The sequence below is a fragment of the Ictalurus punctatus genome, chromosome 27, assembly GCF_001660625.3.
Source record: "Ictalurus punctatus breed USDA103 chromosome 27, Coco_2.0, whole genome shotgun sequence".
NCBI lineage: Eukaryota > Metazoa > Chordata > Actinopteri > Siluriformes > Ictaluridae > Ictalurus > Ictalurus punctatus.
In genome coordinates, this window is record NC_030442.2 from 14,087,962 (window position 1) to 14,160,050 (window position 72,089).

Below are 72,089 nucleotides of genomic sequence, written 5' to 3' on the forward strand. Positions count from 1 at the left end.
AATGTCATCAGTAGCGTAATCCAAGTATCACAATATGAAAGTAATGTAATCTTAATACTGCTGGACCAAATTTAGCCTATCACCCAAAGACACTTAAAATTCAACATAGAAGCAAATACTAACATCTGTAAACCCAGTTGAAATAGAAAAAAGACACCAGCCGTGAGTGAGAAGAAGCAAGGGTCCAGATTTATTGGTTCCGTTCCACCACACGAGATCCACACCGATGAGAATTCTCAGAAGTGATCTGACACCTGGGGCTCAAGTATTTATACTGTATTTACACAGTAGATAACCAATATATTTCAGAAAGACCATGATATTATATTATTATATCAGCTCTTATATTTCCCTGTGACTAATAAACCATAGTGTGTTACTCTTAAAGATCTTAAAGTGTGAATCCAACCAGTCCTGTGAATTTTCAATAAAATTACATATTACTCATACTAGGTCTCCCTCCTGTTTATTTCATGTCATTTTTATCCACAACAATACTTTTGGATTACTTCAAGGTCACATATGTAACTAAAGTCAAGAGAAAAGCAAAATGATCTAAAATATACTTTCATTCAGAGCTTATTTTAGAGCTAAAAAAAAAACATATGAAACATGTAAAATCATGTGAGTCACAACTGGCAAGAGAGAAGCAGAACTATAACCATGCAGCTATCTGTATTGTGTCATGTCAAAAGCAGGGCTCCAGGCAAAAAAATAAATAAAAATCTATTAAAAGAAGAAGAAGAATTTTTTAAAAACACTTCCTTTCAGTCATCCTGTCATGTATGTACGTCTGGTCTCTTTTTACAGCGTCAGCATTTTTATCCAAGTTCACTGCGCCAGTGTCACTGACCGTAATCATGTCAGCATCACTTGGCCAGTGAGTGTAGTTAGACTTCCTCCTCTGTTTTGCAGAAAGCCAGCGTTTGACACATGGTTCAGGATCAAACTGTTGTGCCCTCTGTGTTGATCCTGATCAAGTCTTCCAAGGTTGAATTGCGTACTTTTGATTTGATCCTGTTTTGAGCTGAAAAGCCACGTTCACACTGAGCAGCCAAAATTGGTGGGACATCTCAACTAGATGCGTTCTGCTCAAAGCACATGCTGTGTCGTTGTCAAACGTCTTGCACACTTCCTGTCAATTTTTCTTCATTGGTAATATCTCAGAGGTAAATTTGGTGAAAGGCAGCTGTTCACATGCAATCATATAGGCAGTATTGAATTCAATTCTGATCTCTTTCTATTCGGTCTCGTCATGCAGTTCACATGCACGAGGCACTGCTGGTGCTCACGGTGTTTTTATGTGGCTCACTCACATGTTCATTATATACATAGTGATGAGCTTTTTTATGCTTTCGACTACCGCCCTGTTTTCTCACAGTCTCTTTCTTGAAATGGTTCGTTCCAGTAATGAAATCTGTTCTCCAATCTAGTTCTCTGCCCACTCTGGAACAAAAGCCACAAAACATTTTTGTGTGTACGATGATCATACCTGAGCAGTGCGAACTCTTGAATCCCAGAAACCTTTAAATGTCTTTCTGCACTTTCACTTGGACGTTTATTGACTGAGACGGAAAGATGATCCTCTGTGTCTCCGTCGCTTTCGATCTCTCTCACGCTGGCACAACTGGAGCATTGGCACAGCTGTTCCATCAGCATTGGTGCTCGACAGAGATGAGGATTGTTTGAATATAAATTCTGATATTTTTTTGTTTTTGTGTCTTTCTGAGGCAGAAAGCTGATCCTCGCTTTCCCCGTGCGTATTTTGCGCCCGTCTCGTTTTATTACGTCAACACAACAAATGATGTGACAGACTACTCCTCACACAACACGCAATTAAAAAGACATTACATGTACATTTTTCAATCATAACGTGTCAATTTATATTATTATATCAGCAGAAATATCGCTTGCAAAATGATATTTTGTCATATATCAAGGAGGTAGCTCTGGACTTCATTTCCCAGCAGCCACTGCACCATACTACATCATTGACACATGAACACCTGCACCTGAATCTGTTTAACGAGCACTCTTATATATAGCCACTTTTTCTACTGCTTCCTTGTCTTACGTATTGTCTAACGTCACCTATGTCTGTGTACCATGTTTTGTTTCCTAGTTTATGTTTAGCCTTAGCCACAGTGTTCTGTCTAGTTGTCATAGTTTCTTTGTTTTGTTTGTTTGTTTGTTTATTAAATGTCTGAAGATCTGCGCTTGCTTCCGTATCCTTCTTCGTAACGTGACATATTTTTAGTCCCAAATGCGACCATTATGGCGTAGTCTGGAGCCCTGAAAAAGTTTAATTTCTTTGGTTTTAAATGAAAAAAGTTGTACACCTGATAGTATTCATTTTTTTTTTATTTTTTTTTTTACAAAATGTACCTGTAGTCTGATTACTTAACGGATTAACGGATTACAGTTACCAGTTTTTTTGTATCCTGATTATGTAACGCCGTTATACGTATTCTGTTACTCCCCAAGTCTGGTCATCTTATATATGCATTCTAGATACTCTTAGACCCCAATAGGTAAACAACATACAGTAACATTTTTTTTGATACATGTTCAGACAAACACAACTTTAATTTAATGGGACATTTGGGATACCACATTGGCTTTCTTTTAAGATTATGTGTCTCTACTGTGTCTGCAAAGAAAACAGATGGGTCTCTTGGATGGATATTGTAATGACTGGCACTGCAAAGACTTAAATTGCATCATTTGTCAGTGCTAACACATTGCCAGATAACACAGATGAGCAGCAGAACGTCAGACAACCCACTGTCGGGAATTTCATTAATTCGCTAAATGGAATGGGGGGCACAGTGGTGCAGAGAGTGGCGTTGTCGCCTCACAGCTCCAGAGTCTTGAGCCTGGGTTTAGTGTCTGTGGAGTTTTCCAGTTTCCTCCCACTTTCCATTTCTAAAGCATGACTGCCTATGCTAAACTGATGAATGAGTAAAATAAATGGCGTGATTATTTGTGCTTACATATGTGATCCATCTACTGACAAGTTCTGCACCAAAGGTAAAAGTTAAAAAGGTACAAAGTGGGCCTTAAATTCTCCCTCGGGGATCCTCAAAACGATTAGATCTAGGCCGAGACAGAGTACTTCCAATCTCGACCTGTTTTCTATTTTTCAATTAAAATTAGTTTTACGCCACTCATGAACGGGAGCCAAGGGGGAAAAATGGCCGTGCTCTCGAGGTGGGAGGGAGGGCATAAACTCTCTATCCCCTGGCATTCACAGTGACACTAACCAATCATGCGTGCCTGTGAGCTCATGTATAGTATGTGGAAGAGGGCAGATAGCGCTTTCATCTGAATGTGTTACACTGCCCTGTGACACAGCATAAACAGCATTAGTTAGTGTCTTGAAGGAAGCACAGGTCAGGCTTCGCTATCCCTGCTTGGTAGCAGTTGTATGATGGGGAAAGCTGGCTGGTGACCAAATCGGGAAAATATTTTATATATATATATATATATATATATATATATATATATATATATATATATATATATAAAATGGATGGATGGAGATTATATATATATCAAATCTCCATCCATCCATTTTCTATACTGCTTATCCTACTGGGTCACAGGGAACCTGGAGCCTATCCAAGGGAGCATTGGGCACAGGGCTGGGTAGATCCTGGACGGGGTGCCAATCCATCGCAGGGCACAATCACATACACACCCATTCATACACTGTGGACACTTTGGACATTCCAGTCAGCCTACCATGCATGTCTTTGGACTCGGGGAGGAAACTGGAGTACCTGGAGGAAACCCCCCCATGCAGCACGGAGAGAACGTGCAAACTCCACACACACAGGGCAGTGGTAATCACTATGCCATCGTGCGCCTATCTATCTATCTATCTATCTATCTATCTATCTATCTATATATATATAGATAGATAGATAGATACTTAGATAGAGCTCTGGAAAAAATTAAGAGACCACTCCAAAATTGACTGAAATCAGCATCTCTACATGCATCTTCTTTAATGAAGAAAAGTATAAAAACCAGTGCTTGTAGTATCTCAAAAGTAATCAGAATCAAAAAATACATATTGACCATGACAAAAGAGTTGAAAATAAAAGTTTTTGCTGAGGAATAGAAGGGCTTTACTGGCAGAGGGATACAGTGAGTGTCAGGTTGCTTTCATCTTTGAATGAATTTCAAAGACGGCGGTTCATAAGAACCGGTCAAGCAGCAGACATTGGGGACAACAAAGCTAGAAAAACGACTCTCCACTGACCGGAATGACAGCCAACTCAATCGAATGTCACTCAACAACTGTAGGATGACGTCAAGTGACCTAGAAAAAGAATGGCAAACTGCAGCTGGGGTGAAGTGCACGGCGAGGACGCTTCGAAAGGGGTCTCTTCCTTGTTTTCCAGAGCTGTATATATTTTAGGAATATATACTCAGTAACAAAAGACATTTTTTCAGACTGTATTTTAAAGATATTTTTGTAAAATCCAAATAAGCTTTACAGATCTTTATCAGAAAGGGTTTAAACAGCTTAAAGCAGCTGGTGGCCAGATACTGAGTGTTCCTTTTGATATCGACCCCACCGCTGTTCAAGGACTCATTATTCCATTTCTGTTCATCAAATGTCTGTGAAACTTGTTCAGTTTATGTCTCAGTTGTTGAATCTTTTTATGTTAATACAAATATTTACACATGTTAAGAAATTTGCTGGAAATGAAAGCAGTTGAATGTGAGAGGATGTTTCTTTCTCTTTTTTTTTTGCTTAGTTTATGTTATGAATATATTATGGATCAGCTTTCTCTGTGATCAACTTGGCACAACAGCTGTATACTGTATATCGAATGTCTTCTAAAGATCTAACCTTTCCATGCCACAAAAAACCCAATTATCTTTTATTTCCTTTCACTCCTTCCTAATGAAATCAGTGAGTATAGTAGTTGTATTGGTGGAATGAGATGGTTTGAATGCCAGATTGTGAATAAAGATTATTTGCAGAGAGATATTTATCAATCTGACATAAAATAAATCAATATCTAAGTAAAATATTAGGAATTTCCTCAGTCCAACATTTGGCCTTTTTGTGAACTGGAAAAAAGCATCTTAAGGGATTTCCTAAAGTCATTCCTTATGTTTAAATTCATTCATTGTCATAAAAATTAAGCCTTTTTCAGACTATAAATAAATCAATTTACCTCAATCCATACTTTTTTACAACCTGGACCAACTATGATCATTATGATTCTTCCTAAACTGAGCACTGCCTTGTTTTTCTTACATCTGTCAATGGAGCTTCTTATCGCCAAGAACCTACATTTATATGAATAGAGCTTTATCTCCATCCAGCACAACACTTGCGACCAATTGCTACACATTTATTATTTTATTGCTGACACTATGTTGTGCATTAACAAACTTTTTATTGTTCTCCTCTTCATTTTATTCTTTATCTGCTTCATAACCATGCACTATTTCTAAACAAATCAAATAATATTTTAAATTGTATAATAATGTGAATGTGTTTTTGAATGTGATTCTGAATCCCTGGCCCTGATTGTGGCATTTGTTACGTGATGTATGGCACAATGTTGTTATTATGTCGGGCTTAATGTGAGGACATTATAAAACATTGTGCCATTATTGTAGAAATGCACTTAGGCTGATTCAAGAGAATAATAATAATAATAATAATAATAAAAAAAAACATGCTCTCAGGGACAGATAAACTCTCAAAACAATTATTATTGTCCCACATTACTGCATTAAAAAAATAAACTAGGAAGCAACTGTATTGTATTGTAATGATAATAGTGGATGTACATAGAGATTTTTCCAGAGAAACAGTGGAAGAAGAAGAAGAAGAAGAAAAAAGGCTAAATACAACGAATAAAAATAGAAAACCGATTCTTATAACCTTCAATATATCAACCATTCAATTACTTTCAATTAATTAATAAAGAAATACATAATTGCTTTATTGAAAGGTTTAATTAAACATGTACATATTGAACTATTTTTTAAATGATGTATTGATAAATTTAATAATATGCTATAGTTTCCCTCCCAAACCTTTTAACTATCAAATTAGCTTTCTATCTACAGTTGGGTCTTTTATTAATGCCTTGGCGTGACTTCCTGTATGACCGTTTTACGTCATAAAAAAGCGACTGCGCACACGGAGCTCGGTTAAATCCTAAATGTCTCCTACTTCACTATATAAGCGCACTACATGGGTTATGATGTTATGGCTTCTAAGGGCAGAACGTAGGGCACTAGGAAGCAATTTGGGATTCAGTCAGCGATACATGTGAGAACCTCTTAGTCGTTGAATTGAAAAGGAAAAAAATGAGCGTGTGGTGATTTTGTCTTTTTTTGTGAGACAGCGCTAGCTTTAGAAAACACTAAAAAAAAGCAGCTAAATGTTATCTTGTTGGTGTTCTGAAAGGTTATGTTTGCCATCATTAGCTAGCCGAGCTAGCCGTCGCTAATGTAAACGACCTGTCAGAATGTACAGCGTGAAGGTTGGGTGCTTTGGCTTGCTCGCTTCCAGGCAGCTGTTAAGCCAAACTAATTCGATTCCTAGTTATTTCCGTGGTGGAGTTTGTGTACAAGACTTGTTTTATAATGTTGTTGGACGCAAAACGTCGACGGTGACGTCAGAACCGGTGATAATTCGCGTCCCGAGGCGCCTTCAAGACCACATAGACAATGTGAAGCAGGTTAAACGCAAACACCTTGATAAAGTGGCCACAGTAAAAGCTGGTAAACTGCTGATCAAAAGCAAGAATCCATTACTGAATCAGTCTGTCAGTTACACCCTGGGCAAGTTTGAAGAACCAGTCCTCACGTCCAAGGGATGGAAGAATAGCAAATCATTTGGGGACTACTTTACCATCAACAGCACCCAGAGTGCTCCTCCGTTCCTGCCTAAGACTCAGGAGGAGAATAAACAGGATGGACATGGTCACCGAAGGACATTCGCTCAACTCCGCCTTTCATCAGAGCTGGTCGAGACGCTGCAGAGTCACAATATTACCCATCCTACCATTGTGCAGTTGCAGACCATTCCCAAACTGCTCCGGGGTCACAACGTCCTGTGTGCTGCTGAGACGGGGAGCGGGAAAACCCTGGCCTACCTCCTGCCCGTTATCCACAAATTGCAAGAAGAGATGCCGCAGATGGCGTTCGGAGAGCAGAAGATGCAAGCGGTGGTTCTTGTGCCTTCGAGAGAGCTGGCTGAGCAGGTGACCTCCGTCGCAAGGACTATGAGCCGACCGTTTGGGTTAAAGGTTAAAGTCGTCGGTGGAGGAAGAGGAGTCGGGAGCATCAAGGCAGCGTTCAGCTATGGTCAGCCTCACATTCTGGTTGCTACGCCTGGCGCGTTGCTGAAGGCGCTGTGGAGACGTTTTGTGGATCTAAGCGAACTGCGTTTTATGGTAGTAGATGAAGCTGATACAATGTTTGACCCCAGCTTTGTAGACATGCTCGAGAAAATCCTGCGGCAAACCCAGATCGCTGCAAATCTCTCCGAGATAACCGGACCGATCCGAAAAGCACAGCTGGTAGTAGTGGGCGCGACTTTCCCCGGAGGCGTCAGCGAGCTCCTGGATAAAGTGACCGACCTGGGCAGCTTGGTGACGGTTAAGAGCCGGATGTTGCACTACCTGATGCCACATGTTAAGCAGACCTTCGTGAAAGTCAGAGGCTCTGAGAAGGTTCTGGAGCTTCACCAAGCATTGAAGGAGGCGGAGCCTGATCGTAAAGGCGTTTTGGTGTTCTGCAATTCGGCTGCCACCGTCAACTGGCTTGGTTACACGCTGGACGAGATGGGCCTGCGTCATGCACGTCTTCAGGGAGAAATGCCTGCCTCGATGAGGGAAGGAATCTTTCAGAGCTTCCAAAAAGGCCATGTTGATGTTTTGCTTTGTACCGATATCGCTTCCCGAGGACTCGATACGCAAAGAGTGGGGTTGGTGGTTAACTATGACTTCCCTGAATCCCATACAGACTACATCCACCGAGCAGGCCGCGTAGGCAGGGTAGGAGCCACAGGTGGAGAACACGTCCTGAGTTTTATCACCCATCCTTGGGACGTGGCGCTGGTGCAGAGCATCGAGACAGCAGCCAGGAGGAGAATGTGTTTACCAGGAATGGAGACAGAAATCCAGAAACCAATCAAAACGTTATCACAGGAGAACAAATGATCTCTCACAAACTCATTCTCACCGCTTGTTTTTTTATTATTATTATTTTTTAACATAAATCAGAATACTCATAATATGTTAACGAATACCTAATATATAGTTGAGTGCAAAAGTTTGCATCCCCCATCCCCGTTAATTGTTGTAATGGTTAAAAGAAAAAACGTATCTCTGTTTTACCTGAAATAAATAAATATTTATTCCACGATGTTAAAAATGAGATGTAAGTCTATCTTGTAACCAAAATATAATTGACAGAAATAACTTAAAAAGAAGTTTTTGCTCCAGATCTCATTTGCAGAGTGTAAAAATGCTCACCTACAGGTTTTCATATATATATATATATATATATATATATATATATAATGTGTATGTATGTATATATGTGTGTATATATATATATGTGTGTGTGTGTATGTATGTATATATGTGTGTATATATATATATGTGTGTGTGTGTATATATATATATATATATATATATATATATATATATATATATATATATATATATATATATATATATATATGTGTGTGTGTGTGTGTGTGTGTGTGTGTTAATCCTATATATTTATCCCCACTGCTAACATGGAAATGTGCTACTTGTTCAATTCTATTACATATTTCAAATATAAAACATCACACACCAAATGTCTAGAAATGAAATTCCTTGAATTCTTTCATTTGCCCCAAGGGTGTGCAAACTTTTGCACTCAACTCTATTAACAATCTTTCATGTTTTGTAATATTTTGATTAACGAGAATGGTACTGATTTTTACACACACGAGTTTATTGAATTGAATAAAGCAGTGAAATCATTGCGATCATATATAATGGCATAGTGTTATGCATTTACATCAGAAGACAGTGTGTTATTTTGAATGTTGTGAAACTTTACAAGAACCAGTTTCAAACGTAGGTATTTGTAGTGATTTTCCCATGTAGTCCAGTGGAGCTTTCAATACAGAAATCTTTCACAGCAATGTTTAAGTGAACTTGGACGTGTATTCATTTGCTTTAGTAATGCTGCATTTTTTGGATAAAGGCTTGAAACACGGTTACTGCTGACGCTTTATCTCACAAATAATGGAGCATTCGCTTCAGGACCGAAGAAAATATTTCAGTAGCATGTGCAGAATGTTGCACGGCACGAAAGCACAAAAATGAGGGTTTTTTTTTTTTTTTACACTGTCTCACAGCTCCAAGGTCTCCTGAGCTCATGTTCTTCCTGTGTCTGCATGGCTTTCCTACAGCTTTTCCAGTTTCAGCTCCAAACCCTGCCTTTCAGTGTATCGAAGACTCTAAAATACTCCTGTGTGTGAATTTAGGCGCGCGTGGTGCTCTGGGATTGACTGCTGTCATATCCAGTGTGCAGTCCCGCTTAACACCCCAGTGTTCCCGGGCTCTGGATCCACCACGACCCTGACCATGATAAAGCGGTTACTGAAAATTAAGGATTTGTTCAAATCAGAAATATTGGCACCAAAGAATTAAATAAAAATACTTTGAATAATCACAAAAAAAATTCTGGATATATTAAAGCTGTCATAGCAAAATACTGCTTTATTAATTCTAGGACACTAGAACACAGTGGGTAGGAAATGCTGTTGATTTCCTATCCACTGCACTGAACCTGCTTATGAATATTAATATATTTCTTTTCACCTTTTTCCGTGAGGTTAAACTGAAGACCTTTTAAAAAAAATATATTAATATTTAAATGTATGCAATTGACAATGAAATTGTCCCCATTCAGGATTCCAGCCTGGTAGCAAAAGTCTGACCAGCTTCCGTTTATGTACACCATTTCATTCTCAAGAGTCTTAACAAGCTTTTCAGACAGTGGACTGAAAGTCTGCTGTGACTCGACACTATATAAACAACTCTGGTTTAAACAATGATGAGCGAAGAGGGATGGATGAAGGATGAGTGCGCAGGCTGCCACCCACTGTTTATCATCACAGAACAGAACACTGTTTATTATCACAGGGTTGCCATGGTATAGGCCTATATTTGAAAGGACAGCGCACGGCCATGAGAGAAATTTTCGTAAACACCGATCCCAAGCCAAATAAACAAGGATGAACCCTGATAGACTTCCTGCCAAACCATCACCGTGCTCGAACACGGCTTCTATACGGATCTCGTTTGCACTCTTTTACGCTGTGGAGTAGCGTTATGAAGAAAGCAAGAAATATCCTCCTTCGAGGAAGAAGCATTGTACTTTCATTGTTGCATATTATTAGACTTCCTTTTTATTATTTCACATTCATAGGGACACAAAGAGTAGCTCTGCTTGCTGTCAATTTTCTGTCTCTTTGCTTCCAGGTCTGCTTTTTATCCGTTCCACATCAAAGCAGGAAATACCCAGATGCAGAATGAGTGGCAGGCTAAAAAAACAAAAAACAAAAAAAGGTTTTTTGGTGAAGGGATCTGCTTTATAGGAGCACTCTAGGCTTCTCTAGGCACTCTCGTCTCACTGAAAGGTCTCACAGCTGAACTTTGACCTCTGATATTTTCACAAGTCTGCTTCATCCTTTGAATGCTTAAAGATTATGAAACAATGACATGACCGTTTGCTATACAAGTTTATGCAAATATTATATATAGTTTAACTTCATAGACATAACATTTGCATTTTTGTTGTTGATAAATGGCTGATTCTTCGGGGTCACGTCCACACCGATACAGATACATTTTAAGAACTCTACTTTTATAACAGCATTAAGAAATAAGAATTCAATAAACTAACCTTATTTAATAGATTCTGGGGTGTTACAAAATAACAACATAATATCATCATGAGTTATTAAAAGCCAAAACAAAGACGTAACATCCCGAAAGAATGGGTTTCGACATAATAATGAGATCTTGAAATGAGTTATTACGTTGATCTAGTGAGATATTAAATTCGAAACAACTTGAAATAATGAGTTATGAAGTAAAACAAAAAAAAAAGACTAGATTTTAATTTGAAATAATGACTAAGCATTTGTGGTTCAGGGCTTCCATATTTCTGAGTAAGATAGGGTCGTATGCAAATTATGTACACTAACTGAACCAGGAAATTTGCGCAGTTTGCACATTTTCCATGGTTTGATGCAGTGTACCCCAGAAAAGATGGAGAAATCACAAAAATACTCATTATACAATAGGTACACCATTGGCATGTACTGTTTATATACACAGATGTGTTTAATTGTTAAAAAAAAAAGAAAAAAGGAATAAACATCTGTTTTGTGGGTGTTGGATCTGGATCACGTGACAATCAGGGATCTATCACAAGACGACAGACATGAGCATCTCTGTTTCCTTTCATCTAAGCTACTAATTTATTTATTTTTTCCCCCCAAAAAGTTCATTTTTAGTGGTTTCGGTGAGGACGGCAAGCCAAAACAAATAAAAAACTTGTCTGATTTCAAATGTATCCGTATTAGTGTGTGGACATGGCCTGAGGTGTGAGAAACATTATTAAAGGCATTAATAATGTCCATGTTAATGTCCATGTTATGTTAATGTCCATGTTCATTCCTTTATTTTAATGATGGCTGCAGATTGCACATTATACAACACGTTTAACCATGTAAACAAGTCAGTTAGCAAATTATAGCACACATATCATAGACTAGCATAGATAAATGAAGTCTCACTGGAAATAAAATGAACACTGCAGTCACTATTCACTGAGCCACACCGACATGGATGTTTTTCAGTTAAATAATCAGAGCGTCACTTTCTCTTGGCTGCTCTGAGCATGAAAATGTATCTTGAGGATGAGAGTGCTTTCGGCTCTCGAGGCTACCTAGCTCCGCTGATGAATTTACAGCCTGCGTTTGTACAAGTCATAGATACACTGCACCGTATTTTTAGTTTGAATAGCAATGAGGGATTTGGCTGCAACTGAATAAGAAATGGAGAATATTTGCAAGTGCGATAGCGGCTCAGTTTCAGCTTCACAGAGCTTAGTCCCTTCTCACACGTTGGTGGTGGAGTGTGTGGTGGAGAAATTCTCCATCCTGATCCGTGCTATTTTCTTCACCGGCGGGGGTGAGTAGAAGAGACGGCAGGTGAAGACCTGCCGGCAGGCCTTCCGAAAGTTCTCCGAGAGGAAGGCGTAGAGAATGGGGTTGACACAGGAGTTTCCATAGGCCAAGCAGTGCGACATGATGCGAAACGCAAAGGAGGCATCATTCAGGGGGAAATCTCCAAATTCCACCCACATGGCAATGATATGGTGGGGCATCCAACAGAAGAGGAAAGCTGCGACAACCAGCAGCACCGTCTGTGCTGTCTAACAGAGAGAGATACACACAGAATTAACTCGCTGTAACACAATAAACAGTAGTCACATATATACACAATGGCATGTTTGGGTTTTACATATGGGGTGGCATTAGGTACAAGACATTGGCACCCTGTCCAGGGTGTACCACGCCTTGTGCCCGATGCTCCCTGGCATAGGCTCCAGGTTTCCCCGTGACATTGAAAAGGATAAAGCGGTATAGAACATGGATGGATGGATGGATGGATTAGGTACAAGACAAAGCTGCATTCATGAAACAGATATTTTCATGGCTTCTTCAAAGAGTTATTGTTTCTATTTACAGAAGTTCTACATGGAACCATTTCTAAAAGGTTGCAGAGTTCTACATAGGACCTATAAGGGATCCCTCAGAAAAAAAATAAACCATAGAATGGTGCTAGAATGCATACGCATAATCACATTACTGTGTTGGACTGTTATATCTCAAAATGGTCACTTAAGGGATCTTTGGATGACTAATGGTTCTAGAAGAAAATGGAACCATTACCTTAGGTGTAGGGTTTTATATATGAACTTTAAAGGTTCCCTCATAGAAATAAACCATAGAACCTTTAATGGCACTAAATGAATGCATACTGTACACATGATTACATAATACTGTTGGATTCTATATACTCCTAGAACACGTAGAACCTTGGAGGGAACTTTTTCCTAAGGGGAAACTGTTTTGGAGTCTGTTATTTAGCTAAAAGTTCCTTCAAGGGTTTTTTGGATGACCAAAATGAACCTTGACTAGGGGGATCATTGATGTTTACACCTGCTGTACAGTTCTAAATGTAAGGGTTCCCCCAGAGAACCCTTAATGGTGCTGAATGAATGCATACACATAATTACTGGTTTGGATTTGTAGTTTCTCTATACACTTGTAGCAAAAAGGTCCCTCAAGGGTTCTTTGGATGACTAAGGGTTCTAACTTTCTAATGGGATCACTTGGCTTTTCCTCTGTTATCAGGTTTTATGTATGATGTCTATTGGTTCCCTTGAAAACATAAACCATAGAACCCTTAAGTGTGCTAGGTGAATGCATACATGTAATGCATAACTGTATTAGAATGTGTTACTTTTTCTAAAATCTCCCTCAAGGGATCTTTGGATAGCAAAGGGTTCTAGCTTTCTAAGAGTACCCTTGCCTGGCATCCTAAAAGAAACATTTATCTTTATCTGTGTATCTGTGTCAGGTTCTACATAGGACATGTAAATCATGAGTTCCCTCAGAGAAATAAGCCATAGAACCTTTAAGGCTGCTGAATGAATGCACACATATAGTTATTTACTGTTATTTCTCTAAAACGTCCCTCAAAGGTTATTGAGATGACCAAAGGTGGTTCTAGTTCTCTAAGATGAGCATTAACCCTCTGTTGTAGGGTTCTAAATGTAAGTGTTCCTTCAGAGAAATATGCATACACAAAATTACATTACTGGTATGGATTTGTAGTTGCTCTATTCACTCCTAGCAAAAGGTCTCTCGAGGGTTCTTTGGATGAGTAAGGGTTCTAGCTTTCTAACAAGATCGTTGCCCTTTAACTCTGTTATCTGGTTTTACATATGGCCTCTAAGGGTTCCCTCAGAGAAATAAACCATAGAACAATTAAGGGTGTTAGATGAATGCACACATTATTACATTACAGTTCTGGACAGTGTCTTCCCCCCTGACTCTATACTCTGTTAGAGAAAAGGTTTCTCACGGGTTCTTTGCGTGACAAAAGGTTCTAGCTTTTAAAGTGTAATATTAGCCGTTACCTCAGTTACAGGGTTTTACATTAAACGTTTATGGTTTCAAATCAAAGGTCATTTTAGGGTGTCAAATAGTACCTCACCCTTTAAATTCTAGATACTAATACACAAAGGATTTTCCCCACAATGCTACAGTGATTCGTAACAGCATGATGTAATAGACATCTGGGAGATTTGAGATCAACATTCACCCATATAGCCACACCCATTTATGTACACGCTTTAACAACAAAGAAAACACTAATACATTCCTATAAGAAAGCCAAATGTCAAAGTCTGTGCCCTCACCATAGATGGAAAGAATCTAAATCCCAACAAAGTTATTAATAGAAAAATTTGTGCCTAACAATGACAAATGACTCACTGGAAACTAACACTGTATTAGCTTAATTAGTAAAATAAATAAGGACTGGAGATGTGGATTGAGATGAACAGGGTTTTTGTCTCCTGTGTTTATTATACAAAGAGAAAGAAAGACTTAATAGATTTCAGCTTGAGAGAGAGAGAGGGCGAGAGAGAGAGAGAGATGACATAAATGACATACATTTTCCAAACACGGGTAAAGCTTAGTATCCCCTTAGAAAATGTGCCTTTTAACCCTAACCTATACTTTTCTTTGAGAAATCCTAAGATTTTATTTGAATTACAGTAATGGCTTATAAAATAAGTAAAGGGCTTGGCACTAGAAGAGGGATACAGCCCTACATAATGAAAAAGTTTTAAACAGTTGTAAATTGGAAGCAATTGATGTTATGGCTTTTTGCCCATAAGAAAATGAAAGTTCACTAGATTTTGATGTTTCTGAGTGCTGCTTATTACCACATTGACTGAAAAAAAGGCTTTGTACATCTCTCCAGATGTTTAGATTCATCTAAAATCCCATCTCTTTAAAATATAAAAAGCACTTGAAACAAAAAATAAATAAATAAAATGAAATAAATAAATAAATAAAAAATTCTGCAGGCAATTAGTGGACAAAGTGAAGCAATACGACCATGAAAAGGATCCAACCACTGATCCCACACAATCAATCTAGTTCTGCAATTGTTACAAAAGATCAGCATTTAAACCTCTGTCTGTATTCAAAGCATTTGTGAAGAAAAGTGAGACTTTCAGCTCTAGCAGTGAATTAGCAATCACACAATTTTTTTTTTCTTCAGTTCTATGAATGAGTAATGATGTTTCTCATCCTACTACCAGTGACATGGATGGATTAACAGTCCGATGCATGGTGCACTGCCATCACTGCTTTGTAGTATCTCCGATCTGAAGACTAATGACAAATTTAGTCTGGGACATGAGTGGGTTTATGGATATTCTCAAGATTTCTGTCAAGAAGTCAGGCTTGGATTATTTCTGATATGCAAGGACGTCTCGGAAATGGCTGACGTTTTCCCATGCAGAAATAAAAGATAAAGTACCTGACACCAACCATAAATCAGGCTTATAGCTTTTGGTATAAATATGCAAATATTTGAAGCACTGAGTAGAGAACCTCAAAAATGAGGCCCTAAATCTGAAGGACACACAGTATGTTGGCTCATATAATTAAATAGAGAGTTTTGCTTCAGTAACAGAATGAATGTTAATATCAATGATGATCTGGATTAAAAATGATACTAAAAGAGGCACTAAGAGAGTGTGCATTTTCCCAATATTCCCACAGTGTAGAGATTACGTAAGATAAAGATCCTCTCTCAGGTATGTTGCAAATAATCAGCATTAAATAGTCCTTAATCGGTTAATCAGTTGGTTAAGGACTATAAAGGATACTTCCAAGAGTTTGGCAGGATATGCTACAAATAAAGATGTTACATTAAGAAAGGCATCTAGTTATTTATAGATCAAGGGAAAAAATTAAGGTTTAGATCTACCGTCAAGATTTACCATCAGTGTACCTTAACCAACACTGGCATGATCATTTTGATCATCTAAACATTATATCTTTATAATATGTTAATCACAGTCGTAAATTGTGTTCCTAAATGTCCTGAACTGATCAGCACAATTCTATCTCATTAATTAAGAATTGAAAACGTAATAGGCATAAAACAGAGAACATCTTTTGGCATTCTTTTATGCGCTTATAACAAACCATAAGCCATAAGCGAGATCATCGGGGTCAGTATATATGTATTAGGTAGAGGTCAAAAGCAGGATTAGAAAATATAGAAATATCTAAAAGAGTAAAATGCAACAGGATGTGCTGTTACAGGAAAATAATCTACAAAGGAATGGTGTTGTTATGACACGTCATTCATACTTATATGTTTAATGAAGTGGGACATCTGCAAAAGTTAAACTTCCTAAACCCGCCTCTTTCTTCTCTCTCTTGTCATGTTTCAGAGTAACTGTAAACTCCTCTGTCTTGAAGACTTTTCAGTATCAGAAAATGTAACATTACATCTTTACCTCTGTCTGTTACAAAGCGCTAACACTGGAGACTCCTTCCATGAATGCTAAATAAACATCTCCTCATTAAAATCTGAACATGCAAAAGATTCTTACATAACTAAAGAGGAGGGCTAATCATACCGTCTCATCCGGCTATAAATAATTTTATTTGGTGATGCACGTTATTAACGTCACCTTAATTCAACATAAACACGCCACTAAATAAATATAACAGACTAATTGTATTTTATCTACAACAAACAAGCACAAAGAACTCAGTGGATTGAAATACCATATGAATCACTTCATTACTGTCACGTTAGGAAGTTGAGACGGATGCAATTTTAAACGTTTTAATAAATAACCCAACAAAATACAAAAGACACTACGACTAAGGCAAAACTCTGTGGCAAAGACTAAACATAAACTAAAAAAACAAACCAGTAACAGGGACAAAAGTAAAGTAAGACAAACGTGAGACAAAGAGTGCAGTGCAAACCGTGGCTGTGTACATGGGTGCTAATCACGTTAACAGAAACGTGATTCAGGTGCAGGTGGTCATGTGACTACTGGGAACCGTAGTCTGGCTGCTGGGAACTGTAGTTCCGAGTTCCCTCTCTGATTTCATGACAATTACGCTTAGATGGCACCAATTCCATGCCATTACACATGAACATCATTTAATTAATGAAACAAAACTCCTTAAATATTAGAACAGACAAATCTGTGGCATCGTAGTGATGAGGAATTAGCCGGTATAAATGCTTAGTCCTAGAGGACGAGTAGAGGACGAGTGAAGTGCAAGAGGTGACAGAAAACAGGTTTCTACCACTAAAATGTGTGAAATGAGCTGACTGATTGGATATCGCAATATTATATTATAGTCTAACATTCCTCTTGACTGATTTATTCATTCAAACTGCAGCCTGTTTTTTTTAATTATTTTTTTTATAGTTACACCTCTGCATAAAGAAAACACCTGCACTGATGATCATAAAAATACTAAAATATATGATACCACAAGTATAAAACATCTTTTTGTGTTTGTTCCATGATCCAAAAAATTTATTTTTAAGTCTCCAAAATTCCCCTCAGGAATAATTTCTGAAATACGTGCTCTGTTCCAAATGATTTTCTTGTACCTTTGACCGTATTTCTTGATTATCCACTACTTCTATTATCTTGCTATTTCTCCACATTTAAAGACTGGATTTGTCTCAGCGTTAACCTTCACCCTGATTTGTGTAAAACTGCAGCTGCAACTTCAAGACAAGAAATACTCTACGCTGTTAATGAATATGCAATGAGCTTAATAGAATCTTGTTATAGCCATCATTGTTTTGTTCTTCTCCTTAAGGTCACAGTTTCGGTCAGCTAGTTTTATTCAGAGCTGTACAAGGACTGCATAATGTATGTCAACAAAGCACCTTGAGCTAACGTCAAAATTTGCAAGCTGTTTCTTGTTTGGACTCGACATAATCATCGAAGTAATTCTAGATGAGGTGCTGAGCAGCTTACCAGACTACTGCGTGGGTTCTTTATTAATGAGACAACTTAACCTTGTGAAAGTCAAGCCACAGACTGCCAAAAGAAGATATGAGACTTAATGGTTTGGCCGTTTCTGGTAGAGCTTTAAGTTCGCCTTCTCCATGCTGGAGCCCCCTGTAGACATGAATTACACCGAGCTTGTAGACAGACTGTAACCTTCCCAATATTCACTCTGATCACACCAGCAAAGCTTAAGTGCTCTTCACAAAGGCATCATCATGGCGATAGATATTTGTCGACAGGGCCAGATTGCTACTTTTCTCACTATGCGAATGATAGGAAACATAGACACACAAATGAGAAAGCTTTTCCACGCAGGAGCACAAACGAGTAACCTTTCAGCAGTGAATAAAAGCACCAGCATGGCCTAGTCGTTACAAGATAACTATTGAGATTGTCAGGATCCTTAGTGTGAAAAGTACCGTTAGCTGATACCCTGGGTCAACCGTCAGCTCTTTCTTTACTTTATCTGTCAGTCACTGTACAATATAAAATTCATTTTTTTTCAAGTGAAATATTTAGTTCTCAAGAAAACCTGAAAAACCTACATTAAAAGGCGTAAGAAATCTCTAACTTTCTACTTATGGAAATACATTTACATACCACAGTGCTGTTGCATTCTCAAATCGGAAGGTGGTGATTCATTTTCTATAACAGCACCTCTGACGATAGTTCTGGCTTAATGGGCTTGTTCTAAAACATTCTTGTTTCTATAGTAACAGCTCATGCACAGGGATTTGTATGGTGAGTGCTCCACATTAAACCAAATCTAGTAGTATCTTGAAAATAAAATGTGTTGCTGTGTAACAAAGAAAAACATATAAGTTTTCTGTTAAGAAATTCGGTTAACTCTTAACTCTGTTAAGTTTCTGTTAAGAGACATTATAGCTGCTTTAATGTAAGTAACTTGTTATAATAGCATGGCGTGTCATGAGCTATTCCTTACACGGTATATTACAAAACTAACTAATATCAACAGTAACCGTTAGCTTATAATTTGAACTATACATCATCTAGTTTAACACACATAAGCAATCACTATACTATATGTAATGGACAAAATACTATAATACAATACTTCAGAATATATGATATGTAGCACAATATTTTGTTGTGCTGATATGTTTCTAACAAAGCACCAAAAAAAAAGTGGAACTGCATAATGAAAAACTGTCATTGTATAAGTTTAAAGTTGATCTAAAATGCAAAAAAAAAGAGACATGTTTCATAAAGTAAGTAATGAGGAATTAATGTAATATATAGGTTTAAATAACAAAAGAGTTTGAACAACATAGTTACAGTGACTAACAGTTAACACGTCACGTGACAATACATACAATACTCAAACATCTATCATAATGTTAATATACCGTGATATTGATATATCATACTACATGTCATATATCATGTCATATATCATATCATATATCATTTAAGGACATTTTATGGAAATTCCAGACTGAACTTCTACACATTGGCTGCCGTTGATAGCTGTCCTACTGCGTGTGCCTTTCATATGTTAACATGTGGCTGAGATGGTGATGGGTGCTTGCTTTGCTCTCAGACCACAGGATGAAGATGACTAAAAGTTCACTCCATTCTCCCTTACTATAGGCAAAGCAAATGATCTGGTATAACACAATAGTAATCCATTTAGTCATTTCATTATATTATAAAGCACAGAAGGGTTACTGTATGTTAGAATGAAATGACCGTGTTATGATGGTGTCTCTTACAGTATTTACATTTCAGTGAGCTGTGTTTAGTGAGTTTCTTGCTCATATAGGCAAATGTTAAACCCCACCTAAATTAAACTTACTGTAAACACAGAGCACCTTTACAAACTGTGTGAAAAAAAAAATCTGTTGATTTCATTGAGAGCATCCTGGTCATTTGGGAACTGGGTGTGGAACTACAAACTTTATAATAAAGGGGGCCAAAAATTAGTTCTACCTATAAATTCATGTTAATCTGACTTCATTTGGCAAGATATATGACACTTTTTGTGTAGCCATGTATGTTTGCACAGGCAGCAAACAGCGTGGCACAATGTCGCAAAGTCGGTAATTATTGTCAACTTTTATAAATAGGAACTATACATATATATATATATATATACACACAATTTCGGTCCTTGCAGACAATTTTTCATAATAAATAAAAAAATATACATAATAACCAAAAAAAGTGTAGTCTGAAGCCTTTGCTTGTTATGCCTGCCCTTTATACATATTTATATAATGAGAGCCACTTTTCTCACTGGATTTGATTCATACAAGATAAACAAAATTTGTCAAAGCAGAGAAACTGGTCTGTAATTGGAAAAAAGACGTCCACTTTTAGAAATGAGAATAACTCACTGTTTTCATATTACTAGGAAATATGCCTGTTAAAAAAGGACTGATTACAGATATATGCAAATGTTTTTTGCTATATGTTCTATCATTTTTTAAAATAATGACGTCAATTTCATTACAATCACTAGAATTTTTATTCTTTCTAGAAATTCTATTACTAGAAATATTCACTTCATCTACCCTGTCCCCAGTTCTCTGCTCCACAATCTCTTTTGCTAACTTATTTTCAATATTTACAAAATTCATTGACAATGTCATTCACTTTATTTCTAATTCTTCTGTCATCATTTACAAAATAATTTGGATAGTCTACTTTTCCAGTATTCTTTTTAATTATACTGTTAAGGACTTTCCATGTTGCTTGAGTATTACTCTTATACCTGTCCAATAGTTTATGATAATAGTCCTTTTTACTAAATCTTAATACTTATTTTTTATTTTCATTATTTATTATTTTATTTTTTTAATTTTAATTTTATTTTATTATATATCATATTTGTTTTCAGCTTGTTTTGTTCTAGTTATTTTAAATTTCCTATATAATGCTTTTTTAAAATTATTATTATTATTTTATTTTTTATTTTTATTTTTTACAATTTTCCAGTTTTGTTTCTTTACGTTCTCCTCAAGGGCAGAAATACCTTCTGGTGTTCTATGTCGAATCATTTTAAAATTATTTGTCCTATTTTCATTGGGTTTTGTTTTTTAAATAATCGCAAAAACTGGAAGATGATCAGTCATATCATTTATAAATAATCGTCTTACTATTCTTCCTCCAATTTCATTTGTATATATATATATATATATATATATATATATATATATATATATATATATATATATATATATATATATATATATATATTATCTATCAGTGTAGCAGTGTCTGTTGTTCTACTTGCTTTTGTAATCACAGGAAATAGGACTTTACTACACATTGTATTAATAAAATCTGTTGTACTCTTACAGTGAGGGAAATAAACATTGGTTTCAACATTGTGTTCAGTAAATATACACTTTATTTATGAACTCATGAATTCTTTACATTTCCAGATTTCTTGAGTTAATACTGATGTCTGTTGAAAATTTCATGTGAATAGCCTCATTGGAAATATATTTACTGAAAAAAATGTTGCCGCATCCAATACTTATTTCCTCGACTGTATGTCCATTTGGATTTAACAAATCAATGTTGAAATCTCCATAAACAATTTGTACAATTTGTCCATTTATCGTATTCCTCCACGCAGTCCTCACTTATAGCCACAATCCACAGTCATCATTTTTCATAAGCAAAGACGTGTCCGTGTTTACAATACCCGTCGGCAAAAATTTATAATACCTTATCCGTACTGGTCCAATTCTTTGAGTTCTCTTATTGTGAGTACTTCGGCTTCTTCAGGTGTTCCATTTAGCCATATCATCATTTGCAAGTTCTTGTCCATGTAGCTTGTATCTTGTTCTGTTTCCTCAGAATGCATGGGTGTCTAGAGACGTTTGCGTTCTCCTTTGTAAGATGTTCATTCAGATACACCTTCGAACCCTTCAACTTCTTTTCCTGTCTGGGTAGCTCGGTTTTATGCCTCCGATTCACAAACCGAACAATTATGGCAGGCCTGGTTCTGCCGTTCTTTCGGGGAAGGGCCACACCATTATTGCTCTCACTGTTCATGTTCTTACGTTCAAAGAACTTTATTACTTGTTTTTCCAGCGTTTGTAGTTCCTCTGGCAGGGCATCTTCACTGACTTTGTCTCTGGCCACAGTACTGGCATGCATTCGCTGTGTTGTTTCCAATCCGCTTATAATTAAGTCCTCCATTCTTGTATATCCTTTTCTCTAATCCTTCAATTGTCTTATCCTTCTCATTCACCAGGTTCGTCAGTTGTTTAACTTCCTCCATCAGATCAAGTAGAATAGCTTGTTTTTCCTCCATCCTGTTTAAAGATCTCCTCCAGCTCTTCCTCAGCTGCGTTGCTATTTTTCTTCAGTGGCATTTTGTTTGTTTGTTTTGGTCTTTTATTCCTATAATTTAAACATATCAATTTAGTTTCATTTAACTACTGTCGCATTATACGCCACAGGGTGCTGCCATTTTGAGGCTATTACAGTAATCTTCACTTAATCAGAGGTGTCAGTACCAGTTTTAGGCCCCCTGAGTGCTAAGCGCACTGGATCCCCCGACATTTTTCTTTCTCTTAGACCTTTTCTGCTCTGGGTCAATATTCAAGACCTTTTAAAGCATACCTATCTTCTCCTCTTTTATAGCCCTTCTGCTGGGTTTTAAGAGGGAATACTTTTGCCTTTGCAAACAGGTAAAGGCACAAAACCATTTGATTGTACATACTAAAAACTTCTTGCTATATTAAATACCATTATTTATTAGGGTTCTTGAAGTGAACAGATTCAGATTAAGGCAATATTCTGATCCCCAAATTCGGATTCCCACCCCTGGAATATGACTGTTTTAATTGGAAATTTGTTGCATGTAAACACCTTATTTAGAAAATCCACTGAAAGGAGATATATGCGCATGCTCAGTCCACAAGAAATTGTAGTTTAGTTATACCGGGGCCAAAAAATTTATTTGGGCTCCCCTTCCCCAGCCCCTTTATTTTTAAACCAAACGAAACGATCTTGAAAGTAGGCTTGGAATATTCGGCACCATGCTTTATTAACAACTATTCAAACAACTGTCATTCAAAAACATTCACCGAACTGGATTAAACATTCTAAACCTTGTTCAAAACAGAGTTAGCGCTGCACTTATGGCAACCATTCAAAATCATGTTTTATTCATGCTAACAACTATTAGAACAACTGAAGTGTCATTAAAAACATATAATTGAACTAAATGCAAAAAAAAAAAAAAAAAGCACTCAAGAACGTCTCGTAAAGTAGCCTAAAGCCTAAAACAGTGAAAATGCCATCTGGCACAACTTTTTGGTAGCGAAGTCGTGTATAATGTGCTTGAAGTTCAGATTCTGTGCCAATAGGCTTTCTATGGAGAGCAGCGCAAGACCACTCAGTCCTAAGACAGTGACTGGCAAGTACAGAAAAATGCGCAGCAAGATGCACAAGTCGCTATAAATTCTTTGAAGCTCCATGCTATATGTTGCATTCAGAATCTCCAAAGGACCTAGGTTCTTTGTGGAAAGTGGTGCCTGGTCTGTGTTTCGAGACATTCTGTCAAATCGTCTTTGTATTTTGCAGACAGCCTTCTGCAGGATGCACTAATGCGACATATCCATAAAGTTCCTCAACATGGAAAACTCATCACATATCTGCTTCGTTGCATGAAACCGTGTGTTAAGTTGTGAAATGATGGAATCAAAAGCAACGTAAACTATCTTGTTCCTAAAAATGTCCTCGGGACAATCTTCAGATATTTCTACATCTGCCTCATTAAAGAAGCATATTCTCTTTCGATGCCTGCAGTCTAGTTTCGGCTCAATGCCTGCCATAACTCTTGTAAAGAAATCAGTTCATCCACCAACGCCTGGATGTTGGATGCTTGTAAATCAAGGGAAATTGCCATTGACTGAAGGACGAGATTTCTGTCCTCATACATTGCAACACCTTAATCATAAATCCAAGAAGGATAACTGCTGTTAAGTATGACATTAAACCCCCTTCCTCAGCTCTAGTGTCGCTGTTCATTCTGCTGTCTGATTTATAATGTGTCTGAATCACACACAGCAAGGGTTTAGCAATAGGGCGCACGGCTTCTGTTCATGCGCTCCTGCGCGTATCTGAAAGTCAATGCAGAGAGCACCCCCTGTAACATCTCCCAACGTTTGGGACTCACACTGAAGAGTACATAAAGATGATTAATTGCCCCGAAAAATGTATCGAACTCTGGACAGGCCTGCACGGCATGTTTGCCGACAGGGGGATAATGTAGCGAGAGGATTAACATTCAGAATCCAGGCCTACACTCCCTGACACCTTCCTGCCATATTTCCCCATAACCGTAACCTTGTCCCCTACAGTCTTTAATGTCAGTCCCATGCTTCCTCAATGAATCATGTAACATTTGAGCAAGTTCTTCACACGTTTTCTGTGAAATATCCTTGAAATCTATAAAGCGCTCTTTTATCTCCCACTAACTAGTAGTGTCGGGTCTATGGACATACCTCAGGATCAACACTTTTTGCTGTCTATGAGAGATTTCTGGTGTTGCGTCGACAATTATAGAGTAGTACGTTGCCTCTTTGCGTTCTTTTTAAATCGCATACAATACACGCTGCCCACACAACTCAATGAATTGGTTCTGGATGTCATGCGTTAGGTAATGAGTTGCATGGTTCTTTCTCGTTTGCTGGCTTTTTGTCACATTTTGTAACACATGTTCATGAAGAATTGGCTCGTATTTTGCCAACAGCTGAACTATTCCTAAAAAATTGCCATTGTCGGGCTCGTTCAGTCTATTAGTGTTGCCTCTGAAACTCAAATTCCTGGAGGCTAAAAATAAAGTTACAATGACGAGTCTCTCCAGTAGAGCTTTCTTTCTTTCTATTGTCGTTTCGATCAACTTCCGCTGTAGACTCTCTACCCCTGTACCCTTTAACACAGACCAAATTTTTCCATTTCCAGTAGCAGTGCTGGTGTGCTCTAGGTCGTCCATGCTCAAGGAACCTATCATACAGGTTTCTCCACTTTAATTTAGCAATCTCCATTCCGCACTTTGTGTTAAGAGCACTGCATGATTTTCTCTCTAATTCAGCGGAGAAAACTAAACATGGGACGCAAAATGGAGCCTCTTTGCTCTTGCTGTAAATCACCCAGTCCATCTCAGGTTTTTTCCCGTCCATTCGGGGATTTACTGTACAGCATGTAGCTGGGGAATGCCCTACCTTCTACTGTATGTCTTTAGGGAATCCCTTTGCTGCTACTTGTCATGACGTGAACTATTTGTGACCTATCACAATCACTCATTTTCTCAGGCCAAAGTCCAGGATTCTCAAAACTGTCCGTACCACCGCCGGAATCCGAGACGCCAGTGCATGTCTCGTCTGAGCCGCATGTCAGTGCATGTCTCTCCTCTGTCTCCATGTACTGTCTCACCACCGTTGCAGCAGTTCTCATTTCCATCTGCTGTTATTAGACATGGCATGCAAGGCACTAATTCATGAGGGAAAGGACCGTAAATTTGCACGACACCAATTTATAGCTCAGTAGTTCAAATTCTCGGTAACATTTACAAAATCCAAGCGAACAAATCAATATACAAATTAGATTGGTCTACTGAGACGTTCTCCATGGAGTTTGCTGACTTTTTCCCCAACTAGCAGGGTGAAGTGCAGAGCTACACTGACACCAGCACACAAGTACAACACACTCAATAGCTACTTCAATTTCAATTACTTCAATGGAGAACCCTTCGCACTAGGGTAGGCTGTGTAGATTCAACACAGATCTACAAATCTTGCTAGGTTTATGTTTTTGTCCACAGTGCAAGACTAAAATAAACATAGCGGAGGGACATAGCATAGTAGCTGCAGTTTATTGAGGTAGCAAAAATGAAAGCCTTATGCTACTCCGCTTTGGGGGAAACGTTAGTCCACTGTTGGCTACCATAAGCTTATGGCATACGGCCATTTGTAAAGAACCACACACGTGTTAGTCTAAAAGGGGTAAATGCCTGAACATATCCAACCTTGCTTCTTTGATTCTTCACTCTGTCTTTCTAGTTTCAGAAATTTCGCCATTTGCTTTCTTGCCTGTGTGATGTCGTCATCTTTTTTCTCTTTGTTTTTGAGTGCCAGATTTACAAGTAGCCATTCTGACAGCTCGAATGAATGGGAGGTGTGTCCGGGGATGTGTGAAGGGGTGTGTCAAAGAAGCTTTGTACGACCAAACCATTTTGAGGCGTTATGTGGGCCCATAGTAAGGCTACATGCAATGAAGAACACAGATTTTATGGCAAACAAGCATGATATATTCCAAATATATTCAAATAAAGATCTATTCAAATAAAGTATTTTCAAAAGCAAAACGCTGTTTAAATATGCCACCAATAAATGGCCAACATATGACTACCAAATGATCAGTCTCTTTCCTGTGTCCCCCTCCAGGGCTGGGCCCGGGACAACGTTCCCGGTTGTCCCCCCCAGACGCCAGGCCTGGCTGTAGGCTAGGTATTTAGGAATTGCAACTCAGGCAACTCATTACAACAACCATGTATACAGGAATATTTTGATGCCTGTACGCATATAAACATCGTACATCATATAATGCATTGCTAAGCCCAAGTAGTTTTATTGTTGAGCTATTGATAGATATTAGCCTCCCTTCTAATATGACAACCAGCCGTCACTGGCGCTACCAGTAACGCTGACAGGAATGTTTTCCAAACAATGCAGATAGCATGTTAGTGAAACTTCCTCTTCTAGTCACTTTACCGAAACCTACTAATAGCGTTAGCAAATCTGCCACTTCATGTACAAACAGAGAGGACAATGCTGACTTGTTATCTCATACTGAATCCAGTATGGAAATCATATTTGGATAGCATTGCATGCCCCATTAAACACACTGCTTTGTTTTTTTGTTTACTCAAGCGCTAAATTTTGGAGTGAAACCTACTTTCTTTCTAGCATGGAAAAAAAGCAACATTCCTCTTAATCAGGATCTGACTATATATATATATATATATATATATATATATATATATATATATATATATATATATATATATATATATATATATATATTCCTCTGAGGACCTTTCACTCTCTATTGATTCACAGGTTCAGAATAAAGAGGATTGGAAAGGATAACACAAACCTCATCTGAAAATTTCAGAGAAACAGGGAATGAACTATGTTGCAACTGGATCGAGTGGGTGAAAGCAGAAAACGCAGCATCCATGCTTGGACTACCCTCAAACCCAGCTCAGGCTTTTCAACCGGAATTAAAATGCACCATGAACACGACACTGTCTTTCAAAGTCTGATTGGATTTCTCTTTACTTTTGCAATATGCAAACGTTAGGGAACATGGCTGGAATGATGGGTATAAATCTCAGTTTACTCTCTCAAATTAACACTTAAATAAATCAACCTTTCATTAAGATCCGGGCAGTAATTCAGCCTCTGACAACGTTGATATATATAGGAATGGAAAGAAGGACTGAATTCACGTAATGTGTCACGTTACAAAGATAATTACGGATGCAAGCGCAGATCGTCAAACATTTAATAACAAATAAACACAATACAAAGGACTCTACAACAAACATGCAAAACACTGTGGCAAAAACTAAACACGGAAGCATACGCAGAAGCATGGAAAGACGATAACGTGAGACAAGGAAAGCAGTGCAAACAGTGGCATATATACTAGAGTGCTCATTAACAGTGTGCTTAACATTGGTATCAATATGTTCACACGACATTCCTTATTAGACAAAAATGAATATATAATAGTGTTCCTACAGCTATGACTGCTAGAGCAATGTTTAGGGGACATTTATAAACATTGTATAAAATGTTCCCAGTAAACCTTTTGATATCCTTGTAAGCAAAAGTTTTGGAGAACTGTAATATTCTGTAAACCTTCAGATTAGGAGAACGTTCGAAATAGAAAAGTAAGTGCGCCAGGGAAAGAACGTGTAGATCAAAACAGAGTATCGATTTCATTTGTGACATGAGAACAACACTGCCATACTGAAAAGCAGAGCCTGCACTGCATTGCTCTTATGTTGTTTAATCTTAGTGGAGAAACAAACAACAGTGGATTGCCCTTTTACAAGCTAAATGCTGAGTTTGTGTCAGAAATGAATGTAATTCCTCTCGCATTGTGTTTCATTTCCATCAGTGTGTCAGAGTAGTGCTACAATGAAATGCAGTCACTATCCAATCACAGCCCTAAGCCATAGTCTGGGGTGTGGTAGTAATCGGAGAAGAGGAGAAGGGCCTGAAAACGTCATTTTGATCACTCTAACCCTTAATGATCAAACTTCAAAATTATTGCTTTTAAAAAAATAAATAAAAATATTAATATGGAAAACAACTACAGCTCATACCAGGACCTAGGAATAACAGAACATTTTCAGCTAACCTAAAAACTGTTAGCTGGCTTATTAGCACTCTTAACTACTGTTTTAACTAGATGTTGCACTATTTATTTTCAAGCACAAACACAAAACTTATCTTAATCATTTGAAGCTTCACTTTGATGGCCAAACAATACTGACAACATGTTCTGGTGGTGACAGCAGGCGATACGAGGCAGTATGGAAAAGATACAGCACATTTCTCTCACAGAGTGAGATCTAACAAAGCACTTTAGACATACTCCAGTGACTTCGACATTGTCTCAGGGACGCAGACTCTCGCTCCCTGCTTTCTGTCATCTGTCTCAAACAATGGCTGCGTCCGAAATCACGTACTGTGACAGGCTGCATTCGATGCAGTACCTACTACACGGCTGTTGAATCAGTACGTACTAATCGGTATGTGTGTGTGGTATGACTACAATCTTGGATATACTACATTGGCCATGTTGACATTGTCGTGTGACCTTCGACATCATCACGAACACAAAAAACTTAAAGGGACCACCAGATTAAAGCAACCACACTAACGGAAAAATGCACATCAGGAAAGTTAACTGAATTAGTCGTTTAATGTGGGTAGGGTTAACAGGTTGAGGTAAATTTGTTGCTGTTAGCTTGGCTGGCTAAGGCGTGATGGAGATCACAAAAAAGGGTTCAAATGCTGTGACAAACCTTCAACAAGTTAACAATTTATTCAGGTATTGTTAAACAAGTCCTGTTTAACCCAGGTTTAATACTTAAAAAAAAGCCGATGCTGAGCTCGTCAGCACCAGTCCCGTTGCATTATGGGATTTTTCAGTAGCGTAGTGTCCATCGGTTGCATGCTGCAAAATCTCACCAGAAGCAGTACACCACCCGGGTATTTCTCACCTTCTGCTTTTTGCCTAATGTGTAGTAGGATAGTACGCGATTTCAGATGCAGCCAGCTCTGTCCAGCTCAGCAGAGACAAAGCACTTGCTCTCAGCAGGAGGGCCTTTAAGAGAAAAAATGCTCTCAAAGATATCACAGTAAACAGACTGCCTGAAATACAATACACAGATAGAAATGGAGTGAGAGAGAGAGAGAGAGAGAGAGAGAGAGAGAGAGAGAGAGAGAGAGAGAGAGAGAGAGAGAATTACAGCTTTTAGGGTAGCTGAAATTCACTTTGGGAACCAATGCATTTACCACATGAGTGATACTGACTGGGACAGTGGAAAATCTTTTCCCCTCCCGTCTCATTTTTAATTTCGAGAACAAAAAGAAGTTGAAAGGAGCGAGATTTGGTGAATACGGTGGATGTGAAGCGATAACCACATTGTTTCTGGTTAAAAACTCCTTGGTTGACAATGCAGTGTGTGCAGTGTGTGCAGGTGCTTTGTGTTGGTACACAATCACCACTTCTCTGGCAATTTTTTCCTGATCCTTTCCCGTAGACGCCTAAGCACTTCAATGTAAAATCTGTAAAAAAAAAAATCAGGTGCACATGCCGAGTGCGCGTGCCCCTTTCGAATTCTGGGAATTTTTGGGTTCCCCCTCGCATGCTACAAAAACTTATTTGGGGATACAAACAGCAGAATACAAAACTTCGTTTGTATTTGGTCACCAAATAATACAGTACTTCCATATAAAGCTACTGGTTGTGTGTGAATGTCTGGGAAAAACAAGTTCGGAAGCAGTCCTCGTTTGAATTAAAAATTGATGAAGCCCAGAGCTGTGCAGCTGCTGATAAACTTCAAAACTGTCTGTTGGAGCAGGTACTTTGAGCTGGAACTCTTTATCTGGCCTGAATTATAGTACTTTCACTACTTTTTCAAACTTACACACTTTTTATTAAACTTACACACTCTTACTGCCCCAAGAGCAATACGATATAATGAACACAGAAAGGAATTGCTGAGATCTTTAGACTGTATCACTGAAGTCATCCATTTATTATTATTATTATTATTATTATTATTATTATTATTATTATTTATAGCATCTTGCAAAATAAACTTTTTCATATTTTGTTGTGTTACAACCTGGAACTGAAATTGGGATTATATGTCATGGATCTACATAAAATAGCCCATAATATTGAAGTGGGGTGAGAAGTCATTATTATTTACAAATAAACAAAACATTAATGTTGTGATTGTATAACCCTGTTTCTCAACATTTTATTGTGATTGTACAACCCCATTGCTGTGAAACTTCTAAATTAGTTCTGGTGTAACCAGTTTCCATCAGAAGTGACATACATAAATAGTTGAATTAAATCCCCCTGTGTGCAGTAAAGATATACCTTAACAAGCAGCATCAAGAAGACCAAGGAGCTATCAAAACAAGTTCAGGGGCAAAGCTCTAGAAAAAAAAAAGTCTCACTTGGAGTTTAGTTACAAAAAAAAAAAAAAATCCCAAACTTTGAACATCTCCCTGCACCATTAAAACCATTATTAATAGATGGAAAGAATATGCCATAACTGTGACTCTGCTATCAAGCAAAATTCACTGACCAAGGAAAGGAGGGCATTATTCATAGAAGCAACCAAGAGACCAAGGGTTAATCTGAAGATGTTGGAGAGATCCACAACTCAGACAGGAGAAGTTGTTCACTGGACAAACATAGCCCGGATACTCTGCAAAACTCGGCTTTATGAAAGAGGGGGAAAAGGTTGACCAAAAGGTATGTTGATACTTCAGCAAACATATGGGAAAGTTTCTGTCATATGATACCAAAACTGAACTTTTTGGCCTTGGCACAAAGTTCTTCATTTGGTGAAAACTGCTCACCACCCTGAGAAAACCATCCCCACAGTGAAGCATGCTGTTGGTAGCATCATGTCATGGGGATGCTTTTCATCTGCAGGGATTGGGAAACTGGTCAGGGATGAGGGAATTTTGCATCCAAATACAGGGCAATCCTAGAAGAAAACCTGTTCCAATCTATAAGAGACTTGAGAGGCATAACTTAAATGGTCCAGTAATTGGCCTCAATCCAATTGAGAATCTGTGGCAAGATTTGAAAATTGCAGCATAGCAACAGGCTTCATCTAATTTGACAGAGCTTGAGCAATTTTGCAAAGAAGAATGAGCAAAAATGTCAGGATCCAGATTTGCAATCCATTTAAATTCCAACCTGGAACACTACAAATTGTGGAGAATTTTATAACAAGAACCACCAAAACATTGACCATTGCACAGCATCCACCCAGAAGTTGCAATTTATTATCATCAACCTACAAACGCTTGTCTCAAAGGAAATGGGATTTCACACATTGAAATTTAAAGGCAGTACTTCTGATGTGCATGGCATTTCAGAAGAGCAATACATATCGAAGGTCATCAGCCCTTAAGCATCAAATGAGCTATGTTAAGCCACTTATTAGACTTACATTTTCACAAGTTGGATCAGGTAAGGTAAGGTATATCAATAAATGGAATATAATAGAAAATGCCAAGTGGTCTATAACTGTTTGAGCACTTTATGCATGAAATAGATATCTAGAGTAGTATATCATAATGAATTAGAAACACTTATTTCGTGTGACATTGTCGGCTCTCCATGTCCATTTTAAGGGGCTGACTCAGTGAGGCAGCTTAAATAGCCATCGTAAAGAGTCGATTCAGAGAGCTGACAAAAAGAGCCAATTTAATAAGCCAACTCAGTAAGTTGATTCAAAGAGCCAGTTCAAAGTGTAGTGTCAAAGAGTTGATTCAAAGAGTTGATTGAAGGTGTTACAGTAATTCAAAGAGCCAATTCAAGGAACAGAATCAAAGAGCTGATTTAATTGGCAGACTCAGAAAGCTACATTTGACCTACTGTTAAAGCTATACTATACACAAAACAGCAAAGTAATTATTATAATTTTATTTATTTATTTATTTATTTATTTATTTACATCCAATTGTGTAGATTAATGTCAGCATTTACTGGAAATAGAAACTAGCCAAAGTCATGCCTTAGTCAATAATCCTTGCTTTGACAAAAAACAGGTTGTTCATGAGTAGTAAGTAAACAGTTGGTGACAGATTGACAATACCGTAAACACAAATGAAAGTGTCTGAAAGTGTGCTTATTTTACACTACAGCTTAAAATAACACAAGTCGTGAATCACAGCTACTAAAACAGGATTAAAAAACAACAAATCCGCCTACCGTGATCACGGTAAGCTCTTAAAGCTGCAATATAAATGTCAAGCAAATAAAAAAGCGAAAAGCATACTCACATAGTGATTCATATTGACTGGGTGACAGTGGAAATGTCAGCTGTTTTAATTAAAATACTATGGTATAAATATGATTATTTGTCCTGCACTAACATGATTCCAAAGCCAACTGTTTGTTGTTTTATTGTTCTGAAGGACCAAAAGTCATTAGGACATTAGTAAATATGATTTAATAGCACAATGGTTCAGGAATACACTGCTAAAACGACACGTTGTCATGGCTCTTATAAGGTACCTTGTCCTAACCTTATTCATTTGGACTTTTTCTTATATTGGGATTGGATTGTGTGCATTCATATTGATTTACAATTGAGCAAACAGCATCTGTAATGGAGAGCTTTCTTTTCTCATTCTGCTTTGTTACCATGTCACTAATTGCAAAAAACAACACACAAACCCCTCCCCCCATCATCCCCCCTCCCAAACACACACACACACACACACACACACACACACACACACACATTCAACATGAAATGATTCTGAATTAACTAAGATTTAAATAAGGAGTAAGGAAGAAAACCTTAAGGGATGTGCTATTGCAGGAAAATAATCAACAATGAGACGATGTGACATGTTACCACCCTGAAATTGATTCGTTTTCTATAACAGCATGTCCCAAAGTGTTTTATTCCTCTTATACCACAATAATGAACGATGAATAAATGAAATTGTTGTACGTTTGAACCATTTATAAATACATTGAATGTTGTGGAACGTCTACAAGACAATTTAGTCCATCTTATCACTTACCTTATAACACCTATAAACAGTCGTTCCACCACTAACCTATGGGTTCTGTCCCTTGTAGTTAATAATACAAAGAAATTTGAGCTAGTCATTTTTACTGAGAAATGTGAAGCCTCTTTTCTGAAGACTTCCCTGTGGTGGTTTCTGTCCTGTCTCCGCCACTGGAATGCTATCGATTGTCTCTAATGTGTCTCAGCTGTTCTGTGTTATGCCGGTGATTAGTTTGTGTATTTAACACCCCTTGTGTTTCATTGTCACATCGCGAAGTATTAAGTTTCTGTGTTTTGCTGTCAGAGTCATACCAAGCCTGTATTCATTGTGCTTGTTTCCTGGTTTTTGATCCTGCCCTCGTTTCCTCATTTCTCGTCTAAACCCAGTTTATGCCGGTTTGTAAATCGCCTGACCCACACCTGTTTTTGACTTTGTTTCTTTCTATCAATTTGGATTTGTCTGCCTGCCTCTCATTAAAGCTTTTAACTGCACTTACATCCATCTCCACCCTTGTTGACAGTTTCTTCTGGCATCACGTAAACATTGTATTGCCAAGGCACCATCTAAACCATGTCATTGCTTGATTAGATTCTAGATGCTCACTGACCTTCTCTAAAAGCTTATGTATTTTAATATCCTCCATTTTTTATATCATGAAAGCAGGGGAAAGCTTTTACTAATTAATTCAGGAACATTTTGAGTCACAATATTTAAGAGAGTGAAGTAAGAGCTGTGAAATGGTCTGCTCGCTGAAGTACTGAACATTAGGACAGGTCACTGAATAATTAACCTTTTTGTTATTCTTGCAAGAAACTCACTATAAGCAAAATATTTCAAAGCATTAAACTCATGAAACTAATTTCCTGTGTAGGAGGCCTGGATTACAGATGATGTTGATTACAGAACTGGATAAAATTGCAGACAGGTCAAGAAATCCACTGAACATTAGCGTATCTGGAGCTGAGGCTGTTCTCATGCACTTTTGTCACCAAAATATAGAATTATCTGGTTGTTCATGGTGATTAAACAGCATTGGATCAGCAGTGATTCAGTGTTGAATCTGTATTATAGTGTGACATGAACTAGAACCATTTTAGCCATTTTATCAAATATATTTTACCACATTGAAGTAATTTCTAGGTGTACAATCAGAGACTGTCACCTATTTTTCAGCTCACCCATTACAGTGCCCAGAAGTGGAAACGCACCAATGTAAGGTCTCTGGCAAGAGATTATACTAAAAACATTTCCAGTCAGATATCGTCATGAATCAACTTGGAATTGGACATGTGTGTATATCGTCTCAACGCACTGTGAAGAAGATGTTTCGAGTGGCCAAAAAATCTCCAAGGATCACATCTGGAGAATTGCAGAACTTAGTTGCGTCTTTTGGTCAGAAAGTCTCCAAAACTATAATCCGAAGTCACCTACATCACCACAAGTTGTTTGGAAGGGTTTCAAGAAAAAAGCCTCTACTCTCATCCAAAAACAAACTCAAGCGTCTTCAGTTTGCCAGACACTACTGGAACTTCAAATGGGATCGGGTTCTAAGGTCATATGAAACCAAAATAGAGCTTTTTGGCAATAAATACCAGAGGTGGTTTTGGCACACAGAGAGCTAGACATATGGAAAAGTACCTCATGTCCACGGTTAAATATGGTGGTGGTTCTTTAATGTTTTGGGCTGTTTTTCTGCCAGAGGACCTGGACATTTTGTTAGGATACATGGCATCATAGACTATCAAATATCAACAGATATTAGATGAAAACCTGACTGCCTCTGTCAGAAAGCTTAAAATGGGCCGTTGGAAGATCTTCCAGCAGGACAATGATCCAAAACATACTGGTGATCCAAAACATTATCTGGTGATAAACCAGAGATGGAAACTCCAGTCTGTGACTTGGATTCGAGTCGCACTTAAGTTGCAAAAAAAGACTTGGACTCATGAACAACTGACGTGACACTTGACTTGGACTTGAAGATAGACACTCATGAAAAAACGCAAGTCATTTTGGTTTGGCATTCCCAATTACGTTTTCTCTTTACTACCCCACATGACAGCATCAAACACCACATTTTTCTATTCATTCCTCATTCATTCCCTATCAGTATGTGCTGCAGCAGCAAATATCAAAACAATTAATCTCTAAACACACCAAGCCAGCATTATTATATACACGCGTAACACGTCTGAAGGTGCATGTTCATCACCCATTGATAAGGTGCTGTTATATAAATGAACAACAAACAATAACAATATAGCCAAGTCCTACCTTGTGATAATCTTCCTATCATTTAATTTGAAAAGCAGTCAATTAATCCAAAGGGAAGCTGCGGTGTTACACAGCTGTAAGAGCTGTTATCTTGGCAAAGGGAGGTAAGCACAAAGTATTGACTAAAAGAGTGCCAATAATTGTGGCACACATATATTTAACAAATATATATATATTTTTGGTAAACCTGTGTTTTGTTTGCAATTGTTCCATTATCCATTATGCAATTATCCTTGAGAGCAGAGTATTTTTGTGAATTTTCTCAACAAAAGATCAAAACGTTAAACAATAAAGACAAATTTTCACAGCCTTCTTTGCTAGGGTGCCAATATTATTGGAGGGCACTGTAGATTAGGAAACTATTTGCTATATTTGAACAGATATGTTTTAGCCAATGGTCCAATGACACCATTGGCTAAATTTCACTATAGGCTGACTAATTAGCATTAGCATCTGAGCTAACTAGCGTCCTGCTTCATGGATATTACCAAAGGCAGTATTGTCAGTATTGTCAGTACTCAGTGTTTAAACCAGTGGGTTTTTTGTTTTGTTTTGTTTTTTTACTTAATCAAATTGATTGTGTATTATACACATTAGTATATAGAGTAGCTCAAAAAAAATCCTCGCAGAAATCCTGTCAAGTTTTACTGTAGTTGCGACTTCCGAGACTGAAGTGGAGTGACTGAAGGTTGTTAAAGAAATATATCAGCAATATGACAGTTCTGACTCCTGTCCTAATAAGCAGAAATCAACAACAATCATGCACACACAATCTTTTAAATGCTGTATCTACACTTGCACTGAAACACTGACACAGATTAGCAAACAGATTCGCTTACCCTACGTATGACTAGCTCAGCCTTTTAGCTCATTGTATAATCTCAACGGGTTTTTGTGAGCAATCCACACAAATTGCTTTCACGGGTATCGTGTGAAAGCATATAATGTTCCTCTTTATTGGTAATAGCTTTAGTACTATAACTGAGACAATTTCAAATACTCACACAATCCACACAGGTCTCTTAGCTAGTTTGTTGATTTACTGGACACCACAAGGTGCAGTGTTTACTTATGACATTTCATTAACGCACTTTATTGTTAAATGCCAACTCTTTATAGTACTTAAAATCCTGAGGTGGACATTTATTAAATGCTACTAAAACAGTTGAACTCCTACACATGTACACACTGGTAGGTAAGAGCTTCATGAGTCACATTTATGACTATAATGACTTACTATTGTGTCCTAGTAAAGCACATAGTCTACAACAACATTTTTTATTATTCTACTCTAGGAAGAAAGAAAAGAAAAGAAAGACAAGCTGTATATGTATCATGTAAAATTGTATTAATTAAATATCCTAGAAGAAACATTTCATTTATGCTACAACAATGACTAATCATTTGGTGAAAGAAGCAGCTTTTTTCCTAAATAAACACAATAAAGATTGATAATTATTCATTTAAAATGTATTTATTTATCGATAAAACAACACATTTGTCAGTGAGCATTTTTGAATCTGTAGCTGTAGCTGAAAAATGCACTTTCATTCTTTTTTTTTTTTTTTTTTTTTTACTAAATTATTTCCATTTCTTTCCATTTTTTTTCTGTATTTATTTTCAACAGACTGATAATGACTGGAATGTTTAGATGTTTGAATATAGTATTGCATTTAAAATGGATGAATATGCTGTATTATGCAGATGTCAGCAGAGACACTGTTCTTGTGTACAGAGCTCTTCTAAACAAAACAGGATAAGTAGATGGGTGAACAAGGTACTTAGAGATTAAAATAATTATGACCTTTCACACAATTTGTTACAGTTTCTCTTGTTATTGCTAAAACCATGTTGTACATCTGGAAGAGATTGGCTACAGTCGATATGCTAAGTCTGATAAACATGAAACGGTGTACAGTCTACCTTATCTTCTGTGACAGGTAATACTTTATCTCTTAACCACCCCCCCCCACCTCTCTCTCTCTCTCTCTTTCTCTCTCTCTCTTTCTGTCTTTGTTCCTGGTAGATTGACCCCAAACTCTCTGTGACATCTAGTGTTGCGGACGTAATAGGTCAGAAGAAGTGCAAATGTGACTAAATGAATAATACAGCAGGCTACAACCATAACAGTAATTGTCGTCATTATTCATAAAATCACCATCCATTATTTGCCTTCTCGGTCACAGTGGAACACCTATAATGACTATAATAACTGAAGACTGAGGTGGCTTCTACTAGATTTACCCCTGGATTCATTTCACCTTGAAAATAATACAATATGAGCCTGGATATATTTGAATTGTAGGTATACATACAGTTCATTTTAAACGACCTCAGTGGTTTCGGTATTCACAATATATCCGAATATATATTAATCAGTTCTCTTTCTGGATATTTTACCAAATTGATAATCTTTCAGACCAATTGTTTTCACACCATGACTATGTTAGAACTGAATTAATGATATTTTCTTTCAAAATGGTTGAAGCATGATGAAAAATTCCATATGGAAGAGCAAAAGCTTCGCTCTGAAGTGAAATACCTGGGGGGGGGGGTGGGGGGATGGGGGGTTTGGAGCGGAAATTTTGTCGCAGAATTATCAAAGCCAACTCAAGTAAGTGGTTGTCCGAGACAGAATACATGCATACACTACTTACACGCTTCTTATTTATTAGGAACACCTGTACATTCATGCAATTATCCAATCAGCTAACCATGTTCCAGCAGCACAATACAGAAAATCCTACAAATACAAGTTCATGGTTGTTGGTCCCCGATGGGCTGGTCTGAGTATTTCAGAAACTGCTGATCTCCTGAGATTTTCACACACAACAGTTTCTAGAGTTCACACAGAATGGTGTAAAAACAGAGAAGAAATATCTTGTTGATGACAGATGTTAGAGAAGAATGGCCAAACTGGTTGTAGCTGACAGGAATGTAACTTATATAGTGACTTAAATAACCACATTTTACAACGGTGCTGAGCAGAAAAGCTTGTTTGTCGTGCGCGTTAACTGGAGCTCTTGACTTGTAACTTATAGTACAGTCACAAGTTAATATATAATATACTGTAACGTTTGTTACTTTTGTTTACATATTATTATTACTGCTTCCTGACTACATAAGCTCAGTACATGATTACTAGTGCCACAATGCCTCTATTACCCTGTATTTCTCGGTCCTGTTGCTATCTACAGTAACACTGCTTACTTTGTCATTGGACCACATGGCCCCACTGGCAGCCATGAGAGTATTTATTTATTTATTTATTATTTTCTATTTTGCAAGGTGACAGAAAACTGCACTTACATATGGACTGAAGCCTCAAGCCTTAGAGCAATATGTGAAGTGGACTGGGATGACTGTTTTCATAAGACACGAATCAAATGGACCACAAAATGGAAAAAAAAAAAAAAAGTACGGTGGGCCATTTTATAGCAGTCTGATTTAATTTGTTGTGTTCACATATGTACACAAAATATGCTGAACCATTGATCTGAAACTTCTCGGAATGGTAAAATGGACGAAGTGTGAAAACACCCTTAAATAATATTATAATATTATTATTATTATAATTAATATATTAAAAATATCAGTAAAAAAAAACAACCCTTGCAAAACAAGGTTCATTCAAGTATACTACAAGTTTCTATAAGTTTATTACAAGTATACTAATGCAAAAGGTTCTCAGCAGGTCCTCTTTACCTGTAAAAAAAAACCCTGTAAAATACTGTAAATTCCACTGGCCCAATTTTTACATACCTAATCCAGATATTTAAATATTACGCAGATTACTGAAAAATGTTTACAATAATATTTTGCTATTTATTGGAACTTTACAGAACACATTAGGTCAATGTTGGTATTATGTATGTTCTACTTGTTTATTTATTTATTTATTATTATTTTTTTTTATATTGAGGTTTGGATTAAATCAATCAAGTGACCAGTCAAACTGGCTTTTAACTATAAGAAATATAATCAGATAACATATAGTAAATATAATAACTTTGATAACGGTGGATTGTGACGTTTCACTGCTGTAACAAAATATAAAAATAAATCATGGACCCTCTGGCTATGTTTCCAGAGACCCCACTTTAAGAACCACTACATATCCAGTACATGTATACTCAGTATACTGCTATAGACTATAATAAGCATCAAGAACACATGTTCTATGTTTACTTAAAGCAAAGTACACAAAGCAAGCTATTAGTTTATGAAACATACTGTATTCTCAGTATTTGTGTATACTGCATTCTCATACTGCATTCTTATATTAGCCCCAGATTGTTTGTTAGATCTTTATGCAAGCATTTTACTGTGCTGCACTTTGGCTGCCCAGTTTCAAATAATGAAACTATCTACTGAACAAAGTGCAGAACTTTACACCTTTACAGGAAACACCTTTACACCTTTACAGGAAACACCTTTACACCTTTACAGATTAGTAGCTTACATGTGACGGCTGGAGAACATGCCGGAATATATATATATAATTTTAAAATGTCATATCATAGAATGATCTTAAAGTACAATACTTTTAAGTACACCAATAAATATATGGCTGTATTAATAGACATTATGTAATGTCCAAAAAGTGTACACCAAAATCATTTCACAGGTTTTATCCCAATTTAATCCAAAGTATGGAACTAGTACATGGATAGTATAAAAAGTAATTAATACCATGTAGACTTTCTGTATGTTCTTAATCTAGCCTACTACAGTGTATTATATTTTCTATTATATATTTGTTCTGTTTTTAGTGAGTGTCTCTGCTATCAGACAGCCAAAGCTCATTGTTCAGATCAACTGTGGCCTTGAACACTGACCCACTGTGCCCCAATTTCCTGTCTAGTGAGTGATACAGCAGTGTATCGCTAATATAATTGGTACCTGCTGGACTTCAGACTGCGTTTTCAGACCTCGTTTTTGTCCCCTGAGGACAGTACAATAAATTCACCTTTTAGACATTTGACAGATAACATAAGAGGTTTTCGTTTGCACATAGTCATTAACTCAAAAAGAACAGCACTTTTTGGATTCTGCACACAAATGTCATGGGAAAAAATAAATAAATAAATAAAATGTTCAGCCCATAACATTCAGTGATTGCTGTCAGAGAATGCAACCTTCACTGCCATGATCCAAGGCTGGTGATGTGTTGCTATAGATACAGTGACCATTACTGCTCTAAAAGCTAGCTTTCTCTCAGACATTACATGTCAATTTTACCTCATTATAATAATTATAGTCTACTCCAAATTAGGTGTTTCTGAGCGACAGGTAATATCTTGTATACAGGTACAGGATATCTAAATCTCACCAACTGTTAAAAGCATTTTTAAAATCCCTCCCCCCCTCTTACGGTAAACAATGTGACCTCATCGTGATTGGTAACAGACGCCTCTCTTACACATTCACTATTAAGGCTCATTAGCTGTAGTAAAGGTCTGAGGCCACAGATGGAAGTGTGTTAAATGGCCTCAGAGATGCATTGCCCAATTATAAATACGGCTTGCATTTTAATCATCTGGTTTGAATGTGTTTCAGATGGAGTGGAGAAGCTGGAGTGATCAAGTAAAACTGAAGTATACAGTGCTCTTGTGTGTGTGAAGAATGTTCAAGTGCTGATTGATGCTTCAACACGTAACGGCCCTTTTCTGACTTCTGAACTTAATCCACTCTAGCAGCATGTTATGTGTAGTCTGACACTATATTCATAATTTCAAGCCAATTAAACTACCAGCGTGCAATAAATGAGCAAACTTGATGGGATTTTAAAGCGTGAAAGTGAATTCATTGCATTTCTTATGGCTAAAGTGTTGAATAATGTCATATGAGTATATGCTTTAATAATCTTAGTCAACTCTATGACATAGACTCATATATTTTTCAAAGCCTATAACACTGTTTACCTGTTACATTTTCTCTCGAGGAATATGCACTGAACAACAAAGTATACACATTAAAATGAATATTCTTACCTTTCTCTTTGAACGTTCTGATTTCTTGGACATATTCTTTATTTTTTTATGAAGGTGGTACAACACCTAGAAGGAGAAAAAAAAAATCAGAGATGAATGTTAAAAGTATGCGTTTTTGACAGCCAATATATCAACAATATAAAACCAGATTTATGAGGCATTATGATGCAGCACTTTGCAAATATGCTACAGGTGATTTCAGTCTATATCCCTGGATAATAGTGTGTGTGTGTGTGTGTGTGTGTGTGTACATATATATATATATATATATATATATATATATATATATATATATATATATATATATATATATATATATATATATAGAGAGAGAGAGAGAGAGAGAGAGAGAGAGAGAGAGAATATTATCCAGAGATATAGAGAAATATACACACAATATTATCAAGATATACAGTTGTGCCCAAAAGTTTGCATACCCCTTGCAAAATCTGCTAAATCTTCAAACTAATAGGGATCATAAAAAACCCATGTTGTTTTTTATTTAGTTCTGTCCTGAATAAGCTATTTCACATAACAGATGTTTACATATAGTCCACCATACAAGATAATAGCTGAGTTTATAAAAATTACCCCGTTTAAAAGTTTACATACTCTTGATTCTTAGTTACCTGGATGATAAACGACTGTTTTTATGTTTTGTGATAGTTGTTCATGTGCCCTGGTTAACTGCCCACTGTTCTCCAGGTCCTGCACATTCTTCGTTTTTCCAGCATATTCTGTATATTTGACCCCTTTTCAACAGCGGCTATATGATGTTCAGATCCATCTTTTCACACTGAGGACGACTGAGGGACTCGTACACAACTATTACAAAAGGTACAAACATTTACTGATGCTCAAGAAGGCAACACAATACATTAAGAGCCAGAGGGATGTAAACTTTTGAACAGGATGATCAGTGTAAATTGTTAGTATTTTGTCTTCTGGGAGACATGTAACTATCTTATTTAGTGTCTGAAGGGCGGTACTAAATGAAAAAATTAATATTTTTAAACAAAATAATAACAGTTTACACTGATCATCCTGTTCAGCAGTTCTGCACGTGGAATATCTTTTTTCATGTAAGAGGTCAGAGGAGCATGGCCAGACTTGTTTGAGCTGACAAGCTATGTACAGGCTTTATATTTTATTACTCTAAATTCCTACATAATTTCCCACAGTAACTCAAATAGTGGGTACTTGAGTTACCATAGCCTATCAGTTCAAAGTCTTTACAACCATGGTGAACAAAAAAGCATCTCAGAATGCAAAATGCATCGAACTACATCGGGTACCACTCCTGTCAGCCATAATCCGAAATCCGGCGCTATCATAATCATGGACTCACCATAACTGGATAGGTAAGACTGAAAAAAGACCAGGCTGATTGGAAAATTGCATGAATTAGCACGGGTTACGTTGTTCCTAATAAAGTGGCCACCGAGTCTATGTTTCAAACCTGAATGATTTCAACAACATGAAAGATTTCCCCTGACTAAACCACAAAAAAGATAGAAAAATGTAGGAACAATTATTTCATATTTTTTTTAAAGGCTTCTTTACACCATTACTTTGCATGTCCTAAGACTTTTCCGACAGTACTGTTTGAATAATATGAGACTGTTACTTTAGTATTATTTCACAAATAGCTAGATTTCACTTCGGATATTAGACTGTAAGTTTATTTGCAGCTTTGTGCATATGTTTTTAACCCTGGTCATGGTGGTAGACATATTAGATAAACATTAAGTTAAAATCAGAGCAAAATCCTTATGTGTGTGTGTGTAAATCTACATGGATTCAAATGAGCACTAGAAAGAGGTAAGGCAAAAGTTAATTCAGAAACAGTTGGACATAACTGTAGAAAAGAGCGATGTCCTATCTTAAATATTGAAATGCAGTCTGACCATGTGTGGGGGTTTGTTTTGCTGTCAAGAACACCACCAAAGTCCAACACAAGTGTGAGGTGCAATTCCAGCAAGAGCTCTGCTGTATATTGTAGCCTCAGCTCCATCGCAGTGTAATTACCTTAATCCCCTTTCTAAACACATCGTGATCTCCATGTGGGTGGACGACAGGGCTGGTTTTCTTTACACACTCAGTCATCCAAACATCCCTCAGACTCAGCATCACGAGATTTGTTACAAATGATCAGAAACCAAGATCTGATCCAACTCGGATAGGACTGCGCTTTCCGTGCGTAACGCGCGCAATTTGGCAAAACAGCATTTCCCGACTCGTGCACTCTCAGAAATAAAGGCACAGAAATAAACTGCACTTTTTTTTGTTGTAGCTGCTGTTTGTGGTGCCATCAAGAGTAGCCTACATCTTTAGTACCTTTAGTATGAATCTTTAAAAAGAATGTAACGTACATATTTGAACCTTAAGGACCACATTTAAAGCTTTATTCCGAAACCAAAAGGTACAGGATATGAGGTAACAAAAGATGTGCTCTTGTGGGTATTCAGCCTGGTATAGGTATTTCTCAGGCGGTTGTTGGTAAGATGTTTCCCCACTCTCATAACAGTAGGGCTGGGAGAACTAACCTACTGCTGAGATCATTCAAGATCCAGCTAATCTTTCGGTATGACTTACATACTGTATCAGAGCCAGGTGTGCTGGATGATTGCGCGGTTATGTAATAAAGTTATAGACTCTAATAATAATGTGCATCACACTAATAATGTAACATACCTTGGTGTAGCAGCATGTGATCAAAAGCAGAGGTAACAGATACCCAATGACCAGAATGGTCACTTTGTACGTGCGCCTGGCCACCGACTCGGGCCAGATCTCCCAGCAGAAGGAGCTGTTCGGGGCATCCGGGTGATTAGTCAGAATCTGATGCTGTGCCATGGGCACGGCGAAGACGAACGACATCGCCCAGATCACACACACCCCGGCGAGTGTGTTCCTGCGGTTCCTAATGCACGGAGACTTCTTGGAGAGCACCACGGCCACGTACCTGTCCACAGACATGGCGACGAGCGTGAAGATGCTCACTAGCATGCTCAGGGTGAAGATGTAGTGCACGAACTTGCACAGGAAGGCGCCGAAAACCCACTCGGGTAGCGAGTAAATTGTGGCTTGGAAGGGCACACAGAAGAGAAGGAAAGAAAGGTCCGCTATGCTGAGGTTGAGGATGAAAATATTGGTGGTGCTTCTCGAGCGCTTCGACTTGATCCTCCCGATTACCACCATCACCAAAGTGTTCCCGACAATCCCTAAGAAAAAAATGCATCCAAATATAACCGGGACGATCACCACCTCCGGACTGAGAGGCTCGAGTTCCGTGCGGTTCGCGTCCGGCTGATCCTCAGACCACAGCGTTTCGTTTCTGGATAAAACCATGCTCCCTCGCGTAGTTTAATCCACTTGAAGGAACATAGGTCTGATTAAGTCCTCAACATTAAGTGAAAAAGAAAACACTGCAGCTTTTTTTTTCTTCTGAGCAACTCCAGAATGAGGAGACACTATATGCTGTAGTAGTGGGAAAGATGATCCACGTCTAATGCGCGTCCTAAAGACGGACTAAGGTGTGCTAGATAATGTGTGTTATGTGTCGGTAAGCATGGCTTTTCCGTGTGTGTGTGTGTGTGTGTGCTGCTGAAGTGTGTTCTGTATGCGTAAAATGCAGCCGTACCTGTCTCCAAAACGCACAGCGAGTCACCGAGGAGCGCAAGAGCGGTTACAGCTTTCCTGCGCTTCTCTCACATCACGTGGATTTAACGTGTGGCATCCCTTTTAGTCCTTTTATTTGGATTAAAATGACGAATGTTGTAGTCCAGCCTCTGTCTGTGTTTTTTATTTATTTATTTATTTATTTATTTATTTATTTATTTTTTTTTACAAGCTTATATTGAACTTTGACAGCGTCAGACACCTTCAGGTCCATAAACCGAAGGAGGACCTTTAAGCTTTTTGTTGTATTGTACTACTGGGGACAAGGTACAAACTAAACAACATGTAAACAACTCGGTCAGACATAAGCTGATGTGGTGAACATGTCAAGACACATTGATCCTCAACATGGATGTTGTGTGAACATTCACTATGTGCACCAGAGAGCAATGACACATTGAGGGTTTATAAACAGATAAATATGTTGTTGTTGTTGTTGTTGGTGGTGGTGTTTTTAACAGTTACATAAAGTAATAAGTTCACTATGACGTCAGGATTTTTTTTTTTCTGATTTAACCCTTGTGTTCTATTCAGATTTTTTTTGAGGGTCCCTCCCTTGGTCTCTCTGTCTCTCTCTCTCTCTCTCTCTCTCTCTCTCTCTCTCTCTCTCTCTCTCTCTCAACTGAATTGAGAGAGAGAGAGAGAAAGTAATTTATTGGCCTGATTGTATGGTTGTATGGTCTGAATGACAATAAAGTTCACTGACTTTGATGATTGTTTACATACAATATTGCCAATGAATCAATACAGATGAATGATACAGGAGAATTAATAATAATAATAATAATAATAATAATAATAATAATAATAATAATAATGCTGATAACAGGAATAATACAGTAATAAAAAATAAATGAATTAATTAAATATAAAGTGACAAAAGGTGCCAGTGTAGGACAAAAGTATAAAGGTTACAATAATTATGTACATTAATGCCATAAAATAAAATACAATACAATCATGTAAATCAGAAATAAGTAAATAAGCGGTATGCTGAGTGTGTACGATTGCCCAGTGAAATGTGATCAGAGCAGTAGTTGGTTTTTGAGAATGTGCAGCTCAGAGATGAATGTTCAGAGATGAACAGGTGTGTGACTCTGCCCCCAGTAGCAACTGCATTTGGTTTGTTTCTGATAGGTTGGAAAACTGTGTTCAGAGCTTAGAGAATATTTCCAGGTATTTTTTCTCTTGTGTTACGAAAGGTATTAGAGTCTCAACCTCACCAGTCTTACATTGACAGCATGCTATCTCTCTCTCTCTCTCTCTCTCTCTCTCTCTCTCTCTCTCTCTCTCTCTCTCCATGTTACTCCTGAGATACCAGTGATCCTGGCCCCTTCTGCTCTCCAGACGTGCCTGATCCATACTGATGTCCTACTTCTAGTTCTCACCAAACGGAAACCACTCACTTTTGCTCAGGATGGCCCCGCACGGCGCCCCAGGCTAAAGATCAGTGAGATTACATAGGATGGTACCACTTAGAAACCATGAAGAAGGCTTTGGACTGCAATTGAAAAGAACAGTTTTACTACGATGCCTAGGATAGCTTTAGGTCTGCAATTGCCTGAACGGTTTTGCACTGAAGTCTCCATCAGTGAACAGTTCACAACTTCAACAAAATAGACTTCATGTTAAAACTGTAATGAATTTCCTGATTACACAATTGCACATTTTGACCATGTCGCACACAGTTATAGATGGGAATTATTTATAAACGCACTATCCGGTGTCACCCAGATGAGAACGGGTTCCCTTTTGAGTCTGGTTCCTCTAAAGGTTCCTTCCTCATATCGCCTCAGAGAGTTTTTCCTCTCCCCCTGGCTTGCTCATTAGGGACAAATTCATACATTTAAAATTTATATCCTCAATTTCTCTAAAACTGCTTTGTGACAATGCCCATTGTTTAAAGTGCTAGATACAAATAAAATCGAAATGAATCGAATATACTTGTATCACTGTATGAATGTAATTTCGATACGCTTAACGTTTAACAAGGAAACGTTAGATCAACACATACATTAGAGGCTAATTGTTGATCTAACTTTACACAGACAAAAATATTTAATTGAAATGAATTGCTACGAACAACAGTTTGTGAACTCAGCATTTCACAATAGTGATGAAAACAGCGAATGACCTTTGAACATTATCACTATTCACTTTTCAATTCAATTCAATTTTATTAGTATAGCGCTTTTTTACAATGGACATTGTCTCAAAGCATCTTTACAGAAACATATAAACACGGGATACAGATTTTAAATACCAAATAATAACATTTCCTTACTTGTATGTTATACTGATCATACAGTACATGAACACAAGCTATCAACCCCAAACCCCTGAAGTGAAGTTTGTTAGCATGTCACTATCATGTTTATAAGCAATTTTCATGAAATTAAGAAATGTATCACAATTATAAAACAATGTTCATTACCGTTTGAGCTGTAAAGTATCTGGGATCTCTCTAACTCCAGGTTTAACTAAATCAAATACTTTTATCTCATTTTAATGTGAAGATTTTTGACCCTGTTCTGTTTAAATCTATCTTTTTGATCATGCTGCACATGTTTTACATGTTGAACTTTAAAATCTGACGTGCTACATAGACAAGCAGGGATAAGATCAAGTAAAACATACTAAACATCGTTAGGAAATAACCTCATAACCTTTGAGGGTATGTTGTAACGTGTGCTTGTGATGTGTTTGTTCATATCTGTTTTCATTTGAACCGGTCTCTCTTACCTCAGTGAGACCAATTATATAATAAAGGAAATTAAACACAACTAACGACTTTTCTTATTTCTTTTATTTTTCCCTCAGGGAAAATAACTTTTGCAGATCAGGATTCGATTCTTTTCGATTGCGTCTAATGGATCTGTTTATAACTTTACATTTTATATAATACAACTAGAATAGAAACAGATTCCTCAGCACCAATTTCTACAATACTACACTGTCAGTCAACCTTCCCAATTGATTTACAATTGATTGCTACCATGCTGAGGTTTTTAATATTGTATGCGCAAATATGGGCACCATAAATCATTAGATGTATTGGTTTTATTAAGGTTCTGCTCCGGGGCATGTGGTGTTCACTATCACTTACAAAGTCAAAGACCATGAGGAACTAAAATACTGGAATAGAAATTCAGTGAAGTTCCTGTTCTTCCCCCTAGTGCGTCAAAACCTCATACCTGAGTAAATTCATTAAATGATAAGTATAATTGCATATTTTCAGAGGTGCACTTGGGTGTATTTTACCTACGGAGCTCATTGTAAAATCATGATCTCTTTTTAAATAACTTGCCAAATTATTATTCTAGGCTGAAACTTTTTTTTGGAGATATGCTCTCCTCATCAGAAGCTTTTGTGGTTGTTTGCAATTGACTTATGATGAAATAGAAATAGAATTATCTTAATCCCAAGACTTGAATAATGTAGTCACTCCCAAACAAACACTGCGGGGTAACAAAGCATTTTAAGAGATATTCTTTTTGGTTATTATTTGAGGAATGTCTATTAGAGCTGCCAACAACAACATGGATACTAGAACTGTGTGGTGGCCTAGGAAAACCCTTCAGATGGTGAAGTTTTGACATTTTTTCCCTTATAGATAGTTTTAAAACCTACTGAAATTTGTTTCTGTTTTGTATGCATCTCAACAAGAAGTCAGTTTCTAACATTTTAAATGATTGCATTTCAAACATTTCATTCCAAATGTGGATGGATGGATTTATTTCCATTATGTTCTGCCACATATGTAGCCACTGTATACAATAACTTATTCAAACCCTGATATTTACTGTGTGAGGAAGTCACAGTTAGATAAAAAGGTATTAAATATCTTTAAGCAGAATGAATGTTTTTACCACCAGTGTTTAAAAATGGCTCCTTACCAACATTATCTCTGCAGGAAGACAGCTTAGGCAAGATTATACAGTATTTCCTCATCATTTTGTTGAAATATATTATTATTATTATAATTATTATAGGCAGAAATGACAGTTTTGGCCACATTCTGGTCTTTTTTTTTTTTTTTTTTCAGCCATAGCATCAGCCTATGGGTCTTCTTATACTGCCACACAAATATTCATAGAAATGACCATGTCAGAATGATCTGATTCCATGTCATGTGTAATGCATTTAATGGATCTTTTCTCCTAAAGTTGGTGTCCTCTAGTTGGGGAAGCCATTCTACCAAGCATTTAATTGTGTGTGTTGAAATATTAGTGTATTAGGGTGCTGTGATGTGGTCTTAGCTTACTCTGCGTCCACCATGCTCAAAATCTAGACTTTCGCTTGTAAACAAATTCACAGCAGGTTCCTCGGCTTGGCTGTGTTCTGTATCGCAGATGGTTAATACACATATTTTTAAATAACATTCAGATGCGTACCAGATAATAGACTAGTAAAGTGTTGACAGATGGAAATTGTTTGTAAATATTGACTGTGGAGCCAATTTTTTTCAGGGTAAACTTTTTGCATTTATTAAAGCTGCAAACAGTGTTGATGGAGAAGGTATGAAGCTTGCCAGTGAAGTTTGGATATCAGCTATGAAGCTGATATCCTGTTGGGACAATTGTATGATGGCTGTTTGAATGACCTTGTCAAATGATACCTCACTGAGTTTTTTTTTTATTCTTTGGGGGTGCAAACTTGTGCTCCAAGCTGGTAAGTGTTTGGATCCGGATTGGTCTTGAAAGGTCAGGATGGAAAATCTTTGAGAGCACCATAAAAATGCCGACAAAATCGGTGGATAGGCTAGATGACAACAAATCCTATTAAACTATCTAAAATTCTCCAGTCTCTAGTCTAAATCCTTATTAGAGGTTTTTGTTGACAGCAGTAAGATTTATTTCATTATAACCTGCTAAAACTCTGAAGACACACTGAAGTGTTCTCAGATGATGCCTATGAAAACCTTTGTGTTTTCTTTAAGATTATTTGACTTATAATACAATATAAATGAGGGATTTCATTGACAGCCAGTGACTTATATTGAAGCAGATATGGTTATAGGGATTTATATAGTGATGAACTGATCTAAGACCAGGATCAGTATCAGGATCTGTGATGATATTTTGTCTGAAATGCTGGATTGGTATCACATTGAATCCGATGTTATATTTTGTGCTATAAATATGTGTGATGAGCACTTACACAGCCAAGATACTGCATATAAACATAACAAGGAACATGTTTTAAAGCATTTTAGCATAACTTGGCAACAGAAGCTTCCGGATAGGCGGATTGGTGACTAAAATAATGCGAGAATTAGGTTAATGTTTGGTATCAATCAATACCCAGATCTCTGATCTCATTATTTTGTAGATAATTGAAAAAGTGGGATCATTTAACTAATTAATCAAACAAGGGGTGTAATTAATCTCTAACCAAACAACGGATGTAACTAATCTCTAATCAAACAAGGGATGTAATCAATCTCTAACCAAACAAGGGATGTAATTAATCTCTAATCAAACTAGGGATGTAACTAATCTTTAACCAAACTAGGGATGTAACTAATCTCTAATCAAACTAGGGATGTAACTAATCTCTAACCAAACTAGGGATGTAATTAATCTCTAACCAAACTAGGGATGAAACTAATCTCTAACCAAACTACGGATGTAAATAATCCCTAATGAAACTTCAAATGAGATTAAATAAAATAACCAGATAAAATAACTAGAAAAGCTAAAAACGTAAAGACATACAGTCAATAATGCACCATTTATCACAATAAAATGTGTTGGAGCAAACGAACACAGCACCAGCAAAGGCAATCAACCAATGGCACATCACCCGGTGTGCACCACTTCAGATCAAAACATGCGTCACCCAAAGTGGCAGTCACCCAACCCGGTAGCATATAACTGCCTTAAATACGCTTCCAATATAGGATACGAATGACTTATGCACCAAAACAGGTGCAGGGTAATTTACCCCATTAAGAGATGCAGCAGATGAGCTAAACTCAAATACACTTCATCTTTAGTAACTGCCTGGTCAGGGTTGCAGTAGTTTTAAAAAGACCATTTTAGGTTTAAATTGGACTACAGATAAAGATATTTTGAGCACTGGACAAATATAGATACATATAGTGATATGGTGTTACTTCCATATATAGATATTTCCAAGACATTACGTTAAGCACTTGGAGTTTGGACTTGGTACTGGGTACTGTACCTAGATTCAAACCAAGGGCTATAACATCTTTATTAAAAAGGCTAGATATTTGAAAAGCTGAGTCAAACAGTAAGAGAGAAAGAGATCTTGATGGAAGCAGAAGGAAATAGAATGGAAATGCCAAGGTTTTGAACTTAGCATTCAGACATCCAGGAGTAGGCCTTCCAAAGTGCCTTCATTTCCTCCAAGCTGTGTGTGTGTGTGTGTGTGTGTGTGTGTGTGTGTGTGCACAGAATATCAAAGGTCTGCGATTTTTAACCTGTTCTCATATTCGGGCAGAATTGAAGCCGGCAGGGCATGCCACATTTTGACCACACTATGCAATATATATTAAACTTATCATACGAGTGAGCTGATACTGCCTTCCCCATGATGCATTTTCTCATGCATCGCCAGCATCTTGCCATGCTAGATGTGTTATGTCCTCGCTCACACCTTCCTCTGGGAGAACTTATTAGTGCTACTTGTTGCTGCTTTATTAACTACCAGCGGTACTCATCTCGTCTCTGAAAGCACCTGTTTTTCATTCTTGGGGACTGCAAGATAGAAAAAACAAAAGAAACCCACATCCTTTGGGAATTTTAGCATTTCTTTACATGGAATATTTTTTATCCGTGTTGTTATCAACGCTTGGTGTTCATCCTCCCTGGCTTTGATGTTAAAATATACAACTTCAACTTCAATTTTGGGAAATCGTTCTGAATCTTACCTCTCGAGAGAGATGTTTCTCCCTTCTCAGTGAGTACAGAGGCCACAGCTTTATCTTATCCTTCCTTACTTTGTCTTACACATACTAGTGAGATGCTCTTATCTCTCTGGGCTTTCTTTAAGCAGGTAGTAGATGTGGGTCGTTATGTTCTAGAGATGAGCCTGGCGTAATGAGATAAACTGTTTGGAAAACTGAAAGGACCGCCTCCTAATGTGGCATCTGGGGACAAACATTGACAACAACACCTCCAATGATGAGAGAACAATTAATTAAAAGCGCGGCAGCACTTTTCTCTCTCTCTATCTCTCTCACATACACATACACATACACACACACACACACACACATACACACATACACACACACACACACACACACACACACACACACACACAGATACTTACTCACACTTACTCACTCTATTTCTCTCTCATTTCTGTCACTCTTTGTACACATTGTTTCTGTCCACAAATGCCTGGATTAGCTAGAACTGGCAACTCATTGGTCATTGTTCCAAACAATAGTTCACTTTCCTTGACAACATATTTTGAAATTTTCCAGGGCAAACTCAGCAAGAGATCTCCCAAGAAGAAGATGGATGATTAAAAGCACAATCATGTTCAGGGTGCAGCCCAAGTCTAATATCCACCGTTGGGACTGCAAACAAACAAAAAAAAAGAGCAAGTATGTCTTTTAAAGGCAACAGGAGAGCAATTAGTGTTTGACGTAGATACCATTTGTCACTTGAAAACAGATAACATTTGGAGCAGACTATAACGTTTGGGATATTAAGCAAGGCAAAAATAAAACACCAATGTAACAGAATTCTGGTCAAAACAACCAAGAACTAAGAACTATGCAACTAAACACAAGGCCAACTGGGTTTATATACTCTCTCAGTTGGTTGTTTATTAAAGCAACAAACAACAGCAGTAACAAAATCCATGCTGAATGACTTGCATATTCCATTCCCCATCACGGGGAAACCTGGAGTCTATCCCAGGGAGCATCGGGCACAAGGCAGGGTACACCCTGGACAGGATGCCAATCCATCGCAGGGCGCAATCACACACACTCACACACCCATTCATACACTACAGACACTCTGGACATGCAATCAACCTACAATCAATCATGTCTTTGGACTGGTGGAGGAAACCGGAGTACCCGGAGGAAACCCCCGCAGCACGGGGAGAACATGCAAACTCCACACACACAGGGCCATCGAACCCCCAACCCTGGAGGTGTGAGGCGAATGTGCTAACCTTGCATATTAACACTTGCATATTAATCATTATAATTAACATGACATCTTCAGTAGTGCCAAACATTTAGTTTGTGATTAACTTTTTTTTTTTTTTTTTTAGCTAAAACTGTATTTACATGGAAATGACCCATAATGCCATTGGGCAACTTGTAATACTGGCACCAGTACGATTTAGCCCTTGCTTTAGCTCTACCTGAAGAAAGCGATGCAGCAACACTTTAGTGCTTTTTAGTGCTTTTCCTCAAACAGATCAGGTTCTAAAAGCTCAACATTCACGCTAACACCGCCGCCACCAACATCATAATCATCATCATTCTTGTCATCTCATAAATCACTAACAAGCTGGGCGGAAACTGTGTCGTACAGCTGCATTGCATTCTGGAACTGTGAGTCCTTTCTAATAAGAGTCATTTCTCATTATTATGATTTTGAACATGGCTGGGAAAAGGTGAGTGAGGAAAGAAACTATTGCTCTTTTGTTTTTAGAAGATAGCAGTCCAACCTGACTGTTATCACATAGCATTAAAATGTTAAAATAACAGCATCCCCCTGAGATAAAGAAAATATTCAACCAACCAACCAGCAAATTAACACCAGAATCACTAAACAATTAACAAATATTTCACTAGAAATATATTTATCCTGTTTCAGAATAAACTTACCCTATCAGATACACCTACTATATACTGTAGCCCACCTGTTACTATACACAGTTAGTCCGAGCTCCTTAACCTCATCCAGTGATGCAAAGATATTTGTTACCCAGATGAGGACGGGTTCCCTTCTGAGTCTGGTTCCTCTCAAGGTTTCTTCCTCTTAACATCTTAGGGAGATTTTCTTCACCACTGTCGCCACTGGCTCGCTCAATTGGGATAAATTCACACATTTAAAATCTGTATTCCGTGTTTATATATTTCTGTAAAGCTGCTTTGAGAAAAAGCATTATACAAATAAAATTGAATTGAATTAAATGGAGTTGAATATTATTTGCCTGACGGCTTACTCTCGGTAGAGTAGTGACAGTGATGCGGTAATGTGTGTGGTGAAGCAATGAGGTGAAGCAGCAATGCTGGGATTTTTAATCACAACCCAGTGCTTCAATCAAAAACAGATATCCATCCAAACTCAGCCATATGCTTAAAGAAACTGACGGTGATGAAGGGCTAGGGAACAAATAATTCAACCGAATCAATCGTTTCCTCATGCTTCACTGTGACATTCTGGAGATGTACAGCAATGTAAATTCTAGTAATTTGCAACAAACCAGAATCACAGGAATGTTTGCTGATAATAGATGCACCTTATAATGAATAGTGGATGAATATTGAATCAATAATATATGAATAACTGACCATTTCATCAACAAGACAGTAATAAGGAAACCAATACAATGAGTCTCATCTTCGAGCAGTACATTTTTTAAGCTTTAAACAGTTATTTAAATTGAAATAGAGAGAACGTCGTTGTCTGTACAGACAGAAGGAGAGAGAGAGAGAGAGAGAGAGAGAGAGAGAGAGAGAGACAGAGAGAGAGAGAGAGAGATGGAGAACCGGTATACATTTCGAGGTTGTGCCACTCTACTGATGTGTGTGAAGAAGCCGTGGCACACTTGCTCTCATGATTTGTATAATTAAAAGGGTGCAAGCGAGCGTAATGATGAGTGATGATAACTCATGCTTCTCTATTATTTAATTAGAGGTTTCTTTAAGACCATTCACACTGCCAAACATACACAGTCAATGTGTGCGTCACTCGCTCAATAAGATAACAGGAAATAAAATCTCGAGTATAAAGAAATAAAAGCTTGTTGTGTTGACACTAATAAGGGCTTGTTCATTAAAAGCTGACTGCAGAGGGATTTTTGTGAGTTCTCTGGTAAGACCATCAATAGCAATTAATCAACAGTTACCTAAATCCCAGCAAGCAGGGACCCCAAATCCCAAATCCCTGAATCCCAGCAAGCAGAAAATAGTTTAGTGTTGGAGAGCATCAAAATAGACTCGGGCCTGTGAGTTGAATGTGATTTTAGTCATTCCATCTGGAACATTCAATTCCAGTCAGCTGGAGTCTGAGCATGAGCTCGTATACAATGAAGATTCTAATGGAAATAGCAAGTGTTTTTAAACCTGTAGTTCTTAAAGTGGGCTGCCAATTTTTATGTGTTCGTTTAACATGATGCTACAGTGGTGGAAATCACTATCAACTACTAGCAAAGTTATTATTGTTACTATATTGTTTCTGGAAATGTTAACGTCTATATACGGTGCTGTGGAAAAGTATTTGCCCCCATCCTGGTTTCTTCTGTTTTTGTGTATATCTCATACTAAATTGTTTCAGATGTGAAAACAAAATCTAAGATAAAACAAAGGCAACTTGAGTAAACACACAATAGAGTTTTTAAATGATAACGTTATTTATTGAAGCAAAAAAAGTTATCCAATACCAACTGGGCCTGTGTGAAAATGTATTTGCCCCCGTAGTTATTAATTCCCTAAATCTATGAAACTGCATTCATAATGGGGTTCAGCTGGACTAGACACAACCAGGCCTGATTACTGCAAACCCTGTTCCATCAAATCAACACTTAAATAGAAATTTTTCAACAGTTGGTTAAAAGGTCTTACCCAGTAACACACTATGCCAAAGTTGAAAGAAATTCCAGAAATGATGAGGAAGAAGGTGATTGAAATACATCAGTCTGGGAAGAGTTACAAAGCTATTTCAAAGGCTCTGGGACTCCAAAGGACAACAGTGAGAGTCTTTATCTCCAAATGGAACAATTCGGCACAGTAGTGAACCTTCCCCGAAGTGGCAGACCTTCTAAAATTCCTCCAAGAGCACAGTGACTATTCATCCAGGAAGACAAAAAAGAGCCAAGGACAACATCAAAGGACCTACAGGCCTCTCTTGCATCAATAAAGGTCACGTTCATGACTCCACTATCAGAAAGACACTGGGCAAAAATGGCATCCATGGAAGAGTGGCGATATCCTCAAACCTTTTGGGAGAATGTTCTGTGGATTTATGAGTCAAAAGTGTCTGGAAGACAGGGGTCCCATTACATCCTGCGTAAACCAAACACCGAATTCCACAAAAAGAACATCATACCTATGGTCAAGCATGGTGGTGGAAGTGTGATGGTGTGGGGATGCTTTGTTGCTTCAGGCCCTGCGCAGCTTGTAGTAATTGAGGGAAATATGAATTCTGCTCTCTACCAGAAAATCCTAAAGGAGAATGTCTGGACTTCAGTCTGTAAGTAGAAACTCAAGCGCAACTGAATTATACAGCAAGACGATGATCCAAAGTAAATCCTAGTCCTAGAAGTAAGTAAAAGACTGATCTACAGTTATCAGAAGCATTTGGTTGCAGTTATTGGTGCTAAAGATGGCACAACCAGATTTTAAGTTTAATTAATAAGAAATTGATAAGCAAAATACATAAATAAAAAACTGTATTGTGTGTTAATTCAGGTTCCATTTGTTTTATGTTGTATTTCATTTGAAGATCTAAAATTATTTAGTATGAGAGAAACAAAACCAGAATAAATCAGGATGGGGGTAAATACTTTAAAAAAAGTAAATACACAGCACTGTATGTATGATGTTAACTCATAACAGCTGTTAAAGATCACTTGGGTTAACAATTTATTGTTGCCACAATGGAGAGGCTGAGACGGATGTCAACTGACATGACAACTGTGTCTCTTAATGTATCTTAACACCATTTTGTCATTTTGAGCATGACTAGAAATACATTAAGTGTGTTTTTTCTTTTCTTTTTCTTTTCTTTTTTTCTTTCTTTTTAAAAAAAAAAAAAAAATCTAATCCCGTGTATTCGGATGGAGAGGGGTAACATGGGAAGGCAGGTTAAATTGCTACATTAGTTCCATTGTTTAAAAATTTCTTATTGCATTACATAATACTGTATAGCAGTCCTTCAGCATTACAAGCAAATATATTTATTCATTCATTCACTCACCTTCAGTAAGCAATTTATCCTGGTCAGCGACATGGTGGATCTGGAGCTTATCCAGGGAACACAGAGTGCAAGGTGGGAGACGTCACCTTACATGGTAAGACAGTAGTTTAATTATTATACCTTTTTATCGAATTGCAACTTGTAACCCTCGGGCATGGCGGCTTAGTAGTTATCACATTTGCCTCGCACCTCCGTGGTTGGGGGTTTGAATCCCGCCTCCGCCTTGTGTGCGTGGAGTTTGCATGTTCTCCCCATCCAAAGACATGCGTTGTAGGCTGATTGGCATTTCCAAATTGTCCGTAATATGTGAATGTGTCCCCTGATGGGTCAACACCCTGTCCAGAGTGTCCCCTGCCTCGTGCCCAGAGTTCCCTGGGATAGGCTCCCATGCATAGAATAAGCGGTACGGAAAATGGGTGGATGGATAGAACTTGTAACGATTTAAACTCCTAGATCTTAAACCAGTTACATGTTATAAAGCATATAATCAGTAACGACTGTGAATTATTACTGTGAATACATTGAACTGAAAACATGTCTGAAATATTTATCTGTAATTATTCAGTAGTTAGATTATGCTAATAAATCTATTTTGCTATCATAAGGGGATTTACACTGAAATGAGTCATAAAGTTTGTGAACTCCTGATTTAAACGACTTGTTTTTGCAGCTGAACAAAATAACAAAATAACTCAGCAGGAACTCAGCTCTGGTGCTAGTGGCACACTGCCATGCACAGTTTGAAGTTTACTCGAATACACCTGATCCAACTCATGGAGGGCTTAACTATTAGCTGTTCAGCTGGATCAGGTTTTGCCAGCTACAGAGAAAATGTCAAGCTCTATAATTCAGTGTGCTCAGTTGAGTGAAGAAATCCTTGCAATAAATCTAATACATGTAGTTCCATAAAATACATGAAACCGTCACTATAGTCCTCATTCAGGAGTGAGTGTCATACACAAACAGAAACTGACTTCTGAACAGGATCACACAGGGAATTTAAGTGCTGTTGGTTCGTATTATATGCGTCAATTCATCTTTTCTGGCTCTCGGTCTACTTCAGACTCCATTGGGAGCAACAAGTGACCACTCAGAGCTGTACACCTTTAAATAAGAACGAGGCTGTTGTCATGGAAATCCCTGATTTGGTTTTCTATCTTGTTCAGAGGATTCGACGACCCCAGGGTTTAGAATTACTCGAGTGAAACTGGTTCATTTAGTGCAAGTGACACTTATGTACGCCAACGACAGCACATTTCACAAACAACCTGATGGCCTCCTAACGCCAATTAAGCAAAGAGGATCATCATTCTATTCCTTGCTCTGTTGACAGCACCTCACTGAGAACGGTTTATTGGCGTCATTTGCTGTTGGCCCGTGGGTTGTAATGTTGGGATTTGCTTTATGATGTGTGGGTATTAAATACAAGAGAGGCCTGGGGCTGAATGTTATGCCTGATCTGTAATGAAATCTCACATCTTGAGTTTAATGTATTGATTTAATTTAAGCTCATGCCTGAATTCATATCACTTAACATAAATGGCAATTAAAGTTTAAACAGACCCGTAAAACATTCATATGTACAAGTCAAAGAATATTAGTACTTTAAATCAACTATAAATCCTGCACAGGGGGCACATTCATAACCTGTATGTGATTTATCAGAAGCGATATGGACATCCAGTGCCTCCATCTGGGATACGTGTGAACTGCAGGTTTGTTCTTAGGCGTTGGATGGAGAAATTGTCGGAGTAATGTGGAAGATGATCTGATCCAGGATTACTCAAGGATCTGATATCATGTCATGGTTACATATTTTCCTTTTCCTTCTGACAGACCAGAGGACTACTGGAGTCAGTGACGTTTTATTGAACTCACATTTATTTGAAAGATCATGTTCAGGTTATTTGTATGAAAAGAAAAAAAAAAGAAAAGGATTTTAGTAAAGTAATTATCCAGCGATTTCATATACTAATATGATAGCAAGATATTGGTCAAAAGCAAAAGACTTAGGATTCTAATGAACTGGTCTACTTCATCACTAATATGAAGCAATAAAATGAGAAAATACATCCTCAGTTCTGAAAAAGTTGGGACAGTGTGGAAAATGCTAATGAAAACAAAGAGGAGTGATCTGTAAATGTACTTTGACTTGTGTTTAAACAAAAAAAACGTATAAAGGTATTTGATGTTTTATCTAATCAACTGCATAGTTTTTTGAAGATAAATGTTTATTTTTAAATTGATGCAAGCAATACGTTCCAAAAAAGTTGGGACGGGGAAATTTAGTACTAATAGGGATGTGAGAAGTTGAAATAAGAAGGTGATGTGAAAGGTCTCACTTTTGTGAGATACTGTGTATATATGTATATACACAGTATTCCACTCAGAACAGGCCTCGCCATGCTCGACCAAAGAAGTTGAGTGCACATAGTCAGCGTCATATCCATAGGTTGTGTTTGGGAAATAGACGTATGAGTGCAGCCAGCACTGCTGCAGAGGTTGAAGGGATTGGGGGTCAGCCTCTCAGTGCTCAGACCATACGTCGCACACTGCATCAAATTGGGCTGCATGGCTGTCGTCCCAGAAGGAAGCTTATTCTAAAGATGATGCACAAGAAAGCCCGCAAACAGTTTGCTGAAGACAAGCAGACTAAGGACATGGATTACTGGAACCATGTCCTGTGGTCTGATGAGACCAAGATAAACTTATTTGGTTCAGATGGTGTCAAGCATGTGTGACAGCAACCAGGTGAGGAGTACAAAGACAAGTGTGTCTTGCCTACAGTCAAGCATGGTGGTGGGAGTGTCATGGTCTGGGGCTGCATGAGTGCTGTTGGCACTGGGGAGCTACAGTTCATTGAGGGAACCATGAATGAGAACATGTACTGTGACGTACTGAAGAAGAGCATGATCAGTATGCAGTATTCCAGCATGATAAAGACCCCAAACACACCTCCAGCCTTGCTAAAGAAGCTGAGGGTGAAGGTGATGGACTGGCCAAGCATGTCTCCAGACCTAAACCCTATTGAGCATCTGTGGGGCATCCTCAAATGGAAGGTGGAGGAGCACAAGATCTCTAACATTCACCAGCTCCGTGATGTCATCATGGAGGAGTAGAAGAGGACTCTAGTGGTAACCTGTGAAGCTCTGGTGAACTCCATGCCCAAGAGGGTTGAGGCAGTGCTTGAAAATAATGGTGGCCACACAAAATATTGACACTTTGGACCCAATTTGGACATTTTCCCTTAGGGGTGTACTCACTTTTGTTACCAGCGGTTTAGACATTAATAGCTGTGTGTTGAGTTATTTTGAGGGGACAGCAAATTTACACTGTTATACAAGCTGTACACTCACTACTTTACATTGTAGCAAAGGGTCATTTCTTCAGTGTTGTCACATGAAAAGATAACAGTCTCCGACTGCACCAGCAGGGGGCGCTGTGGTGCTGGACTGATTTTTACCCTTGTGTCTCTGCCCTCCTCATCACCTGCCTCCAGACTTTGGCTGAAAAGAGAAAAAGAAGAAGAAGAAGAAGAAAAAAAGCAGATTATAAGAGTCCGCTGTGCACGCCCCGTGTGAATCTGCTGTTACTATAGAAACTGTAACGTATCAGAACGAGCGCATTAATAAACACCTGCACTACTCTCAGAGCTGCTGTTATAGAGAATTAATCAACATCTGACCAATCACAATCCAGAATTACGGTTTAAGGAATAATTGTTATTAATAAATGTGATAATATATTATATCTGATACGTGTCTGATTCTATGTGCGTCAGGAAAATAAAACTGGAAAAAAAATTCTCTTCCTGTGGATGGCTTTAACATCAATGGATATAAAGGCACCAGTTATACAATAGATATGTTGGCTAGGTTAGACAGCAGCCTTATAAGTGGTGAGGGTGGAGCTTATGTAAATATATTCTCTGCTAACCACACCCACCTTACATTCAAGAGACAGGGGACAGTCATAAAGCTGATCAACAACAACCTTGTTACTTTAAATGTATGGGCATTGTCCCTGAGCTTTACCACACATAGGTGTACAGTAAACAGGTGTGTGTGTCTCACCTTTCAGGATGTTAGCAGGACACATGTCTATCTTAGTGACCACCACAAACATGGGCACGTTGAGAGCCTCAGGTGCTCAGGTGTTCTTTAGTCATGTCCACTATACCTGCGTTACTGTCCACCTGGAACAGGTCGGAAGGAGCACACACACAGAGTCACAGAGAACACACCACACACACACACGAATGTCCCACCATGAGCATGCAGAAGTCAGGCAGGTTGCCCATCATGCCAAACACGGTGGTCTTCAGGTACTTCTCGTGTCCCGCTAGGTCGGTGAAGGTGATGACCTTGGAGGACTTCTCGCAGATCTTGGTCCAGTCTGGACTGCCGCCGTGGCTGTCGGGTTTGTTGACGACGTGGCCACGATGGTCGAAGCCCAGGATGCAGTTCCCCACGCTGCTGGTATGGCCGCTCTCCAGCTCGTGCTTGTGACGGAGAAGTTTCTGACGAGCGAAACCTCGACCGTTATCCAGCTCTCCGTGTGTGAGGACACCAAGGAGCGTGCTCTTCCCCGCATCCATGTTCCGTACCACCACCACCACCCTGAGAGAGTGAGAGAGAGAGATAAATAGATGCTCTCCAGAAAGGTGTTCCCCAAGATCTGTAAAACATTAATTTAGTTTATTTTCATTATACATAATCTAAATTTCCTCTGATTTTTGCCAGGTCCTCTCTCTTTCTTTCTCTCTCTCTCTCTCTCTCTCTCTCTCTCTCTCTCTGCATGCTGGGAAGCAGAAATGTGGGAGGGTGTTCACTGTGAGAGGGAAATTAGAAAGGGTCTTTTCTATGGTTTGTCTTGGTTTATTTCTGATCAATTCGATTATCAATTATTATCATATATTTCTTGGATTATTGCTATCTTGTAGAAGTAGTAGTTTCGTGGCGGGGTAGAGATGGTGTCTCTGGACGAATTTAAAATTAGAATTAGAATTGTATGAAGTCATCGTGTATTGCTGTCTCTATGGAAGGGAGTCAATGATATAAGAAATGTGTGCATTACATTGAACGATTTCTTATAAGAAGTTCGGGGAACTTCTCCTCTGCAACCGCAGAGATATTGGTGCTTCTTAGATCACAACTTCAAAACTAAGATATATACCGACGGGTATATATATAGAGAGAGATAATAACAGTAAAAATATTTACTAATGGAAAGAGTCCGTTTCGAAGAATAAATAAGTAAAGAAAGTACTTATTAAGAAGTGCAAGAGGCACGGTATTTTTGCGGTGGGTTATTATCAAGTGCCATGCCCCATTGACTCATTCCATCACCCTGGACATTGGAGGACATCAGGAGCAGCATGACGCATCTGCCGGCTCTCCGTGAAGTAGGAGGACGAAAGTTTGGGGATGAATTTCAGATATTCTGCAGAGAATTCAGAACCACCACCCATCAACTACGATGACTGCTTATGGCAAAACTTGGCCATAATGACCCCTGCCTTCAATTTTAAATTGAAATCTGGTCTAACGCCCTCAATAGCTTCTGATTTAAGTGGGTATTGAGATTGTCTGGGCCTATTCCTCTGGTCTGTTGTTCTGATTGCACTTTTCCTTTTTCCCTCTTCTACAAGTAGATATTTTTATATGTATGTGTGTCAGGGTGACTCTGGTGGCCCTCTGGTGTGTCAAAAGTCTGGAGCTTGGACCCTGGTTGGTATCGTCTCCTGGGGCAGCAGTAGGTGTAACACCTCCATACCTGGAGTCTATGCCCATGTTATTGAGCTCCATTCCTGAATAGACCAGACCATCACTGATAACTAAAGCATTAATAAAGTGATACTTTGAGTAAAATACATGCATTATGTTTATGCTGATTTAAAAAATGATGTCAATAAATAACTATTATATAAATGCACCATATCACCGTATATTACTTTCACTTTAAAAACCTTGCACTTTTTTGTTTCTCCCATTTCGGAATTGCTAAAAGTTTGTGAACACCTGTTGCTACAAATTAGGCAAAGATAAATAAATAAATAAAATAATTACTTTTTAAACAAACAAACAAACAAACAAACAAACAAACAAACAAAAAAACCCATAGGGTCTAGAGGTAGCAAATATAATTGTGCTACTCACACTGTGAACTCATTTTATCGCCTTAAACTATTTACTTAATCAAATATTAATTATTAGTTAATAATATCTCTCATGTCTATATACTATTTTTTGAATAACCACAAATATTTAGCAGTCTTAAACATGTTCTTGACATGCTTGAATAGAGAGAAGGGATCTTTAAGAATCCTCATTAGACACTCGTACATAGAAATATATCTAATATGTAAAAGTGCATAGAAAGGCAGGAAAAAGTTCATATATTTGTAAAAAAAAAATAAAAAAAAAAGTTCATATATTTGTACAAATGTACAGTGATTATAGAGGCACCTAGGTAATACACATTGTGTGGGAAATGTGCAGATGGTTACTGGGAAATACAGATGCAACTATCTATTGTATGCAACTAGCACACTCAAGTGTTTACTAATATTTTATTTTATTTGAATAGTCCAATGTAGACACACTGTAAACTATCTGTAGAGTGTCACAATGCAGCCTATCTACTGATTTTCAACAATGTCACCTGGCATTTATTATTTATTATTTTCTAATTTCCAATTCCTTTCCAATTCCATGTCATAAGGTCCACATGAACGGAATTGAAATTGTTGATGGACTATGTATGAGCTACTATACTGTATATCAAGTGCTATAAACTGGACCATCTAAATTAAGTCAAAGAGAAGTGGTGACAAGTTAATAGTCCATAGTGTGTGTACCTGCTAAACATGGACACCCATTGACGTTTAACATATTGGTTAAAATAAGTTGACTGGCTGCTTGATGATCACCTGACTGGCTGTAGACAGTATACAGAGTGATTTTCCTGAATGTGCTCACACTATAAAACATTGATGTGACACCCATCTTTCGACCTTATCTTTAAATTTGTCATGTTTTAACTCTTTTACCTCACATATGTGCTATAGTTTACTGTAGTATAAGATAGTATTTGATATTTTGGTTTACTCTAGTCTATATTTGTGTAGTAATGTGTAATATTTTGTTGCAGCCCATCTCTTAAATTATTTTGCTTTTGTCATCATTTAACACTTTTTATTCATAATTGTGTTACAGCTCCTTCCAACCCCGCTGTTCTTCAGCAGGCCTCTCTGCCTCGTCTGACCAGCAATGAGTGCAAGCGTCACTGGGGCAGTAAAATCACTGATTTTATGATCTGTGCTGGAGCCAGTGGTGTCTCTTCCTGCATAGTAAGGCAAAATTTCATCTATTATCCACCAATAAAACTTGCTAAAAAGTTCTGATTGACTGCAAACACTTACATGTGTTTCAGCGTGACTCTGGTGGCCCTCTGGTGTGTGAAAAAGATAATGCTTGGACCCTATCGTCTCCTGGAGCAGCAGTGTGTGCCCCACATCCACGCCTGCAGTCTATGCCTGTGTCACTGCGTTCCTGGATGGATGGGGTCATAGCAGCTAACTAAAGATCCAACATTAATTAAGATGATTTGACATCCTAATTTGCCCTTTGTACAGTGAACTTTCTATTGGCGTTTCACAGATAAAATGAATGTCTTATGTGCTGGTAGCAAACAGCAATACAATTCCTTTGAAGCTCTAAATTGATTCAGAGAAGAGGCTGTACATCACTGAGGTGAGATTTGATATTTTATGGTCACTTTATAGGTGAACCTTGTTGGCTGTCATACTTTAGTCTTAAATAAGTATAAAGTTTTGATGAACTTGGCCTGATTGCTGTCTCTGCTTGTTTAAATCATAACTCCTCCGTCTACTACTATGCCTAAGTCTTCTTTCAAAAAAATAAACAATTTCCGACAGTAAAGAGAGACTCTTTAACTCAAGCCACACCCAATTTTACTGACATACTCACTCAAGCGCTTTGTTAAGGTTGAGAAATTAAAAACTAATATCATTAATTCAATAAGCTACTTAGGAGACAATGTGCTTTGCTTATTATTTATTAATGACACACAATTATATAGGTTTTTTTTTTGTATATATAACATTATAAATAATATAATGCAATTCTGCATACCAATTTGCTATGGTTTTAATAACATAAAAAAATAATAAACACGACACCATTTACACATATATTTGTACACGTATAAAGAGTTACAACAATACACAGTCATTGTTGTCTACTTGCTGCGCTGAGGATCTCTGAGTTTATGCCTGTGAGGTTTTGTAAATTTATATCTTTGCATGTTTATCATGAATGTTATGCTAAACATTAAGGTTTCCTTCAAATAATAATAATATTAAATACTGCATTAGTTAACATGAACAAATCCTAAACTTCAGCATTAATAAACCATAAGGAATGTTAACAAATAAACTCATTAATATGAAGTATTAATGGATGCAACTTAACTCAGAGCCTGTTTGTAAATGTTGATAATCACCTAAACTTTACTTTTCAGTAAAATTCCATGATTCAGCATCGCTTACGAAGTTTCTCAGTTAATTCGCAATGAATCCATTATTTTGAACTCCTGATTAATGTTGCTTAATGTAGGTGCTGGTTCGTTATTTTAAAAATAATAAGTGTTAATGCGTATTGTTAAGTTCATGGTTTGTTCAGTGTTAGTTCAGGGCACATTAATGTAAAGCAGTACCATCATGGATTCTTGCGCTTACTGACAAATGCGCATTGGCATAAGGTTTGATTTTCACACCCGCATATCAGCTTTAACCCAGCCTCATGCAGGACCAGTGTTGTGAGTGCTAGGCACGTCTGTGTTTGCAGGTGTGGTCCATGCTGCGGCAGTAACAGAAGGCTTTGAAGAAGCGGCAGTAGCAAGTATCACACGAGTCGCAACAGGGCAGCTGGTGTCCCAGGCACGACTGTTGGTGTGGAATACAGCGGCCTGGTGAACGTGTGCCTCTCCTCTGGAGCTGTACTGCATCTGCCATTTCCTGTGGGTACTAAAAATGTCAGCTTTTTAACCCAACCCGGGTCATCTTTTTGTTTTATTCAATTTATTTTTTCAAAATAAACCCTAATACATTTGAATTGACATTTAACAGATGTAAATGAATCATTATTAAATGACATAATATTTTTATGGAAGTACACATATACCAAGCCTTATGCTTAAAAGACACAGATTAGGTTACAAATAGGTTATAAATTGATAGAAAGCACAGATTGGGTAATAAAATACTTTTTGCAATAGATAACGTTGCAGTGAAGAGACCTGATATGCTTGTTCCCTACACTGTATTTTACTTAGCTAGAGTTCGTGGTCTGGTTCATGTCTATCAGTGTCAGATATGCACAGACTCATCTCTGATGCAGATAGACAGGCACACTACTTAGTGCCTACTCTGTGGTTTGAGATTCAGCCATGAGGTTAATCCTTGTAGTGGAAAATGCAAGCAGGACATCCCTTGCAAAAATCCAAACTTATAACCAGTAACAAAATTCAAGAATTAAGCCATGCACATCAAGTTTCAAAAAACATGTTTTAGTGTGCCCGTTCATTATAATCCTTATTATATAGTTTCGTCTTGAATAAGTTATTTGATCTTAACAAAACATAAGGGTTGGGAAAAAAGACTGTCTGGCAATACAAATATAATCTGCATTAAATTCCAAGTAGCAGTCATCATTCCTAAAAAATAATTAGCATTATAGATAATTACTGTGCATACATATGTTATATTGGCTGTGTAGTTAAGCGAGCTGTGCATAGGCAGGCTCAGTTACTTAAACCGGCCTAGTTTGGCATTATTATTATCTATAACTCATATCACCACATGACAACAACAAGCTCTTTTACTTCTTTTTGTATCACTGCCACTATGAACTGAACACAGGCTTTCCTTGACACCCACACGCACACACGCACACACACACACACACACACACACACACACACACACACACACACACACACACACACACACACTCTAAAAATGCCTTGGCGTAAAGATATTTGGAAAAGGTGTTCATCTTACTTATACATGATTTAGAATGATTTTTCCAAATGTGTTATTTAAAGGAGTGGTAGAATTTCTCTATAAACATAATAATATATATTTAACAATTATATTTATATTGCACAGATGTTTATGTAATTTGAAAAATACTAGGAACTCAGATACTAGCATTAACCCCTTAACCCTCTTTTTACGATTTGTTTGAACAGTTAGTTATTAGTTACTAGCTTGAAGAACTTGAATTGAATCACTGAATTGAAAAATTCATAGCTGTTGAATGATATAATATCAATAAGAATAAGAAGCCAGGAATTTAAATATGACTGGTCTTTGCAGATATGAAGCATCAGTATGAGACATATTATGGGTTGTGAAGAGATCATGAGGACTGAGTTTGAAACAAGCCTACCTCATCATAGGAAACAGGATCCACCATCAGCTGTTCCTCGACTGAATCGATTCTAAGTTGTACTGTGTCTACTGCAGGACCTGAATCTTGCACAGCTATAAAATAGGAGTCATGAGTACCAACCTGAAATATCCCTACTATACAAGTAGTCTTGTATTTAATGCATAATATTGTAGATATTACATCATTAAATGGAAAATTGCAACGTTTTAAGACGGTTCATCATTTCCTGAGATTTTCTTCTTTTTGCATTTGTTACAAGACTCAATGGCAATCAACACGTCACAAGATAAGTGTACGCACATCGTTTCTGCTTGTGTAGAAAATATATGTTGAAATATATGTCACTTACTGATGTCAGGGAAAAACGAGGTATCTGTTCTCCTCAGGATTGGATGCGAGAGCTCCATGCGGTTAGTTCGGACCAGACCTGATGCCACCCGGACGGCGCTGAGACTCAACCAGCAGAAGATCACGACACTCAACATGACCACTGAGTCACAAATGCTTCCTCCACTCTGTCAGCAAACTGGCTATCCGCTGGATTGAGATGCGGCTTTAGAGTCAATGTACAGTCAGCAGAATCAGGTCTTCATGCTAGTTTGGACAGTTACAATCTGTAGAAATTGGAAAGACTGCCTTAAGTAAAATATCTGTCCACGTGTAACACATCTAGTGTGAACCCACAATACTAAGATGTTTTAAATTGATGCGTAGCTGACTGAACTGTGCTAATTGTTTCTGATGTCTAATCTTAAAGCCAAGCACTTACTGTACATCAAGCTGGCTTTCAAGTTCTAACTTACAAGAGATATATACTATAATCTGTGTAATTAAACCCAGGACTCTGGGAACTCCAGAGCCCCTCCTGCAAGAGATGTTTATCAAATATATAACAGCTGACAAAAGTAAATAGCAATGCTATGTGTTGATTTTTTTTTTTTATCCATACATACTTTTTATTTATTTATTTACACTATATGCATTTTAATGTGTGTATATAAATATATATGTGTTAATGAGTATGTGGTCATCTTTCCTACCTGCAGTGTTCCTCACCCCTGGTTAAGGGTGTGTACCCAACTCTTGCTTTTAAGCCTCGTGAAGTAGGAGGAGTGGGGCCACATGACCCTAATCAGTAGGTGGGGGTGTAATCTCTTACAGTACGTCATGCTCTTTTCAGTCACACACATACACATGCTAGTGATGGGAATTCCGGCTCTTTTCAGTGAGTCAGAACACTCAGTACTCAGCTCAGCAAAAATAGCCGATTTTTCCATTTCCAAATGGCTCATTGCAAGTTTTTTCCCCCCTCAAAACCTGCCACAAATTGTTTACATGGTTAAATTAAATTCCTCAAATGTGTGACTATCAACATTATAGGCAACATTGTTTCTTATGTTCTTTATATTTATATACACACACGCGTGATATATGTATATATATATATATATATATATATATATATATATATATATATATATATGTAGATTTTAAAGGATACTCCTGTACACTTATCCTGATATTCACCTCCCCAATACATCATGCTACATAAATTATTATTATTATAACAAGTAGATTTCAAGAGATTTATCATGTTCACAGAGAAATTAAGCCATACACAAAGGTTCAGAAAAATCTTTTATTGATCCCCTTCATTATACCGATTATTTAGTTTCACCCTTAAAATGAGTCCTTCAACCTTAACAAAGCATATACTGTGTTTTTCTGTACTCTAATGAATCTACTAGTTAATATTCTGTAAATATGTCATGAAATGGCTACTAATACAAATAAAATTAGCGTTTAATCCCAGTAGCAATAGTCAATGCCAATAATGTTTGTATTATTTGCATGTGTGCCTCGCACCTCTGGTGTTGGGGGTACTCCAGGTTCCTCCCCCAAATCCAAAATCATGCGCTGTCGACTGATTGGCATTTCCAAATTGTCTGTGGTGTGAATGTGTGTGTGATTGTGCCCTGCGATGGATTGGCACCCCAGGATAGGCTCCAGGATCCCCCATGACCCTGTTTAGGATAAGCTGTATGGAAAATAGATGGATGAATATTCACTTTCCCCATAAACTACACTACATACACTGGTATAAAGCAACTGCAGTCTCTATAGCTGATAATAAATAATTATATTGTGGCAAATAATTCACATGGTAAGTTTCACTGGATGCTATCTGATCAGGGTTGAAGTGTCTCTGATTAATGGCCAGGGGCAGCTGGTGTAAACATGCTAGCAGGGCCAAGCCTTCCTCCCTGTCTTTCAAATATAAAAAGACATCAATATAAAGTTTCATTTTTTTGGCACCTGTATTAGATTATATGCTGTCTTAAGGTGTATAACAGCACCAAACATGGTGGAAACAGTAATACACAGAAAGTAGATATGTGCACATGTACAAACAAAGTACAAATTAGGCAATTAGACAAAAGGACAAATGACAGAACTATACATTTAGTGTTTATTTTTTTTGCGTGATACTTTTCTGTTGACGATATTTCATATTGTAATGAAACACAGCACAAACCCAGCAGGGGCATGATGGACTTTAAAGATTTTTTTTTAAAAATGAAAAGAAATCACAAATGCATTTGACTATGTGCATTGCTCAACACTGATAGTTTCATTATTTAGCAGTTAATAAGTATTAGATTTTAGGCCTCCCATTCAATATCATGACCAGCTTTCACTGTTAATGGCGTTAGATTCTCAGCAAAACCTTCATCATCTCCCACTGTATTTATCTTGTCAAAAAATCTTGTCGGCTGAGAGAATTGAATCGTTTGTGAATGACACATAATGCACACTTATACAGACATGACTGTTTTATTAGCACACAAGAACCACACAGATAGACTTGATCAGCGTGTGGATTTTCCAGTGCAGTGCTTTCCTAATGCTCCTTAGAAGGATGTTTGTATGTACGTGCGTAAGACAGCATGCTGAACTGAAACAGAGTACAAAGTGACCGTTTCATTTTTCTTCTTCCATTAGATGTTCATTACAGCTTGGTAAACAGTGCATTACATTCATGAAGGAATCAGAGTATATCCTCCATGAACTGGTGACATCTGGTCTGTTTAATGAGTGATGCAACAAAATAGGCAGAAAAATAGATGATTAATTGTTCAAGGGTCTGCACATCAACTTCACTCAGCTCAGCTCTGTAATTTTTTAGCTTTTTGTCAGAATTTGAGCGACTGACAGAAAATTTGAGGAAATTGATAGTAATATGCTCGTAATATTTGCACGCTGTTAAACATGAACATCAAGTCAAATTAAATTACCTGCCAATACAAAGCACGTTTGTGCACATGTCCATACAGGATGAACACAGTTTAGGCTTTAAATCAATAAATGTTACAAAAAGCTCTTGTATTTCTTTTTCAAAATAAAAAATTAGCAAGAATTTCCAGGAATTTCCAGGATCTTTTTTGTTTTCCTAAAATGGAATGAAAGCTTGATTACTATCTTAAGGCAATCATCAGCCATAAGCCAGTAGAAAGATTTAACCCTAGAAGACTCTTACATTAAGGCGATTTGATCTAATTTCCTGTTTATTGTGGTTCTGATGTTTTTTTTTTTTTTAGTTGAGGGGAAAAGTCATAGAGCACTTACCTAATTATAATGTACATTTAAGTCAAGGTTGCTTCTGGCTCATACATCAACTCGCTTTTATCATTCTATACAGCATCAGGGAAGAAAAACATGTTGATTACATGTAGATTGCATTTTCAGGTGCATAGATTCATCTTAATAAACACACACACACACACACACACACACACACACACACACACACACACACACACACACACACACATACACACACGTGTGTTAAAGAATCTTCAGGGCTACAGCCCCAAACACCCAGGACAGGTTATGCCCCTGGTCTGGGTGCTTGGCCCCTAAAAAAAAACAACAAACAAACAAACAAACAAACAAACAAAAAAACACAATATA

At 37.7% G+C, this 72,089-nt stretch overlaps 3 protein-coding genes and 1 long non-coding RNA gene across 5 annotated transcripts in view; 1 reads left to right on the top strand and 3 right to left on the bottom strand.

Moving 5' to 3' along the window:
- Window positions 1-6,265: 6,265 nt before the first annotated feature.
- Window positions 6,266-8,613, top strand: ddx28 (DEAD (Asp-Glu-Ala-Asp) box polypeptide 28). Its single transcript, XM_017458308.3, has one exon. It carries the CDS (start codon window positions 6,507-6,509, stop codon window positions 8,202-8,204), a length of 1,698 nt encoding a protein of 565 aa, XP_017313797.1. The 5' UTR covers window positions 6,266-6,506; the 3' UTR covers window positions 8,205-8,613.
- A 2,319-nt stretch (window positions 8,614-10,932) lies between these two features.
- Window positions 10,933-45,627, bottom strand: galr1b (galanin receptor 1b). The gene is made up of 3 exons (XM_017458348.3): window positions 44,510-45,627; window positions 41,816-41,881; window positions 10,933-12,492 (listed from the first exon to the last, which is right to left on the bottom strand). Exons 1-3 carry the CDS (start codon window positions 45,164-45,166, stop codon window positions 12,175-12,177), a joined length of 1,041 nt encoding a protein of 346 aa, XP_017313837.1. The 5' UTR covers window positions 45,167-45,627; the 3' UTR covers window positions 10,933-12,174.
- A 20,075-nt stretch (window positions 45,628-65,702) lies between these two features.
- On the bottom strand, window positions 65,703-69,238 carry agrp (agouti related neuropeptide). Of its 2 annotated transcripts, none has more exons than XM_017458370.3 (4): window positions 69,158-69,238; window positions 68,467-68,731; window positions 68,115-68,209; window positions 65,703-66,679 (listed from the first exon to the last, which is right to left on the bottom strand). In XM_017458370.3, the coding sequence occupies exons 2-4, from the start codon at window positions 68,600-68,602 to the stop codon at window positions 66,488-66,490; spliced, it is 423 nt and encodes a 140-aa protein (XP_017313859.1). In that variant the 5' UTR covers window positions 68,603-68,731; window positions 69,158-69,238; the 3' UTR covers window positions 65,703-66,487. The 2 variants fall into 2 exon arrangements, with proteins under 2 accessions (XP_017313859.1, XP_017313858.1); XM_017458369.3 differs by having other exon boundaries at window positions 65,703-66,688.
- Window positions 69,239-69,770: 532 nt separating this feature from the next.
- LOC108259645 (uncharacterized) overlaps window positions 69,771-72,089 on the bottom strand; it is a 4,620-nt gene continuing 2,301 nt past the window's right edge. The window contains exons 2-3 of the long non-coding RNA XR_001810965.3: window positions 71,745-71,809; window positions 69,771-71,073 (exon numbers count right to left, since the gene is read on the bottom strand). This is a non-coding gene — a long non-coding RNA (uncharacterized LOC108259645). The remainder of the gene's footprint in view (window positions 71,074-71,744; window positions 71,810-72,089) is intronic.

Bases quoted from the DNA above. Each gene is read 5' to 3' on its own strand.
- galr1b (XM_017458348.3), bottom strand. From the start codon at position 45,166: ATGGTTTTATCCAGAAACGAAACGCTGTGGTCTGAGGATCAGCCGGAC. The intron at 41,882-44,509 runs GTATGTTACATT...TTCTCCTTCTAG, and splicing joins TCACATGCTGCTACACCAAG to GTGTTGTACCACCTTCATAA. The intron at 12,493-41,815 runs GTAAGAATATTC...TCTCTCTGTTAG, and splicing joins CAGAACGTTCAAAGAGAAAG to ACAGCACAGACGGTGCTGCT.
- ddx28 (XM_017458308.3), top strand. From the start codon at position 6,507: ATGTACAGCGTGAAGGTTGGGTGCTTTGGCTTGCTCGCTTCCAGGCAG.
- agrp (XM_017458369.3), bottom strand. From the start codon at position 68,602: ATGTTGAGTGTCGTGATCTTCTGCTGGTTGAGTCTCAGCGCCGTCCGG. The intron at 68,210-68,466 runs GTAAGTGACATA...CCTATTTTATAG, and splicing joins CTCGTTTTTCCCTGACATCA to CTGTGCAAGATTCAGGTCCT. The intron at 66,689-68,114 runs GTAGGCTTGTTT...TGACATTTTTAG, and splicing joins ATCCTGTTTCCTATGATGAG to TACCCACAGGAAATGGCAGA.